General features: G+C 46.1%; 1 protein-coding gene across 4 annotated transcripts; it reads right to left on the reverse strand.

Annotated features, from left to right (window-relative positions):
* Window positions 1-16,887: 16,887 nt before the first annotated feature.
* LOC144506109 (forkhead box protein P1-B-like) lies at window positions 16,888-54,427 on the reverse strand. 4 transcript variants are annotated; one of them, XM_078231924.1, is made up of 12 exons: window positions 54,175-54,427; window positions 34,077-34,187; window positions 32,300-32,435; window positions 31,115-31,283; window positions 29,115-29,207; window positions 27,494-27,581; window positions 26,112-26,186; window positions 25,368-25,530; window positions 24,644-24,720; window positions 20,559-20,660; window positions 20,336-20,457; window positions 16,888-17,119 (listed from the first exon to the last, which is right to left on the reverse strand). In XM_078231924.1, exons 2-12 carry the CDS (start codon window positions 34,167-34,169, stop codon window positions 17,065-17,067), a joined length of 1,173 nt encoding a protein of 390 aa, XP_078088050.1. In that variant the 5' UTR covers window positions 34,170-34,187; window positions 54,175-54,427; the 3' UTR covers window positions 16,888-17,064. The 4 variants fall into 4 exon arrangements, with proteins under 4 accessions (XP_078088050.1, XP_078088051.1, XP_078088052.1 ...); XM_078231925.1 differs by having other exon boundaries at window positions 54,186-54,396; XM_078231926.1 differs by lacking the exon at window positions 26,112-26,186 and having other exon boundaries at window positions 16,890-17,119; window positions 54,175-54,399.
* Window positions 54,428-72,089: the final 17,662 nt, after the last annotated feature.

Here is a 72,089-nt window from a genome sequence, read left to right on the forward strand (position 1 = left end):
CGCTGCCAAGTAGGGTGGTGGAGGCAGGCACGCTGACATCGTTTAAGACTTACCTGGATAGTCACATGAGCAGCCTGGGAATGGAGGGATACAAACGATTGGTCTAGTTGGACCAATGAGCAGCACAGGCTTGGAGGGCTGAAGGGCCTGTTTCCTGTGCTGTACTGTTCTTTGTTCTTTTGTTCTAACCACAATAATTTATAACCCTTAACCAATATCAGATATTCCAATCAACATCGAATGAACAAAAACCCTTTAAACAGATTTATCACTGCACAGGCTAAAGTTCACATGATACTGGAATCCAATTTCCTGGGTTGAATGCTGATTTCAAATGATCTTGAAAGCTCAGAGCAGAACATCGAAGTGCACATTATTTACTGCAGGATGGCAAATGAGGTGTGTTTTCAGCTAACTGGTAAAACTTTCAAAATAAGAGGGAGAGATTTCCTCCGCCCATGCTTCTAACACTGAAGCCAAAACAACATTAAAAACAACCCTTGTGACATGACCAGCACACAGTTTTTATTTCTCTTCCCACCAGTGACATCACCAAAGGCTGCAGAGATCATGATTTAAAAGAAACCTCTTAAAGGGACACTAACGTCACAATAGGAACTTGGAAACACAGTAACAAAGAATGAAGGGAATGTGCAACAAGTAACATGGGAAGAGCAAGAGGCCATTCAGGCCCTTTTGCCCCTCCTGCTGTCCGATAAGATCATGGCTGACTGAACCTCACCTCAATTTACTCACCAGTATCTCCTGTTAGTAATTCCCAACAAAACCCTATCAACCGCAGCCCGCAAAATGCTTTATATATGCTTGCTGGCATAGCTTAACATATCGAAACCACCTGACTACTCCTCAATCCTCCAAACTCAGTGGAATGGGAGCCACATTATTGCAAGTTGCCCTCAGAAGTCAAACTTTAAAGCTCCTTGCGACTGGATCTTACGATAGCTGCAGCTTTCAAACCAAACTAACCAGTGTGTGGTGAACACTACTTTGGAATATGATTTGATTTATTATTGTCACGTGTATTGGGATACAGTGAAAAGTATTGTTTCCTGCGTGCTATACAGACAAAGCATACCGTTCATAGAGAAGGAAATGAGAGAGTGCCGAATGTAGTGTTACAGTCATAGCTAGGGTGTAAAGAAAGATCAACTTAATGCGAGGTATGTCCATTCAAAAGTCTGACAGCAGCAGGGAAGAAGCTGTTCGGTTGGTACGTGACCTCAGACTTTTGTATCTTTTTCCCGATGGAAGAAGGTGGAAGAGAGAATGTCCGGGTTGTGTGGGGTCCTTGATTATGCTGCTGCTTTTCCCTGAGGCAGCGGGAAGTGTAGACAGAGTCAATGGATGGGAGGCTGGTTTGCGTGATGGATTGGGTTACATTCACGACCCTTTGTAGTTCCTTGCGGTCTTGGGCAGAGCAGGAGCCAAACCAAGCTGTGATACAACCAGAAAGAATGCTTTCCATGGTACATCTGTAAAGGTTGGTGAGAGTCGTAGCTGACATGCCAAATTTCCTTACTCTCTGCAGGGACAGGCTTTCAGACTGTCTGCTGGTGCCCGTACATGGACAGGGTTTCAGACTGTCTGCTGGCGCCTGTACAGGAACAGGATTACAGACTGTCTGCTGGTGCCTGTACAAGCTCAGGGTTACAGACTGTCTGCTGGCGCCTGTACAGGAACAGGATTACAGACTGTCTGCTGGTGCCTGTACAGGGACAGGATTACAGACTGTCTGCCTGTGCCTGTACAAGCTCAGGGTTACAGACTGTCTGCTGGTGCCTGTACAGGGACAGGATTACAGACTGTCTGCTGGGAATCTGTACAGGGACAGGGTTTCAGACTGTTGCTGGTGCCTGTACAGGGACAGGGCTACAGACTATCTGCTGGGAATCTGTGCAGGGACAGGGTTTCAGACTGTCTGCTGGCGCCTGTACAGGGACAGGGTTACAGACTGTCTGCTGGGAATCTGTGCGGGGACAGGGTTTCAGACTGTCTGTTGGTGCCTGTATAGGGACAGGGTTACAGACTGTCTGCTGGTGCCTGTACAGGGACAGGGTTACAGACTGCTGGCACCTATACAGGGACAGAGTTACAGACTGTCTGCTGGTGCCTGTACAGGGACAGGGTTTCAGACTGTCTGCTGGCACCTGTACAGGCGCAGGGTTTAAGACTGTCTGCTGGTGCCTGTACAGAATCATAGAAATCATAGAAACCCTACAGTACAGAAAGAGGCCATTCAGCCCATCGAGTCTGCACCGACCACAATCCCACCCAGGCCCTATCCCCATATCCCTTCATATTTTCCTCTAATCTACGCATCCCAGGACACCAAGGGGCAATTTTAGCATGGCCAATCAACCTAACCCGCACATCTTTGGACTGTGGGAGGAAACCGGAGCACCCGGAGGAAACCCACGCAGACACGAGGAGAATGTGCAAACTCCACACAGACAGTGACCCAAGCCGGGAATCGAACCCAGGTCCCTGGAGCTGTGAAGCAGCAGTGCTAACCACTGTGCTACCGTGCCGCCCTGTACAGGAACAGGATTACAGACTGTCTGCTGGTGCCTGTACAGGGACAGGGTTTCAGACTGTCTGCTGGCACCTGTACAGGCGCAGGGTTTAAGACTGTCTGCTGGTGCCTGTACGGGGACAGGGTTACAGACTGTCTGCTGGCACCAGTACAGGGGCAGGGTTTCAGACTGTCTGCTGGTGCCAGTACAGGAACAGGATTACAGACTGTCTGCTAGTGCCTGTACAGGGACAGGGTTTCAGACTGTCTGCTGGCACCTGTACAGGCGCAGGGTTTAAGACTGTCTGCTTGTGCCTGTACAGGGACAGGGTTACAGACTGTCTGCTGGCACCAGTACAGGGACAGGGTTACAGACTGTCTGCTGGCACCTGTACAGGGACAGGGTTACAGACTGTTGCTGGTGCCTGTACAGGGACAGGGTTACAGACTGTTGCTGGCGCCTGTACAGGGACAGGGTTACAGACTGTTGCTGGTGCCTGTACAGGGACAGGGTTACAGACTGTTGCTGGCACCAGTACAGGGACAGGGTTACAGACTGTTGCTGGTGCCTGTACAGGGACAGGGTTACAGACTGTCTGCTGGTGCCTGTACAGGGACAGGGTTACAGACTGTTGCTGGCACCTGTACAGGGACAGGGTTACAGACTGTTGCTGGCGCCTGTACAGGGACAGGGTTACAGACTGTTGCTGGCGCCTGTACAGGGACAGGGTTACAGACTGTTGCTGGTGCCTGTACAGGGACAGGGTTACAGACTGTTGCTGGCGCCTGTACAGGGACAGGGTTACAGACTGTTGCTGGCACCTGTACAGGGACAGGGTTACAGACTGTCTGCTGGTGCCTGTACAGGGACAGGGTTACAGACTGTTGCTGGTGCCTGTACAGGGACAGGGTTACAGACTGTTGCTGGTGCCTGTACAGGGACAGGGTTACAGACTGTTGCTGGTGCCTGTACAGGGACAGGGTTACAGACTGTTGCTGGCGCCTGTACAGGGACAGGGTTACAGACTGTCTGCTGGCACCTGTACAGGGACAGGGTTACAGACTGTTGCTGGTGCCTGTACAGGGACAGGGTTACAGACTGTTGCTGGTGCCTGTACAGGGACAGGGTTACAGACTGTTGCTGGTGCCTGTACAGGGACAGGGTTACAGACTGTCTGCTGGCACCTGTACAGGGACAGGGTTACAGACTGTTGCTGGTGCCTGTACAGGGACAGGGTTACAGACTGTTGCTGGTGCCTGTACAGGGACAGGGTTACAGACTGTCTGCTGGCACCTGTACAGGGACAGGGTTACAGACTGTTGCTGGTGCCTGTACAGGGACAGGGTTACAGACTGTTGCTGGTGCCTGTACAGGAACAGGGGTACAGACTGTTGCTGGTGCCTGGACAGGGACAGGGTTACAGACACAAACTCACTCAAGCTTAATTCTTCTCATGAAACACTTACCCTGAGGAGTGAAGGAATAGTTTGCAGTTTGCCGCCTCTCTTGATTTGATGCACTGAATTCTCCGCGATTATTGACAGAACCTACCTGTTAACGAAACCAAACACTTTGTGAAATGCTAAACATATTAAACCTTGTTAAATGGTTGAGTTTATCCCCCGCTGGTGTATCTCCTCCAACTCTCATTCGACAGAACTTCCGTAAGAAGGTGGAGGCCTCGGGGGAGGAGGGCATGAGGTGGGAGATTTACCACAAAGGGTCCCGGGGATGAGGCAACTTTAGTTCATGTTGAAGAGAGAGACTGGGATAGAGAGAGAGAGAGACTGGGATAGAGAGAGAGAGAGAGACTGGGATAGAGAGAGAGAGAGAGACTGGGATAGAGAGGGAGAGAGAGACTGGGATAGAGAGAGAGAGACTGGGATAGAGAGAGAGAGAGACTGGGATAGAGAGAGAGACTGGGATAGAGAGAGAGAGAGACTGGGATAGAGAGAGAGAGAGAGAGACTGGGATAGAGAGAGAGAGACTGGGATAGAGAGAGAGAGAGAGACTGGGATAGAGAGAGAGACTGGGATAGAGAGAGAGAGACTGGGATAGAGAGAGAGACTGGGATAGAGAGAGAGACTGGGATAGAGAGAGAGAGAGAGACTGGGATAGAGAGAGAGAGAGACTGGGATAGAGAGAGAGAGAGAGACTGAGATAGAGAGAGAGAGACTGGGATAGAGAGAGAGAGAGAGACTGGGATAGAGAGAGAGACTGGGATAGAGAGAGAGAGAGACTGGGATAGAGAGAGAGAGAGACTGGGATAGAGAGAGAGACTGGGATAGAGAGAGAGAGACTGGGATAGAGAGAGAGAGAGACTGGGATAGAGAGAGAGAGAGACTGAGATAGAGAGAGAGAGACTGGGATAGAGAGAGAGAGAGAGACTGGGATAGAGAGAGAGACTGGGATAGAGAGAGAGAGAGACTGGGATAGAGAGAGAGAGAGACTGGGATAGAGAGAGAGACTGGGATAGAGAGAGAGAGAGAGACTGCGATAGAGAGAGAGAGAGACTGGGATAGAGAGAGAGAGACGAGGATAGAGAGGGAGACATTATGATAGAGAGAAACTGGGATAGAGAGAGAGAGAGAGACTGGGATAGAGAGAGAGAGAGACTGGGATAGAGAGAGAGAGAGAGACTGGGATAGAGAGAGAGAGAAACTGGGATAGAGAGAGAGAGAGACTGGGATAGAGAGAGAGGGAGAGACAAGGATAGAGAGAGAGAAAGACTGGGATAGAGTGAGAGAGAAACTGGGATAGAGAGAGAGAGAGAGAGACTGGGATAGAGAGAGAGAGAGACTGGGAAAGAGAGAGAGAGGGAGTGGGATAGAGAGAGAGAGACTGGGATAGAGAGAGAGAGAGACTGGGATACAGAGAGAGAGGGAGACTGGGATAGCGAGAGAGAGAAAGAGACTGGGATAGAGAGAGAGAGAGAGAGAGACTGGGATAGAGAGAGAGACTGGGATAGAGAGAGAGACTGGGATAGAGAGAGAGAGAGAGACTGGGAAAGAGAGAGAGAGTGACTGGGATAGAGAGAGAGAGACTGGGATAGAGATAGAGAGAGAGACTAGGATAGAGAGAGAGACTGGAATAGAGAGAGAGAGAGACTGGGATAGAGAGAGAGAGAGAGACTGGGATAGAGAGAGACTGGGATAGAGAGAGAGAGACTGGGATAGAGAGAGAGAGAGAGAGAGACTGGGATAGAGAGAGAGAGACTGGGATAGAGAGAGAGAGAGACTGGGATAGAGAGAGAGAGAGACTGGGAAAGAGAGAGAGAGGGAGTGGGATAGAGAGAGAGAGATAGGGATAGAGAGAGAAAGAGACTGGGATACAGAGAGAGAGGGAGACTGGGATAGCGAGAGAGAGAAAGAGACTGGGATAGAGAGAGTGTGACTGGGATAGAGAGAGAGACTGGGATAGAGAGAGAGACTGGGAAAGAGAGAGAGAGTGACTGGGATAGATAGAGAGAGACTGGGATAGAGAGAGAGACTAGGATAGAGAGAGAGAGAGATTGGAATAGAGAGAGAGAGAGACTGGGATAGAGGGAGAGAGAGAGACTGGGATAGAGAGAGACTGGGATAGAGAGAGAGAGAGACTGGGAAAGAGAGAGAGAGAGACAGGGATAAAGAGAGAGAGAGAGACTGGGATAGAGAGAGAGAAAGACTGGGATAGAGAGAGAGAGAGGGGATAGAGAGAGAGAGAGAGAGAGACTGGGATAGAGAGAGAGAGAGAGACTGGAATAGAGAGAGAGAGAGACTGGGATAGAGAGAGAGACTGGGATAGAGAGAGAGACTGGGAAAGAGAGAGAGAGTGACTGGGATAGAGAGAGAGAGACTGGGATAGAGAGAGAGAGACTGGGATAGAGAGAGAGACTGGGAAAGAGAGAGAGAGTGACTGGAATAGTGAGAGAGACTGGGATAGAGATATCTCTCTCTCTCTCTCCCTCTATGTCTCTCTGTCTCTCTCTCTCTCTGTCTCTCTCTCTATGTCTCTCTGTCTCTCTCTCTCTTTGTGTCTCTCTGTCTCTCTGCCTCTCCCTCTCTGTCTCTCTCTGTCTCTCCCTCTCTATGTCTCTCTGTCTCTCTCTCTGCCTCTCTCTCTCTCTCTGTCTCTGTCTCTCTCTCTCTGTCTCTCTGTCTCTCTCTCTATGTCTCTCTGTCTCTCTCTCTCTGTCTCTCTCTCTGTCTCTCTCTCTATGTCTCTCTGTCTCTCTCTGTCTCTCTGTCTCTGTCTCTCTCTCTCTCTATGTCTCTCTCTCTCTATCTCTCTCTGTCTCTCTCTCTCTCTGTCTCTCTGTCTCTATGTCTCTCTGTCTCTCTCTCTCTGTGTCTCTCTGCCTCTCTCTATCACTCTCTCTCTCTCTATCACTCTCTCTCTCTCGTACAAACACAGATTGTTCCCCTTCTCTGTACTGTATTTCTTCCTGGGATTTGCAGTGAATCGCATGGAGCCCCCGATCAGGGGTAGGAGTCAGTCTGGAGCAGAGATCTTTTTCTGACCTGGGATTCGGGGATTGCGGTGAACAGGAGCAGGATCAGTGCAGTCGTTTCCATTGGGATCCGGGCGGGGATCTGCTCCAGGGAATCGCAGAGTGTCAGGTGGGAAACTTTCCTGTGTGGGAGCAAGTTTTATTCCTGGAGCGATTAACCCCAAACCATCCGCGATAGTCAGGAACAGAGCATTACACATATCAAAACCACAAATTAAACACTCTCACATCACTGAAATATCCTCAATCCCAAATAATATCCATCCACACCCCACCCCCAGTGTCCAGTGAGCAGATACTGACCCTCCCCCAGTGCCCAGTGATCAGATACTGACCCATCCCCCAGTGTCCAGTGATCAGATACTGACCCATCCCCACTGTCCAGTGATCAGATACTGACCCTTCCCCAGTGCCCAGTGATCAGATACTGACCCTCCCCCAGTGCCCAGTGATCAGATACTGACCCATCCCCCAGTGTCCAGTGATCAGATACTGACCCATCCCCCAGTGTCCAGTGATCAGATACTGACCCATCCCCACTGTCCAGTGATCAGATACTGACCCATCCCCCAGTGCCCAGTGATCAGATACTGACCCATCCCCACTGTCCAGTGATCAGATACTGACCCATCCCCCAGTGTCCAGTGATCAGATACTGACCCATCCCCCAGTGTCCAGTGATCAGATACTGACCCTCCCCCAGTGCCCAGTGATCAGATACTGACCCATCCCCACTGTCCAGTGATCAGATACTGACCCATCCCCCAGTGCCCAGTGATCAGATACTGACCCATCCCCACTGTCCAGTGATCAGATACTGACCCATCCCCCAGTGTCCAGTGATCAGATACTGACCCATCCCCACTGTCCAGTGATCAGATACTGACCCATCCCCCAGTGTCCAGTGATCAGACACTGGCCCCATTCCTGTGATTTCACACAGGTCAAAGGTACATGGGAGGGAGATACGCAGATACAAGGGAGGGCAGATACACAGATACATAGGAGGGCAGATACACCGATACATGGGAGGGCAGATACACAGATACATAGGAGGGCAGATACACCGATACATGGGAGGGCAGATACACAGATACATGGGAGGGCAGATACACAGATACATAGGAGGGCAGATACACCGATACATGGGAGGGCAGATACACAGATACATGGGAGGGCAGATACACAGATACATGGGAGGGCAGATACACAGATACACGGGAGGGCAGATACACAGATACATGGGAGGGAGATACACAGATACATGGGAGGGCAGATACATAGATACACAGGAGGGCAGATACACAGATACATGGGAGGACAGATACGCAGATACACGGGAGGGCAGATACACGGGAGGGCAGATAGACAGATACACGTGAAGGCAGATACAGATACACGGGAGGGCAGATACACAGATACACGGGAGAGCAGATATACAGATACACAGGAGGGCAGATACACAGATACATGGGAGGCAGATATACAGATACATGGGAGGGTAGATGCACAGATACATGGGAGGGCAGATACACGATACACGGGAGGGCAGATACACAGATACACGGGAAAGCAGATACACAGATACATGGAAGGGCAGATACACAGATACATGGGAAAGCAGATACACAGATACATGGGAGGGCAGATACACAGATATATGGGAGGGCAGATACACAGATACATGGGAGGGCAGATACACAGATATATGGGAGGGCAGATACACAGATACATGGGAGAGCAGATACACAGATACACAGGAAAGCAGATACACAGATACATGGAAGGGCAGATACACAGATACACGGGAAAGCAAATACACAGATACATGGGAGGGCAGATACACAGATATATGGGAGGGCAGATACACAGATATATGGGAGGGTAGATGCACAGATACACGGGAGGGTAGATACACAGATACACAGTGGGTTGGGTAGGGACACATACATGGGGGGTAGATACACGGATTCATGGCAGGGTAGATACACAGAAGGAGATACACAGATACATGGGGAAGGGGAAATACACAGATACACGGAGGGGGGGAGGTAGATACATAGATACATGGGGGGAGATACACAGATACACGGGGTGGGAGGAGGGAGATACACAGATACACGGGGCAGGAGGAGGGAGATACATAGATACACGGGGGGGAGATACACGGGGGGGAGGGGAGAATCACAGATACACAAGGGAGGAGAGATACACAGATATATGGAGGGGGAGATACACAGATACACAGGGCTGTAGATACACATTGTTCCCACAATATACACAGTCTAAAACTTTTTGTCCAGTCTTATAACTGGTCAATGCCTTTTTTCAGACTCCCTGCGTGCTCTTCACAACTCACTTTCCTGTCTATTTTTGTGTGATTAGTAAATTCAACCACCGAATATTCGGACTGTCGCCCAAAACCTGGACATAAACTATAAACCACTCAGGCCCTGATCCCTGTGGCCCACCACTCATCACACCTAGCCAGCCTAAAAATCACCCATTTATGCCTACTCTGTGTATCCGTTAACTAACCAATCCTCCATCCGTGCTAATATCTTATCCACGCCCACCCCCTAACCATTGAGCACTGCCCAGGGAGGTAGTGGAGGCTGCAAACCTTACAATCCTTTAAAAAATATTTGGACGAGCAGTTGAAACATCAGAACATTCAAGGATGTGGGACAAGTGCAGGAAACCGGGATTAGCGCCACTTTAGTGATAGTTATTGTCAGTGTAGACTCAATGGGCTGAAGGGCCTCTTCTGCGTTGTACGACTCAAAGGCTATGATATTTAATCAGCTCTAGATGCTGGGGAATGTTCAAAGGCTCCTAAATACTGGTTAGAGAATGACAGAGTTAGTTTGAAATTTGAATTTAAATACATAACTGTGGATGATTCTCATATCCCCCATTCTCGGCCTGAGGCACACCACAATTAAACATTCAAAAGGCGGCGGCACGTTGGCACAGTGGTTAGCACCGCCGCCTCCCAGCGGCCTGGGTTCAATTCCCAGCTTGGGTCACTGTCTGTGTGGAGTCTGCACATTCTCCCCGTGTCTGCGTGGGTTTCCTCCGGGTGCTCCAGTTTCCTCCCACAGTCCAAAGACGTACACGTTAGGTGAATTGGCCGTGCTAAATTGCCCCTTAGCACGGAAGGGGTTAATGCTAAAGGCTTGTTGTGAAGTTTGTTGTATGCAAATATATTTATTGTGATCTCAGCTGGAGGGGAAAGGTCTGGACATGCAACAACGCTGAAGGAGTTTGTGAACAAGTTAAAAGCAAAGTTAAAACCACTGTTACTTAAGAACGCAGCAACAAGATTCCAGCTGCCTCTTGTGATCATGTACACACTTGCGCCCCATTCCACATTCAACTTTATCCCTTAATGATGAACTGAAATGTTGGGGTGGCACAGTGGTTAGCACTGCTGCCTCACAGTGCCAGGGACCCTGGTTCGATTCCCGGCTTGGGACACTCTGCATGGAGTTTGCACGTTCTCCCCGTGTCTGCGTGGGTTTCCTCCGGGTGCTCCGGTTTCCTCCCACAGTCTGAAAGACGTGCTGGTTAGGGTGCTAAATTCTCCCTCAGTGTTACCCGAACAGGAGTGTGGCGACTCGGGGATTTTCACAGTAACTTCATTGCAGTGTTAATGTAAGCGACTAATAAATAAACTTTTTGCTTTAACTTTAGATATTAAACTGTGGTTTTACACAGAGAGACATCGACATTTCCATTACACCCTCCCTAACCTCCAAACAGCCTGACTGCACAGTCCACCAGCTGCTTCTTGTGCGGGAATAACGTGAGGAGATTTCCCAAGGTTGGTGTCAATAGATTGTTGGCAGCGGTGGGCGTCATAGCAGTGGGAGGCCATTCAGCCCATCGAGTCTCACTCTCGGACGGAGCACTGCACTAAGGTCGACCACCCCCACCCTATCCACTGGACAACCAGCCACCAACACGCCAGCCCCTCCCAATAGATTGGCCATGCTAAAAATTGCCCTTCGTGTCCTGAGATGCGTAGGTTAGAGGGATTAGTGGGTAAATATGTGGGGGTAGGGCCTGGGTGGGATTGTGGTCGGTGCAGACTCGATGGGCCGAATGACCTCTTTCTGTACTGTAGGGTTTTTATGATTCTATGCCCCCTGTGGCCCCTCTCTCCAACCAATGTGTGGATCCCTGAGCTGTGATTGGTTGTTTCCCCGCCTGTGGCTCTGAGCGGCTGTTCTGGAATCGATCTCCAATCCCGGAGCCAATTCCAGGGTTCAATTGTCAGTCTGGATTTTATCCTTGCCTCTGTGGCCGGTGTGAGCCCACCTCCGCTCCACCCCCCCCCTCCCCCCCACTGCCCCCCACCCCTCTCACCGCTCCCCCACCCCCACCCCCATCCCCACCCCCCCCCACCGCCTCCTGCCCCGCTGTGAGATGCTGGGGAAAGTTTCAGGGGATTGAACAAGTGACCTGAAACAGATCTCCAGTGTGCAGCAAATCTGGCTCCTCTCAAACTCAGATCCCGCACAGGATTACTGCCATTTCCTTCCTGCTGTGTGAGTCGAGAGCAACCAAGTTCCGCTTGTTTTCAGGGAGTGTGTCAGGCTAACTCACAGCAATCTGCCCTGGGCTGGCTGACAAACTATCTCAAGCACTAACTCGTCCCTATCCTCAGGCTGTTATTAAAGCTGAAATCAATTCTTTATCGGGACTGAGGCAGTCTGCAAAGACAGCTGAGTCGTGAGGGACCCACCCCACGATTCACTGCGCACACACCCAATTCACTGCACACAGACCCCAATTCACTGCACACACACCCAATTCACTGCACACACACCCAATTCACCTCACACACACCCAATTCACTGCACACACCCAATTCACTGCACACACCCAATTCACTGCACACACACCCAATTCACTGCGCACAGACCCAATTCACTGCACACACACCCCAATTCACTGTACACACCCCAATTCACTGCTCACACACCCAATTCACTGCTCACACACCCAATTCACTGCGCACAGACCCAATTCACTGCACACACACCCAATTCACTGCGCACACACCCAATTCACTGCACACACCCAATTCACTGCACACACCCAATTCACTGCACACACACCCCAATTCACTGCACACACACCCAATTCACTGCACACAGACCCCAATTCACTGCGCACACACCCAATTCACTGCACACACACCCAATTCACTGCGCACACACCCCAATTCACTGCGCACACACCCAATTCACTGTACACACACCCAATTCACTGCGCACACACCCAATTCACTGCACACACCCAATTCACTGCACACACCCAATTCACTGCACACACACCCAATTCACTGCACACACACCCCAATTCACTGCACACACACCCAATTCACTGCACACACCCAATTCACTGCACACACCCAATTCACTGCACACACACCCCAATTCACTGCACACACACCCAATTCACTGCACACAGACCCCAATTCACTGCGCACACACCCCAATTCACTGCGCACACAGCCAATTCACTGTACACACACCCAATTCACTGCACACACACCCCAATTCACTGCACACACACCCAATTCACTGCACACACACCCAATTCACTGCACACACCCCAATTCACTGCGCACACACCCCAATTCACTGCACCCACACCCAATTCACTGCACACACAGCCAATTCACTGCACACACCCAATTCACTGCACACACACCCAATTCACTGCACACACACCCAATTCACTGCACACAGACCCCAATTCACTGCGCACACACCCAATTCACTGCACACACAGCCAATTCACTGCACACAGACCCCAATTCACTGCACACACACCTAATTCACTGCACACACACTCAATTCACTGCACACACACCCCAATTCACTGCACACACACCCAATTCACTGTACACACACCCAATTCACTGCACACACCCCAATTCACTGCGCACACACCCCAATTCACTGCACACACAGCCAATTCACTGCACACACACCAATTCACTGCACACACACCCACTTCACTGCACACAGACCCCAATTCACTGCACACACACCCAATTCACTGCACACAGACCCCAATTCGCTGCACACACACCCAATTCACTGCACACACACCCAATTCACTGCACACACACCCAATTCACTGCACACACACCCAATTCACTGCACACAGAACCCAATTCACTGCACACACACCCCAATTCACTGCACACACACCCCAATTCACTGCACACAGTCCTGGTTTAGTGTACATAGACTTCAATTCACTGCACACAGTGCTGTTTCACTGTACACAGACCCCAATTCACTGTACATACCCAAATCCACCGCACACAGACCCCAATTCACTTCACACAGTCCGGGTTCACTGTGCGCAGACCCAAATTCACTGTGTGCAGACCCCAATTCACTGTGTGCAGACCCCAATTCACTGTACCCTGCCCCTGATTCACTGTACACAGTCCTGGTTCACTGTACACAGTCCTGGTTCACTGTACACAGTCCTGGTTCACTGCACACAGACCCCAATTCACTGCACACAGACCCCAATTCACTGTACACAGACCCCAATTCACTGCACACAGACCCCGATTCATTGCACATAGACCCTGATTCACTGTACACTGCCCTGATTCACTGTACACAGACCCTGGTTCACTGTACACAGACCCCAATTCACTGCACACAGTCCTGGTTCACTGTACACAGACCCCAATTCACCGTACACAGCCCCAATTCACTGTACACTGCTCTGATTCACTGTACGCAGTCCTAGCTCACTGTACACAGACCCCAATTCAGTGTACAAAGTCATGATTCTCTGTACACAGAACCCAATTAACTGTACACAGTTCCTGACTCCTTGTATACACTCCCCAATTCACTGTACACAGTTCCTAGATCTGTTACACACTCTCTGAATCTGTTACACGGGGCCCTATTTTACCATTTTGATTCTAAGTGCTGGGCAGACTTGAAACGGGAGTGTTTCAGATCCGACTTTTAAACCCGTTCTCAGGCGCCCCCATACGCACTCTGCCTGGAAAAAAGAACAGCGATTCCAAATCGCGCTGCAGAAGTCTGTGGGCGCGGCTTAACGCGCCCGAAACCCTGCGGCTCCGATCGGCGTCTCCAACTGCGCATGCGCAGAAAAAATATGATAGAATGCTGCTCCCCTCCACATCGCTCCCGGGCTCGATAATGCCTCCCCCTGGCCCTCACAGGCATTGGCCCCCCCAACATTACTGACCCCCTTATCCCCCCACCCCACCGCCACCCAGACCGATTGAAGCCCCTCACCCCTTTCCCCCTCACTGATCTCAGGCAGAGTGGCAGCGGCCTCCCCCCCCCACCCCCCCTTCACCGATCTCAAGCAGAGAGCGGGTCGGACACTCAGCACTTACCTCCTCACTAACCGGAGTGCCCGAATCGGACTTTTGTTTAGACGGGCGAACGCGGTGGTAAAAGGGGGACATGTCGGTAAGGTTGGGCGTGCAGCCCATTGAGTCGATTTAAATGCATGCATTTGGTAAAGCGGGAACCAGCGCAGAGGCGGGCACGGATCGTGCCACTCTCCTCACGCCCGGCTTTACCAAGATTTCATGCCTGAAAACAGGCAAAACGTAATGGAAAAATCGGGCCCACACTGAATCCATTACACACACTTTGAATTTGTTACACATTGAGTCTGTTACTCTCTGAACCCGTTACACACTCGCTGAACCTGTTACACACTCGCTGAACCCGTTACACACTCGCTGAACCCATTACTCACTCTCTGAACCCATTACACACTCTCTGAACCCGTTACACACTCTCTGAATTCGTTACACACTCTCTGAACCCATTACACACTCTCTGAACCCGTTACACACTCTCTGAATTCGTTACACACTCGCTGAACCCATTACACACTCTCTGAACCCATTACACACTCTCTGAACCCGTTACACACTCGCTGAACCCATTACTCACTCTCTGAACCCGTTACACAGTCCCTGATCCGTTACACACTCCCTGAATCTGTTACACACTCCCTGAATCTGTTACACACTCTCTGAATCGGTTACACACTCTCTGAATCCGTTACACACTCTCTGAATCTGTTACACACTCCCTGAATCTGTTACACACTCTCTGAATCTGTTACACACTCCCTGAATCCGTTACACACTCTCTGAATCCGTTACACACTCTCTGAATCCGTTACACACTCCCTGAACCCGTTAAACACTCCCTGAACCCGTTACACACTCCCTGAATCTGTTACACACTCTCTGAATCTGTTACACACTCCCTGAATCCGTTACACACTCCGTGAATCTGTTACACACTCCCTGAATCCGTTACACACTCCCTGAATCTGTTACACACTTTCTGAATCCGTTACACACTCGCTGAATCTGTTACACACTCCCTGAATCCGTTACACACTCTCTGAATCCGTTACACACTCCCTGAATCTGTTACACACTCCCTGAATCTGTTACACACTTTCTGAATCCGTTACACACTCTCTGAATCTGTTACACACTCCCTGAATCCGTTACACACTCCCTGAATCCGTTACACACTCTCTGAATCCGTTACACACTCTCTGAATCCGTTACACACTCCCTGAACCCGTTACACACTCCCTGAACCCGTTACACACTCCCTGAATCTGTTACACACTCCCTGAATCCGTTACACACTCTCTGAATCTGTTACACACTCCCTGAATCCGTTACACACTCCCTGAATCTGTTACACACTCCCTGAATCCGTTACACACTCTCTGAATCTGTTACACACTCCCTGAATCCGTTACACACTCCCTGAATCTGTTACACACTCCCTGAATCCGTTACACACTCCCTGAATCTGTTACACACTTTCTGAATCCGTTACACACTCGCTGAATCTGTTACACACTCCCTGAATCCGTTACACACTCTCTGAATCCGTTACACACTCCCTGAATCTGTTACACACTCCCTGAATCTGTTACACACTTTCTGAATCCGTTACACACTCTCTGAATCTGTTACACACTCCCTGAATCCGTTACACACTCCCTGAATCCGTTACACACTCTCTGAATCCGTTACACACTCTCTGAATCCGTTACACACTCCCTGAACCCGTTACACACTCCCTGAACCCGTTACACACTCCCTGAATCTGTTACACACTCCCTGAATCCGTTACACACTCTCTGAATCTGTTACACACTCCCTGAATCCGTTACACACTCCCTGAATCTGTTACACACTCCCTGAATCCGTTACACACTCCCTGAATCTGTTACACACTTTCTGAATCCGTTACACACTCGCTGAATCTGTTACACACTCCCTGAATCCGTTACACACTCTCTGAATCCGTTACACACTCCCTGAATCTGTTACACACTCTCTGAATCCGTTACACACTCTCTGAATCTGTTACACACTCTCTGAATCCGTTACACACTCTCTGAATCCGTTACACACTCGCTGAATCTGTTACACACTCTTTGAATCCGTTACACACTCTCTGAATCCGTTACACATTCTCTGAACCCGTTACACACTCTCTGAATCCGTTACACACTCTCTGAATCCGTTACACACTTGCTGAATCTGTTACACACTCTCTGAACCCGTTACACACTCTCTGAATCCATTACACACTCCCTGAACCTCTTGCGCGCCCTGTGCCCTGACAATAGTTAACACATGACGAATGTGCACCTCATATCTGGGAGTGAAATTCCGGAGCTGATGAGTGTGCTTCTGATCTGATACAGGAGGAAGTTCTCTTGAGAAATGCCATCGAGGTGAATATTTGCTTTGCCCACACATTAACAGACAATGAATAGACTTCAGCTGTGATCTTTACTGAGGTTTTATTTCAGTTCTCCGTTACTGCTCATTGACCAATCAATCCCGGAATGGTCCCATCTGATAAATAAAAGGCTGATCAGAAACTGGACGAATGGGGTGTTTTCAATTCCTTTCCTGTCTCTCACAGAAACCCTCGGGTAATGAAGAGTACGACAGGTCTATCACCTCAGGGTCTTGGCAGTTGCTTTAGTGGAGCTGCCATCTTCTTCAGCATACCTGTTTAAAAAGGAGGAAATAACAGGGAAATATAAGCAGAATCTAAAATCCCGGATATCAGACACAGTCAGGATTGTGCACAGTAATGTACGGAGTGTGTGTACAATAACGTACAGGGTCTGTGCACAGTAATGTACAGGTTGTGTACAGTAACATGTCAGAGTCTGTGCACAGTAGTGTACGGGGTTTGTGTACAGTAACACATTGGGGTCTGTGTACAGTAATGTATGGTGTGTGTGTACAGTAATGCATCAGGGTCTGTGCACAGTAGTTTACAGAATGTGTGTACAGTAGTGTACAGAGCATGTGTACAGTAGTATATGGGGTGTGTACAGTAATGCATCAGGTTCTGTGTACAGTAATGTACAGCATCTGTGTACAGTAATGTATTGGGGTCTGTGTACAGTAATGTATCGGGGTCTGTGCACAGGAATGTACAGGGTGTGTGTACAGTAACGCATCAGGGTCTGTGTACAGTAATGTTTTGGGGTCTGTGTACAGTAATGTATCGGGGTCTGTGCACAGGAATGTACAGGGTGTGTGTACAGTAACGCATCAGGGTCTGTGTACAGTAATGTTTTGGGGTCTGTGTACAGTAATGTATCGGGGTCTGTGCACAGGAATGTACAGGGTGTGTGTACAGTAACGCATCAGGAACTGTGTACAGTAATGTATTGGGGTCTGTGTACAGTAATGTATCGGGGTCTGTGCACAGGAATGTACAGGGTGTGTGTACAGTAACGCATTAAGGTCTGTGTACAGTAATGTATGGGGTCTGTGCACAGTAACATACAGTTATAAAGAGAGGCTGGATAGACTGGGACTTTATTTCCTGGAGTGTAGGAGGCTGAGGGGTGATCTTATAGAGGTCTATAAAATAATGAGGGGCATAGATCAGCTAGATAGTCAATATCTTTTCCCAAAGGTAGGGGAGTCTAAAATTAGAGGGCATAGGTTTAAGGTGAGAGGGGAGAGATACAGAAGGATCCAGAGGGGCAATTATTTTCCACAGAGGGTGGTGCGTGTCTGGGACAAGTTGCCAGAGGTAGTAGTAGAGGCGGGTACAGTTCTGTCTTTTAAAAAGTTAGACAGTTACATGGGTACGATGGGTATAGAGGGATATGGGCCAAATGCAGGCAATTGGGACTAGCTTAGTGGTTAAAAAAAGGGACAGCATGGACAAGTTGGGCTGAAGGCCCTGTTTCCATGCTGTAAACCTCTGTGACTCTAATCACATCAGAAACAGAAAAAGGAAGAGTCGCAATTGCAGAACAAAAAGCAAGAGAAAGAGAGAGGAAAGTTAAAGGGAGTGGTCCTCTGAGCTTCAGAAACTGGAACTGGAAAGTGAACATCAACTTAAACTGGCGGAGGCAAAGGTAAAAGTTGGGAGGAGTGATGAGGACAGTGCGGAATAATGAACCCATCATAGTCAAAGGCTTGGTGGAAATCTGTTTAAATGTGTCCAAGTGCTGCCAAAGTTTGATGAAAAGGATGTAGAAGCCTTTTTCATTTCATTTGAGAAAGTAGCTAAACCAGTAAAATGGCCACAGACCACGCGGGTATTATCGATTCAAAGTTGGTCGGTAGAGCCAGTGAAGTGTCTCCATTACCATCAGAGGAGGTATCTATAGGTATTAATGAGGTGAAAAAAGCCATCTTAGGTGCATGTGAATGAGGGCCAGAGGCCGCCAGACAACAGTTTAGAAATCTAAGGAAAGATCCTGGAAAAACATACATAGAATTTGAATGGACAAAGAATTAAAAAAAAGATGGATGACACTGTAGGGGAAATGGTTATTATGGAGGAGTTGAAAAATTCACTTCCTGATGTAGTGAGAACTCATATGGAAGAGCAGAGGGTTAAAACTGTTAGATTAGCGGCAGAAATGGCAGATGATCATGAATTAGTTCATGAATCAAAGTTGGGTTTCCGACATCAGTTTCAGCCTGTGAGGGACAGAAACTGGAGAAAAGAGAAATCCTCAGGTGTTAAAGGTAAAGGAAATCCCAAGGGAGATAATAAAGTCAGTATACCTCAGGCTAAAAAAGGAAACACACTCCACAGATATGTAGGTTAGCTGGCTTGTCCATGCTAAATTGCCCCTTAGTGTCCAAAGATGTGTAGGTTGGGTGGATTGGCCATGCTAAATTGTCCCTTACTGTCCAAAGATGTGCAGGTTAGGTGGATTGGCCATGCTAAATTGTCCCTTACTGTCCAAAGATGTGTAGGTTAGGTGGATTGGCCATGCTAAATTGTCCCTTAGTGTCCAAAGATGTGCAGGTTAGGTGGATTGGCCATGCTAAATTGTCCCTTAGTGTCCAAAGATGTGCAGGTGAGGGGGATTGACCATGCTAAATTGCCCCTTAGTGTCCAAAGATGTGCAGGTGAGGGGGATTGACCATGCTAAATTGCCCCTTAGTGTCCAAAGATGTGCAGGTTAGGTGGATTGGCCATGCTAAATTGCCCCTTACTGTCCAAAGATGTGCAGGTTAGGTGGATTGGTTATGCTAAATTGCCCCTTAGTGTCCAAAGATGTGCAGGTGAGGGGGATTGACCATGCTAAATTGCCCCTTAGTGTCCAAAGATGTGCAGGTGAGGGGGATTGGCCTTGCTAAATTGCCCCTTAGTGTCCAAAGATGTGCAGGTTAGGTGGATTGGCCATGCTAAATTGTCCCTTAGTGTCCAAAGATGTGCAGGTTAGGTGGATTGGTTATGCTAAATTGCCCCTTAGTGTCCAAAGATGTGCAGGTGAGGGGGATTGACCATGCTAAATTGCCCCTTAGTGTCCAAAGATGTGCAGGTGAGGGGGATTGGCCTTGCTAAATTGCCCCTTAGTGTCCAAAGATGTGCAGGTTAGGTGGATTGGCCATGTTAAATTGCCCCTTAGTGTCCAAAGATGTGCAGGTGAGGGGGATTGGCCATGCTAAATTGCCCCTTAGTGTCCAAAGATATGCAAGTTAGGTGGATTGGCCATGCTAACTTGTCCCTAGCTATCCAAAGATGTGCAGGTTAGGGGGATTGGCCATGCTAAATTGCCCCTTAGTGTTGAAAGATGTGTCGGTTAGGTGGATTGGCCATGATAAACTGTAAGGTTACAGGGAGAGTGCAGGGGAGAGGGACTGGGAAAAATATTCGGACAGAAGGTCGGTACAGAGTCGATGAGCCAAGGAAAGCGGAATCGACAATGAAATTAGAAGCTGCGTCTAGTCCGATACCTTGCCGCTTTCTGTCCTCGCCGCCGTTGGAATTCCACTTCATCGACCGTCCAGACGGACCCTTTCACATTCTCCACACGGACGAAACACTTGTGCAGACTGAGGTTGTGGCGGACGGCATTCTGCGGCAAAGAGAACGGCAATGTGAGGAGGCAGAGAGACACGCGCGTGGTCGTCAGCCGCGGGGATCGAACCCGGCAGCTGGTTCAGCTGCTGCTCCTACCTTCCAGGTGGCTGTGTTGTAACGGAAGAACGCGAAAGTGCGAGTGAACCAGTGATAGATTTCATTCAGAGTCAGCTGTCTTTCCGCAGCTTCGAGAATGGCCTGTGGGTAAAGATCCAAAATCATCCACTCAAAACACACCACCCAAAACATTACAGACACATACATCACGTAGTGTTACGGTGAGGGGTGTGGGGTATATCAGAGTGTTACAGTGAGAGGTGTGGGGTATATCAGAGTTTTACAGTGAGGGGTGTGGGGTATATCAGAGTTTTACAGTGAGGGGTGTGGGATATATCAGAGTGTTACAGTGAGGGGTGTGGGATATGTCAGAGTGTTACAGTGAGGGGTGTGTGGGTATATCAGAGTGTTACAGTGAGGGGTATGGGGTATGTCAGAGTGTTACAGTGAGGGGTGTGGGGTATATCAGAGTGTTACAGTGAGGGGTGTGGGGTATATCAGAGTGTTACAGTGAGGGGTGTGGGGTATATCAGAGTGTTCAGTGAGGGGTGTGGGGTATATCAGAGTGTTACAGTGAGGGGTGTGGGGTATATCAGAGTGTTACAGTGAGGGGTGTGGGGTATATCAGAGTGTTACAGTGAGGGGTGTGGGGTATATCAGAGTGTTACAGTGAGGGGTGTGGGGTATATCAGAGTGTTACAGTGAGGGGTGTGGGGTATATCAGAGTTTTACAGTGAGGGGTGTGGGGTATATCAGAGTTTTACAGTGAGGGGTGTGGGATATATCAGAGTGTTACAGTGAGGGGTGTGGAATATATCAGAGTGTTACAGTGAGGGGTGTGGGGTATATCAGAGTGTTACAGTGAGGGGTATGGGGTATGTCAGAGTGTTACAGTGAGGGGTGTGGGGTATATCAGAGTGTTACAGTGAGGGGTGTGGGGTATATCAGAGTGTTACAGTGAGGGGTGTGGGGTATATCAGAGTGTTCAGTGAGGGGTGTGGGGTATATCAGAGTGTTACAGTGAGGGGTGTGGGGTATATCAGAGTGTTACAGTGAGGGGTGTGGGGTATATCAGAGTGTTACAGTGAGGGGTGTGGGGTATATCAGAGTGTTACAGTGAGGGGTGTGGGGTATATCAGAGTGTTACAGTGAGGGGTGTGGGGTATATCAGAGTGTTACAGTGAGGGATGTGGGGTATATCAGAGTGTTACAGCGAGGGGTGTGGGGTATATCAGAGTGTTATAGTGAGGGGTGTGGGGTATATCAGAGTGTTATAGTGAGGGGTGTGGGGTATATCAGAGGGTTATAGTGGGGGGTGTGGGGTATATCAGAGGGTTACTGTGAGGGGTGTGGGGTATATCAGAGGGTTACAGTGAGGGGTGTGGGGTATATCAGAGTGTCACAGTGAGGGGTGTGGGGTATATCAGAGTGTTATAGTGGGGGGTGTGGGGTATATCAGAGTGTTACAGTGAGGGGTGTGGGGTATATCAGAGTGTTACAGTGAGGGGTGTGGGGTATATCAGAGTGTTACAGTGAGGGGTGTGGGGTATATCAGAGTGTTACAGTGAGGGGTGTGGGGTATATCAGAGTGTTACAGTGAGGGGTGTGGGGTATATCAGAGTGTTACAGTGAGGGGTGTGGGGTATATCAGAGTGTTACAGTGAGGGGTGTGGGGTATATCAGAGTGTTACAGTGAGGGGTGTGGGGTATATCAGAGTGTTACAGTGAGGGGTGTGGGGTATATCAGAGTGTTACAGTGAGGGGTGTGGGGTATATCAGAGTGTTACAGTGAGGGGTGTGGGGTATATCAGAGTGTTACAGTGAGGGGTGTGGGGTATATCAGAGTGTTACAGTGAGGGGTGTGGGGTATATCAGAGTGTTACAGTGAGGGGTGTGGGGTATATCAGAGTGTTACAGTGAGGGGTGTGGGGTATATCAGAGTGTTATAGTGGGGGGTGTGGGGTATATCAGAGGATTACAGTGAGGGGTGTGGGGTATATCAGAGTGTTACAGTGAGGGGTGTGGGGTATATCAGAGTGTTACAGTGAGGGGTGTGGGGTATATCAGAGTGTTACAGTGAGGGGTGTGGGGTATATCAGAGTGTCACAGTGAGGGGTGTGGGGTATATCAATGTGTTACAGTGAGGGGTGTGGGATATATCAGCGTGTTACAATGAGGGGTGTGGTGTATATCAGTGTGTTACAGTGAGGGGTGTGGTGTATATCAGTGATACAGTGAGGGGTATATCAGAGTGTTACAGTGAGGGGTATATCAGTGATAGAGTGAGGGGTGAGGGGTATATCAGAATGTTACAGTGAGGAGTGTGGTGTATTTCAGAGTGTTACAGTGAGGGGTGTGGGGTATATCGGAGTGTTACAGTGAGGGGTGTGGGATATATCAGAGTGTTACAGTGAGGGGTGTGGGATATGTCAGAGTGTTACAGTGGGGGTGTGGGATATATCAGAGTGTTACAGTGAGGGGTGTGGGATATATCAGAGTGTTACAGTGAGGGGTGTGGGATATATCAGAGTGTTACAGTGAGGGGTGTGGGGTATATCAGAGTGTTACAGTGAGGGGTGTGGGGTATATCAGAGTGTTACAGTGAGGGATGTGGGGTATATCAGAGTGTTACAGCGAGGGGTGTGGGGTATATCAGAGTGTTATAGTGAGGGGTGTGGGGTATATCAGAGTGTTATAGTGAGGGGTGTGGGGTATATCAGAGTGTTATAGTGGGGGGTGTGGGGTATATCAGAGTGTTACAGTGAGGGGTGTGGGGTATATCAGAGTGTCACAGTGAGGGGTGTGGGGTATATCAGAGTGTTACAGTGAGGGGTGTGGGGTATATCAGAGTGTTATAGTGGGGGGTGTGGGGTATATCAGAGTGTTACAGTGAGGGGTGTGGGGTATATCAGAGTGTTACAGTGAGGGGTGTGGGGTATATCAGAGTGTTACAGTGAGGGGTGTGGGATATATCAGAGTGTTACAGTGAGGGGTGTGGGGTATATCAGAGTGTTACAGTGAGTGGTGTGGGATATATCAGTGTGTTACAGTGAGGGGTGTGGGGTATATCAGACTGTTACAGTGAGGGGTGTGGGGTATATCAGAGTGTTACAGTGAGGGGTGTGGGGTATATCAGAGTGTTACAGTGAGGGGTGTGGGGTATATCAGAGTGTTACAGTGAGGGGTGTGGGGTATATCAGAGTGTTATAGTGGGGGGTGGGGGGTATATCAGAGGATTACAGTGAGGGATGTGGGGTATATCAGAGTGTTACAGTGAGGGGTGTGGGGTATATCAGAGTGTTACAGTGAGGGGTGTGGGGTATATCAGAGTGTTACAGTGAGGGGTGTGGGGTATATCAGAGTGTCACAGTGAGGGGTGTGGGGTATATCAATGTGTTACAGTGAGGGGTGTGGGATATATCAGCGTGTTACAATGAGGGGTGTGGTGTATATCAGTGATACAGTGAGGGGTATATCAGAGTGTTACAGTGAGGGGTATATCAGTGATAGAGTGAGGGGTGAGGGGTATATCAGAATGTTACAGTGAGGGGTCTGGTGTATTTCAGAGTGTTACAGTGAGGGGTGTGGGGTATATCGGAGTGTTACAGTGAGGGGTGTGGGATATATCAGAGTGTTACAGTGAGGGGTGTGGGATATGTCAGAGTGTTACAGTGGGGGTGTGGGATATATCAGAGTGTTACAGTGAGGGGTGTGGGATATATCAGAGTGTTACAGTGAGGGGTGTGGGATGTGTCAGAGTGTTACAGTGAGGGGTGTGGGATGTGTCAGAGTGTTACAGTGAGGGGTGTGGGATATGTCAGAGTGTTACAGTGGGGGTGTGGGATATATCAGAGTGTTACAGTGAGGGGTGTGGGATATATCAGAGTGTTACAGTGAGGGGTGTGGGATATATCAGAGTGTTACAGTGAGGGGTGTGGGATGTGTCAGAGTGTTACAGTGAGGGGTGTGGGGTATATCAGAGTGTTACAGTGAGGGGTGTGGGATGTGTCAGAGTGTTACAGTGAGGGGTGTGTGGGTATTTTTTTGGTATACATCTTGTCTTTGATGTCATTATTTTGAGCAGAGTTTTTACAGTTTGTAATGAATGTTGGTGAGATTCTTACCCATCTGATTAGTGCAGCATAAGTTAATGGTGGGCGCACGTTATAAATTCGATAATATTCCAATGTGGGATTGATCTCTGCAGGTTAAAAAGGAACATTGTCTCTGAATATATTTTATTTCAAACAAACTCTGTCTGAATTTACACATCTTCTTGGAATAAGCGGTGCGGCACGGTGGCACAGTGGTTAACACTGCCACCTCACAGCGCCCGGGACCCGGGTTCGATTCCCGGTTTGGGTCACTGTCTGTGTGGAGTCTGCATGTTCTCCCCGTGTCTGCGTGGGTTTCCTCCGGGTGCTTTGGCTTCCTCCCACAGTCCGAAAGACGTGCTGGTTAGGGTGCATTGGCCGTGCTATCTCCCTCAGTGTTACCCGACCCGGAGTGTCGCGACTAGGGGATTTTCACAGTAACTTCAACGCAGAATTAATGTGAGCCTACTTGTGACACTAATAAATAAATTTTAAAACTTCGTGTCCAAAGATGTGTAGGTTAGGTGATTGGCCCTGCTAAATTGCCAGTGTCCAAAGATGTGCATGTTAGGTGGATGGGCGGGACCACTAGCTTGGGATTAAGAGCATAGGACACGGCTGAGGTATTCTGTGAGAGAGTCGGTGCAGACTCGATGGGTCTCGTGGCCTCCTGCGCTGTAGGGATTCTATGGTTCCATGGTTCTATGTTAGAGTTACGGTGAGGGTTCGGGTCAATGTTCACCCAATGTTTTACCTGAGAAGGGAAAGTCATATTTTTCCTGGAGTTGATTTCGGCTGAGGGACAAACTCTGACTGTTCCCAGCGACAGAGCAAGCTCCAATTCCGGGCAAATCCACGAGGAAGGATACAGCAGGGTGGGATTTAGAAATGTCCTTTCTCGAGATATCGAAAACTTTCTTCGGGACAATGAAAAGGGAGAGAGAGGATTAGAGTGAATGAGACATCTCAGGCCACATCTCAACAATCCGTGCCCAGATTTAATAACAGGATCTGGATGTGTGAAGCTCCAGCCTGTTGATCAGCCCCCTGCCAACCCACCCCCCACCCTGCACCGAGAGTGGCACTGAGGACAACAGCAGCATCAGTACCCTAATTGGAATCTGCTCTAACCCCCCGCCTCAGCATCTGTAACCCCCCACCCTGAACATCTGTCGCTCCGCTGAACATCTGTAACCCTCCCCACCATTAACATCTGTAACCTCCACCCTGAACATCTGTAACTCCCTCAAACATCTGTAACCCCCCACCTCAAACATCTGTAACCCCCCCACCTCAAACATCTGTAACCCCCCGAACATCTGTCACTCCCCCAAACATCTGTCACCTTCCTCCAACATTAACATCTGTAGTTCCCAACCCTGAACATCTGTTGCCCCCCCAAACATCTGTAATCCCCCCCCACCTCAAACATCTGTAACCTTCCCACTGCCTGCCCTGCCCACTCACCCAGCCGCTCCCCCCTCAGTCAGATACTCACTGCGGGATAGGGTTCTGATACTTTCATCTCCAGTTGTGTTTGCATAGCCTGCAGTCGCTCTCTCTCAAATACCAGCTGTACAGAGAAAGATCCCAAATCAGGAAGTGGGTAACTGGAATGTGGCAACAATCCGGAACCTTCTGCCCCGGGCCTGAGGGACAGACACTCTCTGTCTCCCAGTGGGCACAAGAGCCCGTTCTAACACAGCAGCGAAACCCCCCACGTGTCACTTTGAAACCAACAACCCCCCTGTACACCCCCAAAAATATACCCCAGCTCCCCTCACCAACATCCCCCCGTACACCCCCAAAAATATACCCCAGCTCCCCTCACCAACATCCCCCCGTACACCCCCAAAAATATACCCCAGCTCCCCTCACCAGCTCCCTCCGTACACCCCCAGAAATATACCCCAGCTCCCCTCACCAACATCCCCCCGTACACCCCCAAAAATATACCCCAGCTCCCCTCACCAACCCCCCCGTAAACCCCCAGAAATATACCCCAGCTCCCCTCACCAACTCCCTCCGTACACCCCCAGAAATATACCCCAGCTCCCCTCACCAACATCCCCCCGTACACCCCCAGAAATATACCCCAGCTCCCCTCACCAACTCCCCCCGTACACCCCCAGAAATATACCCCAGCTCCCCTCACCAACTCCCTCCGTACACCCCCAGAAATATACCCCAGCTCCCCTCACCAACATCCCCCCGTACACCCCCAAAAATATACCCCAGCTCCCCTCACCAACCCCCCCGTAAACCCCCAGAAATATACCCCAGCTCCCCTCACCAACATCCCCCCGTACACCCCCAGAAATATACCCCAGCCCCCCTCACCAACATCCCCCCGTAAACCCCCAGAAATATACCCCAGCTCCCCTCACCAACATCCCCCCGTACACCCCCAAAAATATACCCCAGCTCCCCTCACCAACATCCCCCCGTACACCCCCAGAAATATACCCCAGCCCCCCTCACCAACACCCCCTCAAGCCCCCCACAGCAAGACCCCCGCATCACCTCAGATTTACCCCTCCAGCACCCCCGACGCCAACACACCCCTGTGCCCTTGCAGAAATACCCGCCCACGCCAACACCCCGCGTGTCCCCAGCACTCACAACTCAGAAACAACACCCCCAGCGCCCCCAGAAATCTCCCCTCCTAAAATCTTTCCCAGCCTCACCCCCTCCCCAAGGACCATCTCCCTCCCCGCTTCTTTACCCCGATGTTCCCTCCGATACCCCTCACTGACCATTTCTCCCATCCTGTTTCCCTCCCCGGGTTCAGAGATAGCTGTGTGTCTGTCTCTGGGGAGAAGCTCGCGCGGGCTGTGCCGTCTGTATCAACAGGCGGGACAATGTTCAGAGTGTCCAAACCTTTGACTGCAGCTGATGAACCCTCTCCGTTTGGATCAGACACTGGGCAGTGCTGGTATCATTGAGGCAATGAATCTCATTGAGGTGCCTGAAACCAATGGAAGAGGAAAGGATCAGCAATTCACTCACATTGTCTGACTGACACCCACACAATCACACCCAGCACTGCCTGACTGACACCCAGCCCTGTCCGACTGACACCAGCCCTGTCCGACTGACACCCAGCCCTGTCCGACTGACACCCAGCCCTATCCGACTGACACCCAGCGCCACCCGACTGACACCCAGCCCTGTCCGACTGACACCCAGCCCTGTCCGACTGACACCCAGCCCTATCCGACTGACACCCAGCGCCACCCGACTGACACCCAGCCCTGCCCAACTGACACCCAGCCCTGTCCGACTGACACCCAGCCCTATCCGACTGACACTAGCACTGCCCGACTGACACCCAGCCCTGCCCGACTGACACCCAGCGCCACCCGACTGACACCCTGACCTGTCAGACTGACACCCAGCCCTGCCCGACTGACACCCAGCCCTGCCCGACTGACACCCAGCGCTGCCCGAGTGACACCCAGCGCTCTCTGACTGACACCCAGCCCAGTCCGACTGACACCCAGCACCGCCCGACTGACACCCAGTGCCACCCGACTGACACCCTGACCTGTCCGACTGACACCAGCACTGCCCGACTGACACCCAGTGCCACCCGACTGACACCCTGACCTGTCCGACTGACACCCAGCCCTGTCCGACTGACACCCAGCCCTGTCCGACTGACACACAGCGCCGCCTGACTGACACCCAGCGCCGCCCGACTGACACACAGCGCTGCCCGACTGACACCCTGACCTGTCAGACTGACACCCAGCCCTGCCCGACTGACACCCAGCCCTGCCCGACTGACACCCAGCGCCACCCGACTGACACCCAGCCCAGTCCGACTGACACCCAGCACCGCCCGACTGACACCCAGTGCCACCCGACTGACACCCTGACCTGTCCGACTGACACCCAGCCCTGTCCGACTGACACCCAGCACTGCCCGACTGACACCCAGTGCCATCCGACTGACACACAGCGCCGCCCGACTGACACCCAGTGCCATCCGACTGACACACAGCGCTGCCTGACTGACACACAGCGCCGCCCAACTGACTCCCAGCCCTGTCCGACTGACACACAGCGCTGCCTGACTGACACACAGCGCCGCCCGACTGACACACAGCGCCGCCTGACTGACACCCAGCGCCGCCCAACTGACACACAGCGCCGCCCGACTGACACACAGCGCTGCCTGACTGACACACAGCGCCGCCCGACTGACTCCCAGCCCTGTCCGACTGACACCCAGCCCTGTCCGACTGACACCCAGCGCCACCCGACTGATGCCCAGCCCTGTCCGACTGACACCCAGCGCCACCCGACTGATGCCCAGCCCTGTCCGACTGACACCCAGCGCTCTCTGACTGACACCCAGCGCCACCCGACTGACGCCCAGCCCTGTCCGACTGACACCCAGCCCTGTCCGACTGACACCCAGCGCTCTCTGACTGACACCCACTCAAGCACACTCAGCGCTGACTGACTTTCACATGTAAAATATAATTAAACTTACTTTAGAAAGGTCTCGTAATCCTTAAACACCTGATCACACCCTGGCCATTTACAGAAACCGTGGAAGAAGAGTGGGTTGGATAAGACTGGATCGCTGTGGGAACAGCACGGGGATGATCACTGACAGTGAGAGGCAACAGGAACACTACCACGCGCTCTCTGCCTGTAGCACAGAAACACTGGGCCTGATTTTACCACGTTGATTCTAAGTGCTGAATCTGGGCGCAATTCAGATCTGACTTGGAAATCTGTTCTCAGACGCCCCCACACGCACTCAGCCTGAAAAACAATCACGGGTCTGAATCGTGCTGTCGGCAGGACTTATCGCGCCCGAATCCCTGCTGCTCCGATCGGAGCTTTGAACTGCGCATGCACAGTGAAAAGAAAATTGAAAAACGCGTCCCTGTCACATGGCTCCCAGGCAGCAAAAAGTGGGTAAAGCAGCCTGGGACTGAGAAGCTGGAACGATGACCCCCCACAGACATCGCCCCACCCCCCACAACATAACTGTCCCCCTTATCCACCCCCCCTGCTACCCAAACCGATTGGGACCCTGTGCCCCGCTTTCCCCCCACCAATCGCCCGCAGAGTGGCAGCAGACCCCCCTGCCCCTGCCCCCCCCCCCCAGTCCCCCACCAGAGATCCATCTGGCCTCCCTCCTCCCCACCACAGAATGATCTGGGTCAGAGAGCCACTGGAAGCTCTGAACTTACCTCTTCAGAAGCTGGAACGCCCGAAACAGACCTTTGCCGAGCAAGTCTGTTTTGCGCCGAATCTGGATGCACAAACGCGATGGTAAAGGGGGAATCCCTGGTAAGATTGGGCGTCCAGCTCATTAAGTCAATTTAAATGCATGCAAATGCATTTAAATTGACATTGCGGCCGTTTCAGGGGCGGTTCGGATCGCGGCCTTTTTTGGGCCTTGGTAAAGTGGGCACCTGCGTGGACGCAGGCGCGGATCGCGCTAATCACCTCACGCCTGACTTTACCATGTTTTTGTGCCCAAAAATGGGCGCAACACAATGGTAAAATTGGACCACAATTGGTAAAAAAGACATTCTGCCTGTAACACATAAACACAGGCATTCTGCCTGAAGCACAAAAACACAGACATTCTGCCTGAAGCACAAAAACACAGACATTCTGCCTGTAGCAGAGAAACACAGACATTCTGCCTGAAGCACAAAAACACAGACATTCTGCCTGAAGCACAAAAACACAGACATTCTGCCTGAAGCACAAAAACACAGACATTCTGCCTGTAGCAGAGAAACACAGACATTCTGCCTGAAGCACAGAAACACAGACATTCTGCCTGAAGCACAAAAACACAGACATTCTGCCTGTAGCACAGAAACACAGACATTCTGCCTGTAGCACAGAAACACAGACATTCTGCCTGTAACACAGAAACACAGACATTCTGTCTGTGACAGATATCCACTCCATCTGACGAAGGAGCTGTGCTCCGAAAGCTTATGGTATTTGCTACCAAATAAACCTGTTGGACTTTAACCTGGTGTTGTGAGACTTCGTACTGTGCTTACCCCAGTCCAACGCCGGCATCTCCACATCGTGGCACAGAAACACAGACATTCTGCCTGTAACACAGAAACACAGACATTCTGCCTGTAACACAGAAACACAGACATTCTGCCTGTAACACAGAAACACAGACATTCTGCCTGTAACACAGAAACACAGACATTCTGCCTGTAACACAGAAACACAGACATTCTGCCTGTAACACAGAAACACAGACATTCTGCCTGTAACACAGAAACACAGACATTCTGCCTGTAACACAGAAACACAGACATTCTGCCTGTAACACAGAAACACAGACATTCTGCCTGTAACACAGAAACACACATTCTCTCTGTCTGTGACACAGCTCTCCATACCTATAATGTGCTTCCCCTCACTGTCGCCCTGTACAGATTCCTACAGGACACTGCATTAACAGCTCCATTTGGAGTGGGGGTTGTGTATAAGACTCACCGTCCTCTGGCTGAAGGGGGAATGGAAGTTTCCCCATTTGCAGAGTTGTAACAAACAATGACAGGGGTTGCTCTGGATGGAGGGCAGCCCAATGCTGAGGCACAGACGTCTCCGGACTGGAGAGACTCCGTCTCCTGTCTGGACCAGCTTGTGAAGGTCTGGTGAAGCCCTGAAATCAGAATTCACTGATAACTGAGAGAGATGGAGAGATAAAGGGACGGAGAGAGAGAGAGAGACAGAGAGAGAGAGAGAGAGTGTGTGAGGGAGAGTCAGAGAGAGAGAGAGAGACGGAGAGAGAGTGTGTGAGAGAGAGAGTCAGAGAGAGAGAGAGAGACGGAGAGAGAGTGTGTGAGAGAGAGAGTGTGTGTGAGGGAGAGTCAGAGAGAGAGAGAGAGTCAGAGAGAGAGAGACAGAGACAGAGTGAGACGGAGAGAGAAAGGGACGGAGAGAGACGGAGAGAGAAAGGGACGGAGAGAGAGACGGAGAGAGTGAGACACAGAGAGAGAGAGTGTGTGTGTGAGAGAGAGAGTGTGAGAGTCAGAGAGAGAGAGGCAGAGAGAGACGGAGAGAGAGAGAGAGTGTGTGAGAGTCAGAGATAGAGACAGAGAGAGAGACAGAGACAGAGAGAGACAGAGACAGAGTGAGACGGAGAGAGAAAGGGACGGAGAGAGACGGAGAGAGTGAGACACAGAGAGAGAGAGTGTGTGTGTGAGAGAGAGTGTGAGAGTCAGAGAGAGAGAGGCAGAGAGAGACGGGGAGAGAGAGAGAGTGTGTGAGAGTCAGAGAGAGAGAGTCAGAGTCAGAGATAGAGACAGAGACAGAGAGAGAGAGAAAGAGAGAGACAGAGACAGAGTGAGACGGAGAGAGAAAGGGACGGAGAGAGAGAGACGGAGAGAGTGAGACACAGAGAGAGAGAGAGTGTGTGTGAGAGAGAGTGTGTGAGAGAGAGAGACGGAGAGAGAGAGAGAGACAGAGAGAGTGTGTGAGAGAGAGAGTGTGTGAGAGAGAGTCAGAGAGAGAGACGGAGAGAGAGAGAGAGACAGAGAGAGAGAGTGTGTGAGAGAGAGTCAGAGAAAGGGACGGAGAGAGAGAGACACAGAGAGAGAGAGAGAGAGAGTGTGTGAGAGAGAGAGTCAGAGAGAGAGAGAGAGACAGAGAGATGTTAAAGTGAAAGGTGAATCTTGCCTGGGGAGGTGTCTGGGCTCACTCGGAGGTTTGCTGCTTTCAGGGTAAGCAGTCCTTGCTGCTGTCGGTGGAAGATGTGTCGGTAGTGGAGAGGATTCAGGTGGAGGAGCTGCTGGGTGCTTGTGTTGAGCAGTAGCTGTCGAGAAAGAACCATAGAATCACAGAGTGCTGACAGAGCAGGAGGCCATTCGGCCCATCAAACCTGCACTGACAACAATCCCACCCAGGCCCTACTCCTGTAACCCCATCCTGTTAACCCCGGGACACTAAGGGGCAATTTAGCACGGCCAATGCACCCTAACCCGCACATCTTTGGACTGTGGGAGGAAACTGGAGCAGCCGGAGGAAACCCACGCAGAAACGGGGAGAACGTGCAGACTCCACACAGTCACCCAAGCCGGGAATCGAACCCGGGTCCCTGGCGCTGTGAGGCAGCAGTGCTAACCACTGCGCCACAGTGCCGTCCAGTCAGCCACTTTTTGCCGCTATTAAGAGGCAAGTCAAGGATTAAGAACCCACTGTCACAGACTCTGCAACCTCCTCAATCCCTTCCCTCTGGAACCTGGACCACCCGGGACTGGAGGAGGAGGAAGAGGAGGATGGTTACAGGGAGGTAGATGGGGAGGGGAGGGGATAGGGAGAGGCGGAGGAGGGGCTAAGGGGTGAGGGGGAAGAGCGGGTGGAGGGAGGGGAGGGAGGAATGGAAAGGAAATATGAGTGTGCAGAATGGAGGGTGTGGAGGGGAGATAGAGGGAGGAAGGTGAGCAAATGGAGGGAGGGGGAGTGAAGGAGTGAGGGAATGAGGGAGTGAGTGAGGGAGGGAAGGAGGGAGTGAGAAAGGGGAGTGAATGGAGGGAGGGAGAGTGAGGGAGAGAGAGAGGGAGTGAGTGAGGGTGAGGGAGTGGGGGAGTGAGGGAGGGAGCAAGTGAAAGAGGGAGTGAGTGAGGGAGTGGGAGTGGGCTCGTGAGGGAGGGAAAGAGGGAGTGAGTGAGGGAGGGAGAGAGGGAGTGAGCGAGGGTGGGGGAGAGAGGGAGTGAGTGAGGGAGTGAGTGTAGGGGAGCGGGGAAGTGAGGGAGAGAGAGAGGGAGAGAGGGAGTGAGTGAGGGAGGGAGAGTGGGGGAGTGAGGGAGAGAGAGAGGGAGTGAGTGAGGGAGGGGGAGTGGCGAAGAGAGGGAGTGAGTGAGAGAGAGAGGGAGAGATGGAGTGAGTGAGGGAGTGAGTGAGGGAGTGAGTGAGGGAGTGGGAGTGGGGGAGCGGGGAAGTGAGGGAGAGAGAGAGAGGGAGAGAGGGAGTGAGTGAGGGAGGGAGAGTGGGGGAGTGAGGGAGGGAGAGAGGGAGTGAGTGAGGGAGGGGGAGTGGGGGAGAGAGGGAGTGAGTGAGAGAGAGAGGGAGAGATGGAGTGAGTGAGGGAGTGAGTGAGGGAGTGAGTGAGGGAGTGGGAGTGGGAGTGGGGGACCGGGGAAGTGAGGGAGAGAGAGAGGGAGTGAGTGAGGGAGGGAGGGGGGTGGGGGGGGGAGGAGAGATGGAGTGAGTGAGGGAGTGAGTGAGGGAGTGGGAGTGGGGAGCGGGGAAGTGAGGGAGAGAGAGAGGGAGGGGGGGGGGTGGGGGGGGGGGGGGGGAAGGAGAGTTAGTCTGACAGAATGGGGGCAGTGTCATTGGTTGGAGTGTGCGATGACACCGGGACACATTGACATAGGGACTCCACAGTGTAAAGTGCAGAGGGCGAAGGTTAACCTGGACGTGAGGCAGGTTGGACTCTGCTCGAAAACAGATTTACCTGCTGGGGGTGAGCTGGTACAGGGCTGCCGTTAATCACAGTGTCCAGCTCCCGACCCTCCTCCGATCGACCCCGTTTACCAACTCCCGTCATCTTCACCCTTTCCAAACTCTGAAATCAGAGGAAAAGTTTCAATCAATTCTCACCTCAGGGCACTGGCTTCAACACAGGGGATGGAACACTGCCGGAGAATGGGAAACCTTTTCATGTACGTCCCTTCCCCTTCTCCCACTGGACACTGTCTCACTGGACACTGTCACACTGGACACTGTCTCACTGGACAGTGTCACACTGGACAGTGTCACACAGGACAGTGTCACACTGGACACTGTCACACTGGATACTGTCTCGCTGGACATTCTCTCTCGCTGGACACTGTCTCTCTCTCTCTCGCTGGACACTTTCTCTCTGTCTCACTGGATACTGTCTCTCTCTCTCTCTCGCTGGATACTGTCTCTCTCTCTCTCTCTCGCTGGATACTGTCTCTCTCTCTCTCTCGCTCGCTGGACACTGTCTCTCTCTCACTGGACACTGTCTCTCTCCCATATCAAAGACAGAAAATACTGGAAAATCTCAGCAGGTCTGACAGCATCTCTGGAGAGAGACTCGTGCCAACATTTCGAGTCTAGATGACCCTTCGTCAGAGATTCAGGCACCTGTCCAAATGCCAGCATGCCAAAAGCCTTCTTCACTGAGCTATCTACCTGTGGCTCCACCTTTCGGGAACCGTGCACCTGAACTCCAAGGTCCCTCTGTTCCACGGTATCCCGAAGGATCTACCTTCACCGTGAAAGTCCTACGTTGATTTGACTTTCCAAATTGCAACACCTCACACTTATCTGTATTGAACTCCATTTGCCATTTTTCGGCCCAGTTCCCCAGCTGATCAAGATTCTGCTGCAATTTTTGATTAACTTCCTCACTGTCTACAATACCATCCATTTTAATGTCATTGACAAATTTACCATGCCTTGTCCATTCTTATCTAAATCATTGATATAGCTGACAAACAGAGCTGGGCCCAGCACTGAGCCCTGAGGCACACCACAGACCTCCAGTCCGACAAGCACCCACCCACCATTACCCTCTGCTTCCTATCATTAAGCCAGCTGGATATCCAATTTACTAGTTCTCCCTGGATTCCATGTGATCCAACCTTCCAGACCACCCTAACACTCTTCGCCCCTCCACCCAGCCCCCCACCCACAACCGCACCCTCCCCCCGCGCCCTCCTCCCGCACCCTCCCCCCGCGTCTTCCCCCCCGCACCCTCCCCCACACTGTCCCACCTACCCTCGCTCCCCCCACCATCCCCCACACCCTCCCCCACACTGTCCCACCTACCCTCGATTCCCCCACACCCTCCTCCACACTGTCCCACCTACCCTCGTTCCCCCACCATCCCCCACACCCTCCCCCACACTGTCCCACCTACCCTCGTTCCCCCCACCAGCCCCCACACTCTCCCCCACACTGTCCCACCTACCCTCGCTCCCCCAACCATCCCCCACACCCTCCCCCACACTGTCCCACCTACCCACGTCCCCCCACCATCCTCCTGCACCCTCTCCCCCACCCTCCCCCGCCACCCTCCTTCCCCACCCTCCTCTGTCACCTTCCCCCACACACCCTCCCCAACCCCTCTTGGGCCGTACCAAGCTGCGTTACAAACAGAAACAAAGCTTTCTATGGTGCATCTGTAAAAGTTGAGGCCACACCTGGAGTATTGTGTGCAGTTTTGGTGTCCTTATCTGAGGAAGGATGTCCTTGGGATAGAGGGAGCGCAGCAAAGGTTTACCAGGCTGATTCCTGGGATGGCAGGTCTGTCATATGAGGAGAGACTAAGTGGGTTAGGATTATATTCACTGGAGTTTAGAAGAGCGAGAGGGGATCTCATAGAAACTTATAAAATTCTAACAGGGTTAGACAGGGTAGATTCAGAAAGAATGTTCCCGATGGTGGGGGGAGTCCAGAACTAGGGGTCATAGTTTGAGTTCCTTTAGAACTGAATGTGTGGAATTAAAGTTAAAGTTTATTTATTAGTCGCAAGCAAGGCTGACATTAACACTGCAATGACGTTTTTTTTACTGTGAAATTCCCCTAGTCGCCACACTCTGGCGCCTGTTCAGATCAATGCACCCTAACCACAGCACATCTTTCAGAATGTGGGAGGAAACCGGAGCACCCGGAGGAAACCCACGCAGACACGGGGAGAACGTGCAGACTCCACACAGACAGTGACCCAAGCCGGGAATCGAACCTGGGTCCCTGGCGCTGTGAGGCAGCAGTGCTAACCCACTGTGCCACCGTGCCGCCCCAATTCACTACCACAGAAAGTAGTTGAGGCCAAAACATTGTCTGATTCCAAGAAGAAATTAGATATCGCTCTTGGGGCGAAAGGGATCGAGGGATATGGGGGGGAAGGGGGGGATCAGGATATTGAATTTGATGATCAGCCACGATCAAAATGAATGGTGGAGCAGCTCGAAGGGCCGAATGGCCTCCTCCTGCTTCTGGTTTCGATGTTTCTATGTTTGAAACTGCGGAGCTGTATGAACAGAAACAATCAGTGATAAACAGCAGCCTGGAAAATTAAGGCACAAAGTTAAATGAAGACTTGTGGTGAAAACTGAGAGTCTGGATCTGAATGAAGTGGAGGGGGGTTTCCTGCCACCACACTCAGCTCCAGCTCAGACTCAACGCTCTCTGCACCGAAACATTCTGCTGTCTGATCAGCCACCCTCACAGCAACGAACACTTTCTCTCATCTGAGATCAGATTCCGTTATCTCTTGACTCACATATCACTGCACCGTTTAACCATTCACATGTTCACGACGTGAAAAAGTATAGCAAGATCGGAAATCAGATGTAAATAAAGGAACACATTTCAGACAGAACTTTCAGAACAGATACAGAGTAAATCACCCATTACACTGTCCCCCATCAAACACTCCCAGGACAGGTACAGCACGGGGTTAGATACAGAGTAAAGCTCCCTCTACACTGTCCCCCATCAAACACTCCCAGGACAGGTACAGCACGGGGTTAGATACAGAGTAAAGCTCCCTCTACACTGTCCCCCATCAAACACTCCCAGGACAGGTACAGCACGGGGTTAGATACAGAGTAAAGCTCCCTCTACACTGTCCCCCATCAAACACTCCCAGGACAGGTACAGCACGGGGTTAAATACAGAGTAAAGCTCCCTCTACACTGTCCCCCATCAAACACTCCCAGGACAGGTACAGCACGGGGTTAGATACAGAGTAAAGCTCCCTCTACACTGTCCCCCATCAAACACTCCCAGGACAGGTACAGCACGGGGTTAGATACAGAGTAAAGCTCCCTCTACACTGTCCCCCATCAAACACTCCCAGGACAGGTAGAGCACGGCGTTAGATACAGGGTAAATCTCCCTCTCCACTGTCCCCCATCAAACACTCCCAGGACAGGTGCAGCACGGGGTTAGATACAGAGTAAAGCTCCCACTACACTGTCCCCATTAAACACTCCCAGGACAGGGACAGCACGGGGTTAGATACAGAGTAAAGTTCCCTCTGCACTGTCCCCATAAAACACTCCCAAGACAGGCACAGCACGGGGTTAGATACAGAGTCAAGCTCCCACTACACTGTCCCCGTTAAACACTCCCAGGACAGGTGCAGCACGGGGTTAGATACAGAGTAAAGCTCCCACTACACTGTCCCCCATCAAACACTCCCAGGACAGGTACAGCACGGGGTTAGATACAGAGTAAAGCTCCCTCTACACTGTCCCCCATCAAACACTCCCAGCACAAAAAACAGTTTAATAAAATATCAAAACACATAAAAAATGTCAGGGGTGATTCTCCCAACGCACTGCGCTGTTCTCACCGGGAGACATAAGCACAGGCTGCGTCGCCGGCTCCCCACTGGGTGCCTCGACCACTGGGTGTCTCTGGATTTCTGGAGTTGTCTGCCCCCTGCCAGAAATCGGCATGGAGCCCGATTCAATATTTAACGTCTAATTGTAATCTTATTAGCGGTTCCGGGACTGAATTCTCTGGGCCCGCTCGCCTCTGCCACATCGTCAGAGTGCTTCACTCTTGAAGCATTTCCCACTTCCGGGGAACTATCGCGACAACTCTGCTGGAGTGAAGGGAGGGCAATCGGGGCCCCCCAGATGGTGGGGTGGCAGGGGGTGGTGCCCCCTGGGCATAGGCACCCCAGCAGTGCCAGCCTGTGCCCCTTGTGGGAAATTCTTGTCTGAAGCCCCACTGCAAAAAAACAGCGTGAATTACACCAGTTTTCCCTCAAATTTGGCACCTTTAGGATTTTTTTGGGGAGAATTCCAGCCTCTATTATGGCGGGAATGGATTCGCGAACCCCGCGAATCGGCCAACGTGGGAATCACCCAGCCTACTGCACTAAAAAATTAGCACAGCAGGATGAGAGAATCACGGGATAGGTATAGCTCTTGGGGCTCAAGGGATCGAGGGATATGCTGGGGAGGGGGGATCAGGATATTGAATTTGATGATCAGCCGTGATCAAAATGAATGGCGGAGCAGCTCGAAGGGCCGAATGGCCTCCTCCTGCTTCTCATTTTTGTTTCTATAAAACACGGGAGCAACTTTATAAAACACACAAAACAGTTTGTAAAACAAATAAAACACGGGAACAACTTTATAAAACACACAAAGCAGTTTATAAAACAAATAAAACGCGGAAACAACTTTATAAAACACACAAAACTGTTGAAAAAGCAAATAAAACGCGGAAACAACTTTATAAAACACACAAAACAGTTTATAAAACAAATAGAACACAGGAAAAACTTTATAAAACACACAAAACAGTTTATAAAACAAACAAAACACAGGAACAACTTTATAAAACACACAAAACAGTTTATAGAACAAATCAAACACGGGAACAACTCGTCCATGCCGCCCTTTTTTTATTAACCACTCTGCTACTCCCAATTGCCGCGTTTGGCCCAGATCCCTCTATACCCATTCTACCCAACACACAAAACTGTTTATAAATGAATAAAACACAGGAACAACTTTATAAAACACACAGAACATTTTATAAAACAAATAAAACACACAAACAACTTTATAAAACACACAGAACATTTTATAAAACAAATAAAACACACAAACAACTTTATAAAACACACAGAACATTTTATAAAACAAATAAAACACACAAACAACTTTATAAAACACACAGAACATTTTATAAAACAAATAAAACACACAAACAACTTTATAAAACACACAGAACATTTTATAAAACAAATAAAACACACAAACAACTTTATAAAACACACAGAACATTTTATAAAACAAATAAAACACACAAACAACTTTATAAAACACACAGAACATTTTATAAAACAAATAAAACACACAAACAACTTTATAAAACACACAGAACATTTTATAAAACAAATAAAACACACAAACAACTTTATAAAACACACAGAACATTTTATAAAACAAATAAAACACACAAACAACTTTATAAAACACACAGAACATTTTATAAAACAAATAAAACACAGGAACAACTTTATTAAACACACAAAACAGTTTATAAAACAAATAAACACAAAAGCAGTTTTATAAAATACACAAAACAGTTTTTTAAACGAATAAAACACACGAACAACTTTATAAAACACACAGAACAGTTTATGAAACAAATAAAACACAGGAGCAACTTTATAAAACACAAAACAGTTTTATAATACAAATAAACACACAGAACAGTTTATAAAACAAATAAAACACAGGAACAACTTCATAAAACACACAAAACAGTTTATAAAACAAATAAACACACAATGCAGTTTTATAAACGAATAATACACAGGAACAACTTTATAAAACACACAGAACAGTTTACAAAACAAATAAACACATACACAACTTTATAAAGCACACAAAGCTGTTTTATAAAACACACAAAATAGTTTTATAAACAAATAAAACACGGGAACAACTTTATAAAACGCACAGAACAGTTTATAAAACAAACAAAACACAGGAACAACTTTATAAAACACACAGAACAGTTTATAAGACAAACAAAACACAGGAACAACTTTATAAAACACACAGAACAGTTTATAAAACAAATAAAACACACAAACAACTTTATAAAACGCACAAAACAGTTTATAAAACAAATAAAACACACAAACAACTTTATAAAACACACAAAACAGTTTATAAAACAAATAAACACAATCAACTTTATAAAACACACAAAACTGTTTTATAAACAAACAAAACACAGGAACAACTTTATAAAACACACAGAACAGTTTGTAAACGAATAAAACGCACAAACAACTCGTTCGTGCCGCTGTTGTTTTATTAACCACTCTGCTACTCCCAATTGCCGCGTTTGGCCCAGATCCCTCTATACCCATTCTACCCAACACACAAATCAGATTTATAAATGCATAAAACACAGGAACAACTTTATAAAACACACAAAACAGTTCATGAAACAAATAAAACACAGGAATAACTTTATAAAACACACAAAACAGTTTATAAAACAAATAAACACACAATCAACTTTATAAAACACACAAAACTGTTTTATAAACAAACAAAACACAGGAACAACTTTATAAAACACACAGAACAGTTTGTAAATGAATAAAACGCACAAACAACTCGTTCGTGCCGCTGTTGTTTTATTAACCACTCTGCTACTCCCAATTGCCGCGTTTGGCCCAGATCCCTCTATACCCATTCTACCCAACACACAAAACTGTTTATAAATGCATAAAACACAGGAACAACCTTATAAAACACACAAAACAGTTTATACAACAAACAAAACACAGGAACAACTTTATAAAACACACAAAAAAGTTTATAAAACAAATAAAATGCGGAAACAAGTTTATAAAAGACACAGAACAGTTGAAAAAACAAACAAAACACAGGAACAACTTTATAAAACACACAGAACAGTTTATAAAACAAATAAAACACACAAACAACTTTATAAAACACACAAAACAGTTTATAAAACAATAAACACACAAACAACTTTATAAAACACACAAACAACTTTATAAAACACACAAAACAGTTTATAAAACAAATAAAACGTGGAAACAACTTTATAAAAGACACAAAACAGTTTATAAAACAGACAAAACACAGGAACAACTTTGTAAAACACAAAACAGTTTTATAAAACAAATAAACACACAGAACAGTTTATAAAACAAATAAAACACAGGAACAACTTCATAGAACACACAGAACAGTTTATAAAACAAATAAAACATCGGAACAACTTTATAAAACACACAAAACAGTTTATAAAACAAATAAACACACAATGCAGTTTTATAAACGAATAATACACAGGAACAACTTTATAAAACACACAGAACAGTTTACAAAACAAATAAACACATACACAACTTTTAAAACACACAAAGCAGTTTTATAAAACACACAAAATAGTTTTATAAACAAATAAAACACGGGAACAACTTTATAAAACACACAGAACAGTTTATAAAACAAATAAAACACACAAACAACTTTATAAAACACACAAAACAGTTTATTAAACAAATAAACACACAATCAACTTTATAAAACACACAAAACTGTTTTATAAACAAACAAAACACAGGAACAACTTTATAAAACACACAAAGCAGTTTATAAAACAAATAAAACGCGGAAACAACTTTATAAAACACACAAAACTGTTGAAAAAGCAAATAAAACGCGGAAACAACTTTATAAAACACACAAAACAGTTCATAAAACAAATAGAACACAGGAAAAACTTTATAAAACACACAAAACATTTTATAAAACAAACAAAACACAGGAACAACTTTATAAAACACACAAAACAGTTTATAGAACAAATCAAACACGGGAACAACTCGTCCATGCCGCCCTTTTTTTATTAACCACTCTGCTACTCCCAATTGCCGCGTTTGGCCCAGATCCCTCTATACCCATTCTACCCAACACACAAAACTGTTTATAAATGCATAAAACACAGGAACAACCTTATAAAACACACAAAAAAGTTTATAAAACAAATAAAACACACAAACAAGTTTATAAAACACACAGAACATTTTATAAAACAAATAAAACACACAAATAAGTTTATAAAACACACAAAACAGTTGAAAAAACAAATAAAACACAGGAACAACTTTATAAAACACACAGAACAGTTTATAAAACAAATAAAACACACAAACAACTTTATAAAACACACAGAACAGTTGAAAAAACAAATAAAACACACAATCAACTTTATAAAACACACAAAACAGTTTATAAAACAAATAAAACACAGGAACAACTTTATAAAACACACAGAACAGTTTATAAAACAAATAAACACACAATCAACTTTATAAAACACACAGAACAGTTTATAAAACAAATAAAACACAGGAACAACTTTATAAAACACACAAAACAGTTTATAAAACAAATAAAACGCGGAAACAACTTTATAAAAGACACAGAACAGTTTATAAAACAGACAAAACACAGGAACAACTTTGTAAAACACACAGAACAATTTATAAAACAAATAAAACACAGGAACAACTTGATAAAAGACACAGAACAGTTTAAAAAACAAATAAAACATGGGAACAACTTCATAAAACACACAAAACAGGAGTTGGGGCGTCTTGTTGAAGTTGTACAAAATGTTGATAAGGCCACATTTGGAATGTATACAGTTCTGGTCACCCTGTTTTAGAAAAGATATTATTAAACTAGAAAGAGTGCAGTAAAGATTTACTCGGATGCTACTGGGACTTGATGGTTTGAGTTATAAGGAGAGGCTGGATAAAGGAGATGAGTATACGCCTTGTAGGAAGGGACTTAAGAAAGAAATTAGGAGAGCCAGAAGGGGTCACGAGAAGGCCTTGGCAGGTAAGATTAAGGAGAACCCTAAGGCGTTCTATAAATATGTGAAGAGTAAAAGGATGAGATGTGAAGGAATAGGACCTATAAAATGTGAAGGTGAGAAAGTCTGTACAGAACGGGAAGAAATAGCAGAGGTGCTTAGTGAATATTTTACCTTGTATTCACGGTGGAAAAAGACCTGGGTGGTTGTACTACAGGATTGAGGTGGACTGAAAAGATTGAGTATGTGGACATTAAGAAAGAGGATGTGTTGGAAATTTTGAATAGCATCAAGATAGATAAGTCGCCGGGACCGGATGGGATGTACCCGAGGTTACTGTGGGAGGCGAGGGAAGAGATTGCGGAGCCTCTGGCGATGATCTTTGCGTCGTCGATGGAGACGGGGGAGGTTCTGGAGGATTGGAGGATTGCAGATGTGGTTCCTATATTCAAGAAGTGGAATAGGGATAGCCCAGGAAATTACCGACCGGTGAGTCTAACCTCAGTGGTTGGTAAGTTGATGGAGAAGATCCTGAGGGGCAGGATTTAGGAACATTTAGAGAAGTTTAGTATGCTCAAAAGTAGTCAGCATGGCTTTGTCAAAGGCAAATCGTGCCTTACGAGCCTGGTGGAGTTCTTTGAAAATGTGACTAAACACATTGACGAAGGAAAAGCGGTAGATGTGGTTTACATGGACTTCAGCAAGGCGTTCAATAAAGTCCCCCATGCAAGACTTCTCGAGAAAGTGAGAGGCATGGGATCCAAGGGGCTGTTGCCTTGTGGATCCAGAACTGGCTTGTCTGCAGAAGGCAGAGAGTGGTTGTAGATGGGTCTTTTTCTGAATGGAGGTCGGTCACCAGTGGAGTGCCCCAGGGATCTGTTCTGGGACCCTTGCTGTTTGTCATTTTCATAAATGACCTGGATGAGGAAGTGGAGGGATGGGTTGGTAAGTTTGCCGACGACACGAAGGTTGGTGGTGTTGTGGATAGGTTGGAGGGATGTGAGAAGCTGCAGTGTGACACAGATAGGATGCAAGACTGGGCGGAGAAGTGGCAGATGGACTTCAACCCGGATAAATGTGTAGTGGTCCATTTTGGCAGGTCAAATGGGATGAAGGAGTATAATATCAAGGTAAGACTCTTAGCAGTGTAGAGGATCAGAAGGACCTTGGGGCCCGGGTCCATAGGACTCTTAAAACGGCCTCGCAGGTAGAGGAGGTGGTTAAGAAGGCGTATGGTGTGCTGGCCTTCATCAATCGAGGGATTGAGTTTTGGAGTCGGGAGATAATGATGCAGCTATATAAGACCCTCGTCAGACCCCATGTGGAGTACTGTGCTCTGTTCTGGTCGCCTCATTACAGGAGGGATGTGGAAATGATTGAAAGGGTGCAGAGAAGATTTACAAGGATGTTGCCTGGATTGGTTGGCATGCCTTATGAGGATAGGTTGAGGGAGCTCGGTCTTTTCTCCTTGGAGAGACAAAGGATGAGAGGTGACCTGATAGAGGTGTACAAGATGTTGAGAGGTATAGATGGGGTGTATTTTCAGAGGCTTTTTCGCAGGGTTGAAATAGCTGCTACAAGAGGACACAGGTTTAAGGTGCTGGGGAGTAGGTACAGAGGAGATGTCAGGGGTAAGTTTTTCACTCAGAGGGTGGTGGGTGAGTGGAATCGGCTGCCGTCAGTGGTGGTGGAGGCAAACTCGATAGGGTCTTTTAACAGACTCCTGGATGAGTACATGAGACTTAATAGGATTGATGGTTATAGGTAAGCCGATATATAAGCCTAGGTAGGTAGGGACATGACCGGCGCAACCTGTGGGCTGAAGGGCCTGTTTGTGCTGTATTTTTTCTATGTTCTATGTTCTAAACTGGGACTTTTTTCTCTGGAGCGTAGGAGGCTGAGGGGTGATCTTATAGAGGTCTATAAAACAATGAGGGGTATAGGTCAGTGAGATAGTCAATATCTTTTTCCAAAGGTAGGGGAGTCTAAAACTGGAGGGCATAGGTTTAAGGTGACAGGGGAGAGATACAAAAGGGTCCAGAGGGGCAATGTTTTCACACAGAGGGTGGTGAGTGTCTGGAACAAGCTGCCAGAGGCAGTAGTAGAGGCGGGTACAATTTTGTCTTTTAAAAAACATTTAGACAGTTACATGGGTAAGATGGGTATAGAGGGATATGGGCCAAATGCGGGCGATTGGGACTAGCTTAGGGGTTTAAAAAAAAGGGCGGCATGGACAAGTTGAGCCGAAGGGCCTGTTTCCATGCTGTAAACCTCTATGACTCTATGAGAGTTTTATAAAACAAATAAAACACTGGAACATCTTTATAAAACACACAAAACAGGAGTTGGGACGTCTTGTTGAAGTTGTACAAAATGTTGGTAAGGCCACATTTGGAATGTGTACAGTTCTGGTCACCCTGTTATAGAAAGGATATTATTAAACTAGAAAGAGTGCAGAAGAGATTTACTGGGATGCTACCGGGACTTGATGGTTTGAGTTATAAGGAGAGGCTGGATAGACTGGGACTTTTTTCTCTGGAGCATAGGAGGCTGAGGGGTGACCTTATAGAGGTCGATAAAATAATGAGGGGCATAGATCAGCGAGATAGTCAATATCTTTTCCCAAATGTAGGGGAGTCTAAAACTAGAGAGCATAGGTTTAAGGTGAGAGGGGAGAGATACAAAAGGGTCCAGAGGGGCAATTTTTTCACTCAGAGGGTGGTGAGTGTCTGGAACGAGCTGCCAGAGGTAGTAGTAGAGGCGGGTACAATTTTGTCGTTTAAAAAGCATTCAGACAGTTACATGGGTACGATGGGTATAGAGGGATATGGGCCAAATGCGGGCGATTGGGACTAGCTTAGGGGTTTAAAAAAAAGGGCGGCATGGACAAGTTGGGCCGAAGGGCCTGTTTTCATGCTGTAAACCTCTGTGACTCTATGACAGTTTTATAAAACAAATAAAACACAGGAACAACTTTTTTAAAACACACAAAACAGTTTGTGAAACAAATAAAACACAGGAACAACTTTATAAAACACACAAAACAGTTTATAAAACACATAAAACTGTTAATAAAATTGTTCTCACCAGTGAGAATCACAGATGGTCTCCACCAGTGAGTGGTAGCCAGGCGTGATGGGTTCCCTGCGGGTATTGGAGGCCATTGACGCACCCTGGTGTACCGGGGCAGGGCTGGGCAGTGTCCGTGGGGCAGCGTCAGTCTGGCACTGCCTGGCTGGTACCCTGGCACTGTCCAATGGGCACCCTGGCACTGCCCACTGGGCACCATAACCGTGCAAGCGGCAGTGCCAATGGGTTGGGGCTGGAGTGGAGTCACAGCCTGTGGGGGTGGATCTACGACAGGGGGAGGTAATTGGACCTCTGTGAGGGGAGGGGTTTGTGGGGAAAGGGGGAACTCTGCAGGGCGGGTGACCAGGAGGGAGGGAGGAAAACTGCGGAAAGGGGTGATCAGGAAGGAGGGACAGAGCGTCAGAGTTAACTCCAAACCTGCAGAAAAACTTACAAAATTCTCACAGGGCTAGACAGGGTAGATTCAGAAAGAATGTCCCCAATGGTGGGGGAATCCAGAACTAGAGGTCATCACAGAATCATAGAATAATAGAATCCCTACAGTGCAGAAGGAGGCCATTTGGCCCATCGAGTCTGCATCGACCACAATCCCACCCAGGCCCTATCCCCATAACCGCATGCATTTAGCCTAGCTAGCCCCCTGACACTAAGGGGCAATTTAAGCATGGCCAATCCACCTTACCCCCACATCTTTGGACTCATCTATCATTTGAGGATAAGGGGTAAACTTTTTAGAACTGAGGTGAGGAGAAATTTCTTCACCCAGAGGGTGGTGAATGTGTGGAATTCACTCCCACAGAAAGTAGTTGAGGCCAAAACATTGTCTAGTTTCAAGAAGAAATTAGTTATCGCTCTTGGGGCTAAAGGGATGGAGGGATATCGGGGGAAGGGGGGAATCAGGATATTGAATTTGATGATCAGCCATGATAAAATGAATGGCGGAGCAGCTCGAAGGGCCGAATGGCCTCCTCCTGCTTCTAGTTTCTATGTTTCTCTGAGCTTACAGGATAACAGTAAGAAGTCTCCCAACACCAGGTTAAAGTCCAACAGGTTTATTTGGTAGCAAATACCATAAGCTTTCGGAGCGCTGCTCCTTCGTCAGATGGAGTGGAAATGTGCTCTCAAACAGTGCACAGAGACACAACATCAAGTTACAGAATACTGATTAGAATGCGAATCCCTAAAGCCACAGTGTCTCTGTATGCTCTGTTTGAGAGCACATTTCCACTCCATCTGACGAAGGAGCAGTGCTCCGAAAGCTTATGGTATTTGCTACCAAATAAACCTGTTGGACTTTAACCTGGTGTCGTGAGACTTCTTACTGTGTTCACCCCAGTCCAACGCCGGCATCTCCACATCATGACTTACAGGATAACACAGACTGATATCAAAATAATTGCCCGTGTGATCCTGTAGAATTAATATCTGTGTTATAGAGTCATCGAGGTTTACAGCATAGAAACAGGCCCTTCGGCCCAACTTGTCCATGCTGTCCAATTATGACCATTAAGCTGATCCCAATTGCCCGCATTTGGCCCATATCCCTCTATACCAATATTACCCATGTAACTGTCTAAATGTTTTTTAAAAGACAAAATTGTACCTGCCTCTACTACGACCTCTGGCAGCTTGTTCCATGATGTGGAGATGCCGGCGTTGGACTGGGGTGAACACAGTAAGAAGTCTCACAACACCAGGTTAAAGTCCGACAGGTTTATTTGGTAGCAAATACCATAAGCTTTCAGAGCACTGCTCCTTCATCAGATGGAGTGGAAATCTGACGAAGGAGCAGCGCTCCGAAAGCTTATGGTATTTGCTACCAAATAAACCTGTTGGACTTTAACCTGGTGTTGTGAGACTTCTTACTGTGTTAGCTTGTTCCAGACACTCACCACCCTCTGAATGAAAACATTACCCCTCTGAACCCATTTGTATTTCTCCCCTCTCACCTTAAACCTGTGCCCTCTAGTTTTAGACTCCCCTACCTTTGGGAAAAGATATTGACTATCGAGCTGATCTATGCCCCTCCATTATTTTATAGACCTCTATAAGCTCACCCCTCAGCCTCCTACGCTCCAGGGAAAAAAGTCCCAGTCTATCCAGCCTCTCCTTATAACTCAAACCATCAAGTCCCAGTAGCATCCTAGTAAATCTTTTCTGCACTCTTTCTAGCTTAATAATATCCTTTCTATAATAGGGTGACCAGAACTGTACACATTATTCCAATGTCTTGTACAACTTCAACAAGACATCGCAACTCCTGTATTCAATGTTCTGACCAATGAAACCAAACATGCTGAATGCCTTCTTCACCACTCTGTCCACCTGTGACGCCACTTTCAAGGAGTTATGAACCGGTACCCCTCGATCTCTTTTTTCGATGACTCTTCCCAACACCCTACCATTAACTGAGTAAGTCCTGCCCTGGTTCGATCTACCAAAATTCATCACCTCACATTTATCTAAATTAAACTCCATCAGCCCACTGGCCTAATTGATCAAGATCCCATTGCAATCCTAGATAACCTTCTTCACTGTCCACTATGCCACCAATTTTGGTGTCATCTGCAAACTTACTAACCATGCCTACTAAATTCTTGTCCAAATCATTAATATAAATGACAGATAACAGTGGACCCAGCACCGATCCCTGAGGCACACCACTGGTCACAGGCCTCCAGTTTGAAAAACAACCCTCTACAACCACCCTCTGTCTTCTCTCATCAAGCCAATTTTGTATCCATTTAGTTACCTCACTCTGGATCCCGTGAGATTTAACCTTATGCAGCAACCTACCATGTGGAACTTGTCAAAGGCCTTGCTAAAGTCCACGTAGACAACATCAACTGCACTGCCCTCATCTACCTTCTTGGTTACCCCTTCAAAAAACTTCATCAAATTCATGAGACGTGATTTTCCACTCACAAAGCCATGCTGACTGTCCCTAATCAGTCCCTGCATCTCTAAATGCCTGTAGATCCTGTCTCTCAGAATACCTTATAACAATTTACCTACTACAGAAGTGAGGCTCACCGGCCTGTAGCTCCCAGGCTTTTCCCTGCAGCTCTTCTTAAACAAAGGCACAACATTTGCCATTCTCCAATCTTCAGGCACCTCACCCGTGGCTGTCGATGATTCAAATATCTCGGCTAGGGGACCCGCAATTTCCTCCCTAGCCTCCCACAATGTCCTGGGATATACCTCATCAGGTCCCGGGGATTTATCTACCTTGATGCGCTTTAAAACTTCCAGGACCTCCTTCTCTGGAATGTGTACGCTCCTCAAGACATCACTATTTATTTCCCCAAGTTCCCGAACCTCCAGGCCTTTCTCAGCAGTAAATACTGATGAGAGATATTCATTTAGGATCTCACCCATCTCCTGTGGATCCGTACATAGATGACCTTGTTGATCCTTAAGGGGCCCGACTCTCTCCCTTGTTACTCTTTTGTCCTTTTTGTGTTTGTAGAAGCTCTTTGGATTCTCCTTTGCCTTATCTGCCAAAGCAATCCCGTGTCCCCCTTTTGCCCTCCTGATTTCTCTCTTAACTCTACCCCGACACCCTCTATACTCTTCAAGGGATCCACTTGATCCCAGCTGCCTATGCATGTCATGTGCCTCCTCCTTCTTCTTGACCAGGGCCTCAATATCCCGAGTCATCTTTGGTTCCCTACCTTCTGCCAGCCTTGCCCTTCACTCTAAGAGGAATGTGTTTACCCTGAACCCTGGTTAACACACTTTTGAAAGCCTCCCACTTACCAGACATCGCTTTGCTTGCCAACAGACTCCCCCAATCAACTTTTGAAAGTTCCTGCCTGATACCATCAAAATTGGCCTTGCCTCAATTTAGAATTTTAACTTTTGGGCCAGACCTATCATTCTCCATAGCTATCTTAAAACTAATAGAATTATGGTCACTGGTCCCAAAGTGATCCCTCACTAACACTTCTGTCACCTGCCCTTCCTTATTTCCCAAGAGGAGGTCAAGTTTTGCCCCCTTTCAAGTCGGGCCATCCACATACTGAATGAGAAATTCCTCCTGAATACACTCAACAAATTTCTCTCCACCCAACCCTCTAATACTCTGGCTGTCCCAGTCAATGTTGGGAAAGTTAAAGTCCTCGACTATTACCACTCTCCTTTCAGGGTCAGTTTAAACTGACCCCTGACCCCAGAGCTTAAACTGACCCCTGAACCCAGAGTTATACTGCGGGAGGATGCCTCGAAAAGCTCATACAGCGAGGCAATATGGGTGAGCTCAGGAATAGGAAGGGTGTAGTCACAATGTTGAGGTTTACTACAGGCCGCCTAACAGCCAGTGGGAGATTGAGGAACAGATATGTAGGCAGATTTTGGCAAGGTGTAAAAGTAACAGGGTTGTTGTGATGGGAGATTTTAACTTCCCCTATATTGATTGGGACTCACTTAGTGCTAGGGACTTGGCTGGGACAGAGTTTGTAAGGAGCATCCAGGAGGGCTTCTTGAAACAGTATGTAGACACTCCAACTAGGGAAGGGGCCATACTGGACCTGGTATTGGGGAATGAGCCCGGCCAGGTGGTCGACGGTTCAGTAGGGGAGCAGTTCGGGAACAGTGACCACAATTCAGTAAGCTTTAAGGTACTGATGGATAAAGATAAGCGTAGTCCTCAAGTGAAGGTGCTAAACTGGGGGAAGGCTAATTACAACAATATTAGGCAGGAACTGAAGAATGGAGATTGGGGGCAGATGTTTGAGGGCAAATCAACATCTGGCATGTGGGAGGCTTTCAAGTGTAGGTTGATAGGGATTTGGTGGATGATGAGTCTGGGAAAGGGTGTGTAGATAGTTTGAGTCATGTTGAGATCAGAAAGGAGGAGGTATTGGGGTTCTTGAGAAACATTAAGGTAGACAAGTCCCCAGGGCCTGATGGGATATATCCCAGAATACTGAGAGAGGCAAGGGAGGAAATTGCTGGGGCCTTGAGAGAAATCTTTGTATCCTCACTGACTACAGGGGAGGTCCCAGAGGATTGGAGAATAGCCAGTGTTGTTCCTTTGTTTAAGAAGGGTAGCAAGAATAATCCAGCTAATTACAGGCCGGTGAGCCTTACATCAGTGGCAGGGAATTTATTGGAGAGGATTCTTTGAGACAGAATTTACTCCCACTTGGAAATAAGTGGACATATTCGTGAGAGGCAACATGGTTTTGTGAAGGGGAGGTCGTGTCTCACTAACTTGATCGAGTTCTTCGAGGAAGTGACGAAGATGATTGATGAGGGGAGGGCAGTGGATGTTGTCTACATGGACTTCAGTAAGGCCTTTGACAAGGTCCCTCATGGCAGACTGGTGCAGAAGGTGAAGTCGCATGGGATCAGAGGTGAGCTGGCAAGGTGGATACAGAACTGGCTCGGCCATAGAAGTCATGATGTGGAGATGCCGGCGTTGGACTGGGGTAAACACAGTAAGAAGTTTAACAACACCAGGTTAAAGTCCAACAGGTTTATTTGGCTCCGAAAGCTTGTGTGGCTTTTGCTACCAAATAAACATAGAAACATAGAAACATAGAAAACTACAGCACAAAACAGGCCCTTCGGCCCCACAAGTTGTGCCGAACATATCCCTACCTTTTAGGCCTACCTATAACCCTCCATCCTATTAAGTCCCATGTACTCATCCAGGAGTCTCTTAAAACACCCCATTGAGTTTGTCTCCACCACGACTAACGGCAGCCGATTCCACTCGCCCACCACCCTCTGTGTAAAAAACTTCCCCCTAACATTTCCCCTGTACCTACCCCCCAGCACCTTAAACCTGTGTCCTCTCGTAGCAGCCATTTCCACCCTGGGAAAAAGCCTCTGAGAGTCCACCCGATCTATGCCTCTCAACATCTTATATACCTCTATTAGGTCTCCTCTCATCCTACGTCTCTCCAAGGAGAAAAGACCGAGCTCCCTCAGCCTATTCTCATAAGGCATGCCACTCAATCCAGGCAACATCCTTGTAAATCTCCTCTGCACCCTTTCAATCTTTTCCACATCCTTCCTGTAATGAGGCGACCAGAACTGAGCACAATACTCCAAGTGGGGTCTGACGAGGGTCTTACATAGCTGCATCATTATCCCCGGACTCCTGAACTCAGTCCTTCAATTGATAAAGGCCAGCACACCATACGCCTTCTTAACCACCTCTTCCATCTGTTGGACTTTAACCTGGTGTTGTTAAACTTCTTACTGTGTCCTCGGCCATAGAAGACAGAGGGTAGCAGCGGAAGGGTGCGTTTATGAATGGAGGGCTGTGACAAGTGGCGTTCCTCAGGGATCAGTGCTGGGACCTTTGCTGTTTGTAATATATATAAATGATTTGGAGGAAAATGTAACTGGTTTGATTAGTAAGTTTGCGGATGACACAAAGGTTGGTGAATTTGCGGATAGCGATGAGGATCATCAGAGGATACAGCAGGATATAGATCATTTGGAGGCTTGGGAGGGGAGATGGCGATGGAGTTTAATCCGCACAAATGTGAGGTAATGTATTTTGGAAGGTCTAATACAGATAGGAAATATACAGTAAATGGCAGAACCCTTAAGAGTGTTGATAGACAGAGGGATCTGGGTGTACAGGTACACAGGTCACTGAAAGTGGCAGTGCAGGTGGAGAAGGTAGTCAAGAAGGCATACGGCATTCTTGCCTTCATCGGCCGGGGTACTGAGTTTAAAAATTGGCAAGTCATGTTGCAGCTTTATAGAACCTTAGTTAGGCCGCACCTGGAATGCAGTGTTCAATTCTGGTCACCACACTACCAGAAGGATGTGGAGGCTTTGGCAAGGGTACAGAAAAGATTCACCTGGATGTTGCCTGGTATGGAGGGCATTAGCTATGAGGAGAGGTTGGAGAATCTTGGTTTGTTCTCACTGGAGCGACGGAGGTTGAGGGGCGACCTGTTAGAGGTTTACAAGATTATGAGGGGCATGGACAGAGTGGATAGTCAGAAGCTTTTTCCCAGGGTGGACGAGTCAATTACTAGGGGGCACAGGTTTAAGGTGCGAGGGGCAAGATTTAAAGGAGATGTACGAGTCAAGTTTTTTACACAGAGGGTGGTGGGTGCCTGGAACTCGTTGCCGGGGGAGGTAGTGGAAGCAGATACAATAGTGACTTTTAAGGCGCGTCTGGACAAAGACATGAATAGGATGGGAATAGAGGGACATGGTCCCCGGAACGGTAGGGGGTTTTAGTTCAGTCGGGCAGCATGGTCGGTGCAGGCTTGGAGGGCCGAAGGGCCTGTTCCTGTGCTGTAATTTTCTTTGTTCTTTGTTCTTTAAATGGACCCAGACCTCTGAACCCAGAGTTAAACTGACCCCTTACCCCTGAACTCTCACCCTTGAACCCAGAGTTTAAACTGGCCCCTGACCCCAGAGCTTAAACTGACCCTGACCCCTGAACCCATAGTTTTAACTGACCCTGACCGCTGAACCCAGAGTTTAAACTGACCCTGACCCCTGAAGGAGCTTAAACTGACCCCGACCCCTGAACCCAGAGTTTGAACTTACCCCTGACCCCAGAGCTTAAACTGTCCCCAACCCTTGAACCCAGTTTAAACTGACCGCATCCCTGAACCCAGAGTCCAGACTGATTCCTGAACCCAGAGTTTAAACTGACCCCAACCCCTGACCCCAGAGTTTAAACTCTCCCTGACCCCAGAGTTCAAACTGATCCTGACCCCTGAACCCAGTTTAAACTGACCACGTCCCTCAACCCAGCATTTAGACTGACTCCTGATCCCTGAATCCAGAGTTTAAACTGAACCCTGAACCCAGATCCTGACCCCTGACCCCAGAGTTTAAACTGACCTCGGCCATTGAAACCAGAGTTCAAACTGACCTCTGATCCCTGATCCCGGAGTTTAAGCCAACTCCGACCTCTGAACCCAGGGTTTAAGATGGCTACGCTGGGTTTTTATTTAATAACCTTGAGGCATAAATGAAATAAAAATTTAAGTTTTGACATCATTCACGCATATTTGACATAATTTGTCAGGTACATTAACCAATATCTTCCGTGGCACTGTTTGGATTCTCCGCAATACAACAAGATAATATTAATTCATACTCACAGCTTACTCACTTTCAAAGTCGCTCAGGAGTTGAGGCACCGATGGTAGTTTAATCTGGTTGAGGTAACTGAATGTGCTGTGAATCGACATGCTGCGTGTATATATAATATACATCTAGATGTGAGTTAATGAGTGAACTTTGATTGTTCCTAGAACGTCAGGTAAAAAAGTCCCCAACACCTTCAGCGCCTCTACCCCAGCGACTGCCTTCTAACCATCTGCGTCAGTAACCCAGCAAAACTGGTACCACTACATCACGCAACGGCATGTACAACTTACAACACAGTCCCACATCAAAGACTCGACCGCCCCATTCTTAATTGGAAATATCAATTCGAATGTTTTCGATAAATTATTTTTGAAATAGGGCTTTCCGCTTGTGGTTTGAGATTGAACCCGTTCGGAGAAACAGTACTCTAAGGTAGCGTTTCGAAACTAACAGGGATCTAAACAGCATACAGGGTGACCCACTACGAAACAACCTTGTCAAACTGAAGATTCCCCATTTCTGGAAGAGTTTAACCAATTGCCTCTTCACTTTCACACCTTATTACTTAAATGGGTATAAATTGAGAGAGGCGGATACTCAGCGAGGCCTTGGTGTCCTCGTGCATCAGTCGCTGAGAGTAAGCGTGCAGGTACAGCAGGCAGTAAAGAAGGTGAATGGTATGTTGGCCTTCATAGCGAGAGGATTTGAGTATAAGGATAGGGATGTTTTGCTGCAATTGTACAGGGCGTTGGTGAGGCCACACCTGGAGTATTGTGTGCAGTTTTGGTCTCCTTATCTGAGGAAGGATGTCCTTGCTATAGAGGGAGCACAGCGAAGGTTTACCAGGCTGATTCCTGGGATGGCAGGTCTGTCATATGAGGAGAGACTAAGTCGGTTAGGATTATATTCACTGGAGTTTAGAAGAGTGAGAGGGGATCTCATAGAAACTTATAAAATTCTAACAGGGTTAGACAGGGTAGATTCAGAAAGTGTTCCCAATGGTGGGGGGAGTCCAGAACTAGGGGTCATAGTTTGAGGATAAGGGGGAAACCTTTTAGAACTGAGGTGAGGAGAAATTTCTTCACCCAGAGGGTGGTGAATGCGTGGAATTCACTCCCACAGAAAGTAGTTGAGGCCAAAACGTTGTGTGATTTCAAGAAGAAATTAGATATCGCTCTTGGGGCTAAAGGGACCGAGGGATATGGGGGGGACGGGGGGGATCAGGATATTGAATTTGATGATCAGCCATGATCAAAATGAATGGTGAAGCAGGTCGAAGGGCCTAATGGCCTCCTCCTGCTCCTAACTTCTATGTTCCTATGATCTTCCAGCATAAACACAGTAAAGAGTCTAACAACACCTGGTTAAAGTCCAACATGTATATTTGGTAGCAAACGCCACTAGCTTTCGGAATGCTGCTCCTTCGTCAGATGGAGTGGAAAGGCAGGTTTTCACTCCATTTGATGGAGGAGCCGCACTCTGAAAGCAAGTGGCGTTTGCTACCAAATAAACCTGTTGGACTTTAACCTGGTGTTGTTAGACTCCTTACTGTGTTTACCCCAGTCCAACACCGGCATTTCCACATCATGACTTCCAGGATAACACAGATAGATATCAAAATAACTGTCTGTGTGCTCCTGTACAAAAACTATCTGTGTAATCCTGCATAACTATCTGTGTGATCCTGTATAATAACTATCTGTGTGATCCTGTATGATAACTATCTGTGTAATCCTGTATAATAACTATCTGTGTAATCCTGTATAATAACTATCTGTGTAATCCTGTACAATAACCATAAGACCATAAGACATAGGAGCGGAAGTAAGGCCATTCGGCCCATCGAGTCCACTCCACCATTCAATCATGGTTGATTTCAACTCCATTTACCCGCTCTCTCCCCATAGCCCTTAATTCCTCGAGAAATCAAGAATTTATCAATTTCTGTCTTGAAGACGCTCAACGTCTCGGCCTCCACAGCCCTCTGTGGCAATGAATTCCACAGACCCACCACTCTCTGGCTGAAGAAATTTCTCCTCATCTCTGTTCTAAAGTGACTCCCTTTTATTCTAAGGCTGTGCCCCCGCGTCCTAGTCTCCCCTGTTAATGGAAACAACTTCCCTACGTCCATCCTATCTAAGCCGTTCATTATCTTGTAAGTTTCTATCAGATCTCCCCTCAACCTCCTAAACTCCAATGAATATAATCCCACGATCCTCAGACGTTCATCGTATGTCAGGCCTACCATTCCTGGGATCATCCGTGTGAATCTCCGCTGGACCCGCTCCAGTGCCAGTATGTCCTTCCTGAGGTGTGGGGCCCAAAATTGCTCACAGTACTCCAAATGGGGCCTAACCAGTGCTTTATAAAGCCTCAGAAGTACATCCCTGCTTTTGTATTCCAAGCCTCTTGAGATAACAATCTGTGTAATCCTGTATAATAACTATCTGTGTGATCCTGTATAATAACTATCTGTGTGGTCCTGTATAATAACTATCTGTGTGATCCTGTATAATAACTATCTGTGTGGTCCTGTATAATAACTATCTGTGTGATCCTGTATAATAACTATCTGTGTGGTCCTGTATAATAACTATCTGTGTCACAGAGTCATAGAGGTTTACAACATGGAAACAGTCCCTTCGGCCCAACTTGCCCATGCCACTCAGTTTTTACCATTAAGCTGCTCCCAAGTGCCCGCATTTGGCTCATATCCCTCTATACCCATCTCATCCATGTAACTGTCTAAACGCTTTTTAAAAGACAAAATTGTACCTGCTTCTCCTACTACCTCTAGCAGCTTGTTCCAGACACTCACCACGCTCTGTGTGAAAATATTGCCCCTCTGGACCCTTTTGTATCTCTCCCATCTCACCTTAAACCGATATCCCCTCGTTTTAGACTCGCCTACATTTGGGAAAAGATATTGACTATCTAGCTGATCTACGCCCCTCATTATTTTATAGACCCCTACAAAATCACCCTTAAACTTCCTATGCTCCAGAGAAAAAAGTCCCAGTCTATCCAGCCTCTCCTTATAACTCAAACCATCAAGCCCTAGTAGCATCCTAGTAAATCTTTTCTGCACTCTTTCTAGTTTAATAATATATTTTCTATAATAGGGTGACCAGAACTGTACACAGTGTTCCAAGTGTGGCCTTACCAATGTCTTGTACAACTTCAACACAAAATCCCAACTCATGTTCTGAGCAATGAAACCAAGCATGCCGAATGCCTTTTTCACCTCCCTATCCTCCAACGACTCCATTTTCAAGGAGCTATGAACCTGTACCCATAGATCTCTTTGTTCTATAACTCTTCCCAATGCCCTGCCATTAACTGAGTAAGTCCTGCCCTGGTTCGATCGACCATATTGCATCACCTTACAATTATCTAAATTAATCTCCATCTGCCATTCATCAGCCCACTGACCCAATCGATCAAGATCCCGTGACAATCCGAGATAACCTTCTTCACTGTCCACTATGCCACCAATCTTGGTGTCATCTGCAAAATTACTAACCATGCCTCCTAAATTCTCATCCAAATCATGAAATTGGTGAGACATGATTTTCCACTCACAAAGCCATGCTGACTGTCCCTAATCAGTCCTTGCCTCTCTAAATGCCTGTAGATCCTGTATCTCAGATACCTTATAACAACTTATCCACTACAGACATTTGGTTCACCGGCCTGTAGTTCCCAAGCTTTTTCCTTGCAGCCCTTCTTAAACAAAGGCACAACATTTGCAATGCTTCACTCTTCAGCCACCTCACCTGTGGCTGTCAATGATTCTATTATCTCTGCTAGGGGAACCGCAATTTCCTCCCTATCCCCCCACAACATCCTGGGATACACTTCATCAGGTCCTGGGGATTTATTTATCTTGATGCGCTTTAAGACTTCCAGCACCTCCTTCTCTGTAATATGTATACTCCTCAAGACATCACTATTTATTTCCCCAAGTTCTCTAATATCCATGCTTTTCTCAACAGTAAATACTGATGAGAGATATTCATTTAGGATCTCATCCATCTCTTGTGGGTCTGCACATAGATGATCTTGTTGATCCTTAAGAGGCCCTGCTCTCTCCCCAGTTACTCTTTTGCCCTTTATGTATTTGTAGAAGCTCTTTCGATTCTCCTTTGCCTTATCTGCCAAAACAATCTCATGTCCCCTTTTTGCCCTCCTGATTTCTCTCTTAACTCTACTCCAACAACATCTATACTCTTCAAGGGAACTACTTGATCCCAGCTGCCTATGCATGTCATGTGCCTCCTTCTTCTTCTTGACCAGGGCCTCAATATCCGGAGTCATCCAGGGTTCCCTACATCTACCAGCCTTGCCCTTCACTCTAAGAGTGAACACTGGTTAACACACTTTTTTGATTTATTATTGTCACATGTATTAACATACAATGAAAAGTATTGTTTCTTGTGCGCTATACAGACAAAGCATACCGTTCATAGAGAAGGAAACAAGAGAATGCAGAATGTGGTGTTACAGTCATTGCTAGGGTATAAAGAAAGATCAACTTAATGCGAGGTAAGTCCATTCAAAAGTCTGACAGCAGCAGGGAAGATGCTGTTCTTGAGTCGGTTGGTACGTGACCTCAGACTTTTGTATCTTTTTCCCAAAGAAAGAAGGTGAAAGAGAGAATGTCCGGGGTACGTGGGTTCCTTAATTATGCTGGCTGCTTTGCCGAGGCAGCAGGAAGTGTAGACAGAGTCAATGGATGGGAGGCTGGTTTGCATGATGGACTGGGCTACATTCACGACCTTTTGTAGTTTCCTGCGGTCTTGGGCAGAGCAGGAGCCATACCAAGCTGTGATACATCCAGAAAGAATGCTTTCTATGGTGCATCTGAAAAAGTTGGTGAGAGTCATAGCTGACATGTCAAATTTCCTTAGTCTTCTGAGAAAGTAGAGGCGTTGGTGGCTTTCTTAACTATAGTGTCGGCATGGGGAGACCAGGACAGGTTGTTGTTGATCTGGACACCTAAAAACTTGAAGCTCGCGACCCTTTCTACTTCGTCCCCGTTGATGTAGACAGGGGCATGTTCTCCTTTGCGCTTCCTGAAGTCAATGACTATCCCCTTCGTTTTGTTGACATTGAGGGAGAGATTATTGTTGCTGCACCAGTTCACCAGATTCTCTATCTCATTCCTGTACTCTGTCTCGTCATTGTTTGAGATCCGACCCACTACGGTGGTGTCGTCAGCAAACTTGGAAATCGAATTGGAGGGAATTTGACCGCACAGTCAGAGGTGTATAAGGAGTATAGTCGGGGGCTGAGAACACAGCCTTGTGGGGCACCAGTGTTGAGGATGATCGTGGAGGAGGTGTTGTTGCCTATCCTTACTGATTGTGGTCTGTGAGTTAGGAAGTTCAGGATCCAGTCACAGAGGGAGGTGCCGAGGCCCAGGCCACGGAGTTTGGAGATGAGTTCCATCGGAATAATAATGTTGAAGGCAGAGCTGTAGCCAACAAATAGGAGTCTGATATAGATGTCCTTGTTATCTAGGTGTTCCAGGGTTGAGTGCAGGGCCAGGGAGATGGTGTCTGCTGTGGACCTGTTGCGGCGGTAGGCCAGCTGTAGTGGATCCAGGTAGTCCGGGAGGCTGGAATTGATTCGTGCCACGACTAACCTTTCGAAGCACTTCATAATGATGGATGTCAGAGCCACCGGACGATAGTTATTAAGGCACGCTGCTTGGCTTTTCATAGGCACCGGGATGATGGTTGTCTTTTTGAAGCAGATAGGAGTCTCAGGTTGTTGTAAAGAGAGGTTGAAGATGTCTGTGAATACCCCCGTCAGCTGATCCACGCAGGATCTGAGTGCACACCCGGGTACCCCATCCGGGCCAGTCGCTTTCCGTGGGTTGACCTTCGAGAAAGTTGCTCTGAAATCTGCAATGGCGACACTAGATACAGGTTCATCCAGGGCTTCCAGGGTGGAGGGCATGCTCTCGCTGACCTCTTGCTCAAAATGGGCGTAGAATGCATTGAGCTCATCAGGGAGGGGTGCGTTGGATTGGTGATTGGAAACTTTACATGCCTTCATCGTGTGAAGGCCTCCCATGTACCGGATGTTCCTTTGCTTGCCAACAGACTCCCCCAATCAACTTTTGAAAGTTCCTGTCTAATACCATCAAAATTGGCCTTGCCCCAATTTAGAATTTTAACTTTTGGGCCAGACCTATCATTCTCCATAGCTATCTTAAAACTAATGGAATTATGGTCACTGGTCCCAAAGTGATGCCTCACTGACACTTCTGTCACCTGCCCTTCCTTATTTCCCAAGAGGAGTGTGTGTGCGTGTGTGAATGTGTGTGTTTGTGGGTGTGTGAGTGTGTGTGTGTGCCTGTATGTGGGAGACTTCTGTCACCTGCCCTTCCCTATTTCCCAAGAGGAGGTCAAGTTTTGCCCCCTCTCTAGTCGGGCCATCCACATACTGAATGAGAAATTCCTCCCGAATACACAACAAATATCTCTCCATCCAAGCCTCTAATACTATGGCTGTCCCAATCAATGTTGGGAAAGTTAAAGTTAACAATCGAGGTGATCCTGTATAATAACTATCTGTGTGATCCTGTATATTAACTATCTGTGTGATCCTGTATAATAACTAACTGTGTGATCCTGTATAATAACTATCTGTGTGATCCTGTATAATAACCATCTGTGTGATCCTGTATAATAACTAACTGTGTGATCCTGTATAATAACTATCTGTGTGATCCTGTATAATAACCAACTGTGTGATCCTGTATAATAACTATCTGTGTGATCCTGTATAATAACTAACTGTGTGATCCTGTATAATAACTATCTGTGTGATCCTGTATAATAACAATCTGTGTGATCCTGTATAATAACTATCTGTGTGATCCTGTAGAAGAACGATCTGTGTAATCCTGTATAATAACAGTCTATGTGATCGTGTATAATAACTATTTGTGTAATCTTGTATAATAATTGACTGTGTAATCCTGTATATTAACAATCGGTGTAGTCCTGTATAATAGCTATCTGTGTAATCCTTTAGAATAACAATCTGTCTGATCCTGCACAATATAAATCTGTGTAACCCTGTAAAATAACAATCTGTGAGATCCTTTATAATAACGATCTGTGTGATCCTGTCTATTAACTATCTGTGTGATCCTGTATAATAACTATCTGTGTGATCCTGTATAATAACAATCTGTATTATCCTGTATAATAAGTATCTTTATTATCCTGTGTAATAACTATCTGTGTGAGCCTGTATAACAACTAACTGTGTGATCCTGTATAATAACGATCTGTGTGATCCTGTATAATAACTATCTGTGTGATCCTGTATAATAACTATCTGTGTGATCCTGTATAATAACTATCTGTGTGATCCTGTATAATAACTATCTGTGTGATCCTGTATAATACCTATCTGTGTGATCCTGTATAATAACTATCTGTGTGATCCTGTATAATAACTATCTGTGTGATCCTGTATAATAACTATCTGTGTGATCCTGTATAATAACAATCTGAATTATCCTGTATAATAAGTATCCGTATTATCCTGTGTAATAACTATCCGTGTGATCCTGTATAATAGCTAACAGTGTGATCCTGTGCAATAACTAACTGTGTGATCCTGTATAATAACTATCTGCGTGATCCTGTACAATAACTATCTGTGTAATCCTGTATAATAACATTCTGCATAATCCTGTATAATAATTAACTGTGCGGTCCTGTATAATAAATATCTGTGTGATCCTGTATAATTACAATCTGTGAGATCCTTTATAATAACTATCTGTGTAATCCTTTAGAATAACAATCTGTCTGATCCTGCATAATATAGATCTGTGTAACCCTGTAAAATAACAATCTGTAGATCCTGTATAATAACTATCTGTGTGATCCTGTATAATAACTATCTGTGTGATCTTGTCTATTAACTATCTGTGCGATCCAGTATAATAACTATCTGCATAACCCTGTATAGTAATGATCAGTGTGATCCTGTATAATAACAATCTGTATTATCCTGTATAATAAGTATCTGTATTATCCTGTGTAATAACTGTCTGTGTAATCCTGTATAATAACTATCTGTGTGATCCTGTATAATAACTATCTATGTGATCCTGTATAATAACTATCTGTGTGATCCTGTATAATAACTATCTGTGCGATCCAGTATAATAACTATCTGTGTGCTCCTGTATAATAACTATCTGTGTGATCCTGTATAATAACTATCTGTGTGCTCCTGTATAATAACTATCTGTGTGATCCTGGATAATAACTATCTGTGTGATCCTGTATAATAACAATCGGTATTATCCTGTATAATAAGTATCTGTATTATCCTGTGTAATAACTATCTGTGTGACCCTGTATAATAACTAACTGTGTGATCCTGTATAATAACTGTCTGTGTGAGCCTGTACAATAACTATATGCGTAATCATGTATAATAACTATCTGTGTGATCCTGTATAATAACTATCTGTGTGATCCTGTATAATAACTATATGTGTGATCCTGTATAATAACAATCTATGTGATCCTGTATAATAACAATCTGTGTGATCCTGTATAATAACAATCTGTGTGATCCTGTATAATAACAATCTGTGTGATCCTGTATAATAACAATCTGTGTGATCCTGTATAATAACTATCTGTGTGATCCTGTAGAATAACTATCTGTGTAATCCTGTATAATAACTGTCTGTGTGATCCTGTATAATAACTATCTGTGCGATCCTGTATAATAACTGTCTGTGTGATCCTGTACAAGAATCTGTGTGATCCCGTGCATGAACACTCTGTGTGATCCTGTAGAATAACTATCTGTGTGCTCTTGTATAATAACTGTCTGTATGCTCTTGTATAATAACTGTCTGTGTGATCCTGTATAATAACTATCTGTGTAATCCTGTATAATAACATAGAGAAGTTTAACAACACCAGGTTAAAGTCCAACAGGTTTATTTGGTAGCAAAAGCCACACAAGCTTTCGGAGCTGCAAGCCCCTTCTTCAGGTGAGTGGGAATTCTGTTTACAAACAGAGCATATAAAGACACAAACTCAATTTACATGAATAATGGTTGGAATGCGAATACTTACAACTAATCAAGTCTTTAAGAAACAAAACAGCATGAGTGGAGAGAGCATCAAGACAGGCTAAAAAGATGTGTATTGTCTCCAGACAAGACAGCCAGTGAAACTCTGTGGGGTTACAAATAGTGGGACATGAACCCAATACTTCTTACTGTGTTTACCCCAGTCCAACGCCGGCATCTCCACATCACAATAACATAGAAACATAGAAAACTACAGCACAAAACAGGCCCTTCGGCCCCACAAGGTGTGCCGAACATATCCCTACCTTTTAGGCCTACCTATAACCCTCCATCCTATTAAGTCCCATGTACTCATCCAGAAGTCTCTTAAAAGACCCTATTGAGTTTGCCTCCACCACCACTGACGGCAGCCGATTCCACTCGCCCACCACCCTCTGTGTGAAAAACTTACCCCTAACATCTCCCCTGTACCTACCCCCCAGCACCTTAAACCTGTGTCCTCTCGTAGCAGCCATTTCCACCCTGGGAAAAAGCCTCTGAGAGCCCACCTGATCTATGCCTCTCAACATCTTATATACCTCTATTAGGTCTCCTCTCATCCTACGTCTCTCCAGGGAGAAAAGACCGAGCTCCCTCAGCCTATCCTCATAAGGCATGCCACTCAATCTAGGCAACATCCTTGTAAATCTCCTCTGCACCCTTTCAATCTTTTCCACATTCTTCCTGTAATGAGGCGACCAGAACTGAGCACAGTACTCCAAGTGGGGTCTGACGAGGGTCTTATATAGCTGCATCATTATCCCCGGACTCCCAAACTCAATCCCTTGATTGATAAAGGCCAGCACACCATATGCCTTCTTAACCAACTCCTCCACCTGCGGGGCTGATTTTAGAGTCCTATGGAGCCGGACCCCAAGGTCCTTCTGATCCTCTACCGTACTAAGAGTCTTTCCCTTTGTATTGTACTCCTTCATCCCTTTTGACCTGCCAAAATGGACCACTACGCATTTATCTGGGTTGAAGTCCATCTGTCACTTCTCCGCCCAGTCTTGCATCCTATCTATGTCCCTCTGTAACTTCTGGCATCCCTCCAGACTATCCACAACCCCACCAACCTTCGTGTCGTCGACAAACTTACCAACCCATCCCTCCGCTTCCTCATCCAGGTCATTTATGAAAATGACAAACAGCAAGGGTCCCAGAACAGATCCCTGGGCACACCACTGGTGACCGACCTCCAATTAGAAAAAGACCCATTTATACACACTCTCTGCCTCCTTTGGGCAAGCCAGTTCTGGATCCACAGGGCAGCAGCCCTTGGATCCCATGCCCTCTCACTTTTTCGAGAAGCCTTGCATGGGGGACCTTATCGAACGCTTTGCTAAAATCCATATAAACCACATCTACCGCTTTCCCTTCGTCAATGTGTTCAGTCACATTTTCGAAGAACTCCACCAGGCTCGTAAGGCACGATCTGCCTTTGACAAAGCCATGCTGAGTATTCTTGAGCATACTAAACCTCTCTAAATGCTCATAAATCTTGTCCCTCAGGATCTTCTCCATCAGCTTACCAACCACTGAGGTTAGACTCACTGGTTGGTAATTTCCTGGGCTATCCCTATTCCCCTTCTTGAAAATAGGAACCACATCCACAATCCTCCAATCCTCCGGCACCTCTCCCGTCTCCATTGACGACGCAAAGATCATCGCCAGAGGCTCTGCAATCTCTTCCCTCGCCTCCCACAGTAACCTGGGGTACATCCCATCCAGACCTGGCGACTTATCGATCTTGATGCCATTCAAAGATTCCAGCACAACCTCTTAGTTAGAGTCCACGTACTCAATCCTTTCGGTCCACCGCAAGCCCACAGTACATCCACCCAAGTCCTTCTCCTCTGTGAAAACCGAGGCAAAATACTCATTAAGCACCTCTGCCATTTCTACTGGTTCCGTACAGATTTTCCCGCCTTCACCTTTTATAGGCCCTATTCCTTCATGTCTCATCCTTTTACTCTTCACATATTTATAGAATGCCTGAGGGTTTTCCTTAATTGTACTTGCCAAGGCCTTCTCGTGACCCCTTCTGGCTCTCCTAATTTCCTTCTTAAGTCCCTTCCTACAAGCCGTATACTGTGTGATCCTGTATAATAACAATCTGTGTGATCCTAAATAATAACTATCTGTGTGATCCTGTGTCACTATCTGTCTAATCCTGCATAATACCTATGTGTGATCCTGAATAATAACTATTTGTGTCATCATGTATAATGACAATGTGTGGATTCCTGTATAATAACTATCGGTGTAATTCCATGCAACAGCGACCTGTGTCATCATGCAATAATAACAATCTGTGTGATCCTGTATAATAACTATCTGTGTGATCCTGTATAATAACAATCTGTGTGATCCTGTATAATAACTATCTGTGTAATCCTGTATAATAAGTATCTGTATTATCCTGTGTAATAACTATCTGTGTGATCCTGTTTCATAACTATCTGTATGATCCTACAAAATAAATATTCGTGTGATCCTGTACAACAATAACTGTCTGTATAATCCTGTATAATAACAATCTGTGCAATCCTGTATCATAACGATCTGTGTAATCTTGTATAATATCTATCTGTGTGATCCTGTATAATAAAAATCTATGTGATCCTGTATAATAAATATCTGTGTGATCCTATGCATTAACTCTCTGTGTGATCCTGTCTAATAACTATCTGCGTGGTCCTGTGCATTACCCCTCTGTGTGATCCTGTATAATAACTATCTGTATTATCCTGTATAATAACTATCTGTGTGATCCTGTATATTGACAATCTGTGCGATCCTGTACAATAACTATCTGTGTGATCCTGTATAGTACTTATCTGTGTAATCCTGTATAATAACAATCTGTACTATCATGTATCAGTATCTGTATTGTCCTGTGTAATAACTATCCGTGTGATCCTGTATAATAACTAACTGTGTGATCCTGTATAATAACTATCTGTGTGATCCTGTATAATAACTATCTGTGTGATCCTGTCGAATAACTATCTGTATTATCCTGTATACTAACTGTCTGTATGATCCTGTACAACAATCTGTGTGATCTTGTGCATTAACACTCTGTGTGATCCTGTAGAATAACTATCTGTGTAATCCTGTATAATAACTATCTGTGTGCTCCTGTATAATAACTATCTGTGTAATCCTGTATAATAACTATCAGTGTGATCCTGTATAATTACAATCTGTGAGATCCTTTATAATAACTATATGTGTGATCCTGTATAATAACTATCTGCGTGATCCTATGCATTAACTCTCTGTGTGATCCTGTAAAATAAATATCTGCGTGATCCTGTGCATTAACCCTCTGTGTGATCCTGTATAATAACTATCTGTGCAATCCTGTAATAATAACTATCTGTGTGATCCTGTATAATAACTATCTGTGTGATCCTGTATAATAACTATCTGTGTGATCCTGTATAATAACTATCTGTGCGATCCTGTATAATAACTATCTGTGCAATCCTGTAATAATAACTATCTGTGTGATCCTGTATAATAACTATCTGTGTGATCCTGTATAATAACTATCAGTGTGATCCTGTATAATTACAATCTGTGAGATCCTTTATAATAACTATATGTGTGATCCTGTATAATAACTATCTGCGTGATCCTATGCATTAACTCTCTGTGTGATCCTGTAAAATAAATATCTGCGTGATCCTGTGCATTAACCCTCTGTGTGATCCTGTATAATAACTATCTGTGCAATCCTGTAATAATAACTATCTGTGTGATCCTGTATAATAACTATCTGTGTGATCCTGTATAATAACTATCTGTGTGATCCTGTATAATAACTATCTGTGCGATCCTGTATAATAACTATCTGTGCAATCCTGTAATAATAACTATCTGTGTGATCCTGTATAATAACTATCTGTGTGATCCTGTATAATAACTATCTGTGCAATCCTGTAATAATAACTATCTGTGTAATCTTCTATAATACCTATCTGTGTGATCCTGTATAATAACAATCAGTGTGATACTGTATAATTACAATCTGTGAGATCCTTTTTAATAACTATCTGCGTAATCCTGTTTAACAACAATCAGTGTGATCTTGTCAAATAACAGTCTGTGTGATCCTGTCTCATAGCTATCTGCATAATCCTGTATAATAACTATCTGTGTGATCCTGTATAATAACTATCTGTGCGATCCTGTATAATAACTATCTGTGCAATCCTGTAATAATAACTATCTGTGTGATCCTGTATAATAACTATCTGTGTGATCCTGTATAATAACTATCTGTGTGATCCTGTATAATAACTATCTGTGTGATCCTGTATAATAACTATCTGTGCAATCCTGTAATAATAACTATCTGTGTAATCTTCTATAATACCTATCTGTGTGATCCTGTATAATAACAATCAGTGTGATACTGTATAATTACAATCTGTGAGATCCTTTTTAATAACTATCTGCGTAATCCTGTTTAACAACAATCAGTGTGATCTTGTCAAATAACAGTCTGTGTGATCCTGTCTCATAGCTATCTGCATAATCCTGTATAATAACTATCTGTGTGATCCTGTATAATAACTATCTGTGTGATCCTGTATAATAACTATCTGTGTGATCCTGTAGGAGAACGATCTGTGTAATCCTGTATAATAACAGTCTATGTGATCATGTATAATAACAATTTGTGTAATCTTGTATTATAATTGACTGTGTGATCCTTTAGAATAACAATCTGTCTGATCCTGCACAATATAAATCTGTGTAACCCTGTAAAATAACAATCTGTGAGATCCTTTATAATAACGATCTGTGTGATCCTGTATAATAACTATCTGTGTGATCCTGTATAATAACTATCTGTGCAATCCTGTAATAATAACTATCTGTGTGATGCTGTATAATAACTATCTGTGTGATCCTGTATAATAACTATCAGTGTGATCCTGTATAATAACTATCTGTGTAATCCTGTATAATAACTATCTGTGTGATCCTGTATAATAACTAACTGTGTGATCCTGTAATAATAACTATCTGTGTGATCCTGTATAATAACTATCTGTGTGATCCTGTATAATAACTATCTGTGTAATCCTGTATAATAACTATCTGTGTGATCCTGTATAATAACTAACTGTGTGATCCTGTAATAATAACTATCTGTGTGATCCTGTATAATAACTATCTGTGTGATCCTGTATAATAACTATCTGTGTAATCCTGTATAATAACTATCTGTGTAATCCTGTATAATAACTAACTGTGTGATCCTGTATAATAACTATCTGTGTGATCCTGTATAATAACTATCTGTGTGATCCTGTATAATAACTATCTGTGTGATCCTGTATAATAACTATCTGTGTGATCCTGTATAATAACTATCTGTGTAATCCTGTATAATAACTATCTGTGTGATCCTGTATAATAACTAACTGTGTGATCCTGTATAATAACTATCTGTGTGATCCTGTATAATAACTATCTGTGCAATCCTGTAATAATAACTATCTGTGTGATGCTGTATAATAACTATCTGTGTGATCCTGTATATTAACTATCTGTGTGACCCTGTATAATAACTATCTGTGTGATCCTGTATAATAACTATCTGTGTGATCCTGTATAATAACTATCTGTGTGATCCTGTATAATAACTAACTGTGTGATCCTTTAGAATAACAATCTGTCTGATCCTGCACAATATAAATCTGTGTAACCCTGTAAAATAACAATCTGTGAGATCCTTTATAATAACGATCTGTGTGATCCTGTATAATAACTATCTGTGTGATCCTGTATAATAACTATCTGTGTGATCCTGTCTATTAACTATCTGTGCGATCCAGTATAATAACTATCTGCATAATCCTGTATAGTAATGATCTGTGTAATCCTGTATAATAACTATCTGTGTGATCCTGTCTATTAACGATCTGTGCGATCGTGTATAATAACTATCTGCATAATCCTGTATCGTACTTATCTGTGTAATCCTGTATAATAACTATCTGTGTGATCCTGTATAATAACAATCTGTATTATCCTGTATAATAGGTATCTGTATTATCCTGTGTAATAACTAACTGTGTGATCCTGTATAATAACTATCTGTGTGATCCTGTATAATAGCTATCTGTGTGATCATGTATAATAACTATCTGTGTGATCCTGTATAATAGCTATCTGTGTGATCATGTATAATAACTATCTGTGCGATCCTGTACAATAACTATCTGTCTGATCCTGTATAATAACTATCTGTGTGATCCTGTATAATAACTATCTGCATAATCCTGTATAATAACTATCTGTGTGATCCTGTATAATAACTACCAGTGTGACCCTGTATCATAACTATCTGTGTGATCCTGTCTAATAATTATCTGTGCGATCCTGTATAGCACTTATCTGTGTGATCCTGTATAATAACTATCTGTGCGATCCTGTATAATAACTATCTGTGCGATCCTGTATAGTACTTATCTGTGTGATCCTGTATAATAACTATCTGTGTGATCCTGTATAATAACTATCTGTGTGATCCTGTATAATAACTATCTGTGCGATCCTGTATAGTACTTATCCGTGCAATCCTGTAATAATAACTATCTGTGCGATCCTGTATAATAACTATCTGTGTAATCCTGTATAATAACTATCTGTGTAATCCTGTATAATAACTATCTGTGTAATCCTGTATAATAACTATCCATGCAATCCTGTAATAATAACTATCTGTGTGATCCTGTATAATAACTATCTGTGCAATCCTGTGTAATAACTATTTGTGTGATGTTGCAGAATAACGATCTGCGTGATTGTGTATAATAACTATCTGTGTAATCCTGTATAATAACTACCTGTGCGATCCTGTATAATAACTATCTGTGTAGTCCAGTATAATAACTATCTGTGTGATCGTGTATAATAACTATCTGCGTAATTCTGTTTAATAACCATCTGTGTGATCCTGTATAATAACTATCTATGTGATTGTGTATAATAAAATTTGTGTAATCCTGTATAATAATTGTCTGTGAAATCCTGTATATTAACAATCTGTGTAATCCTGCATAATAGCTATCTGTGTAATCCTTTATAATAGCAATCTGTGTGATCCTGTACACTAACTATCTGTGTAATCCTGTATAATAGCGATCTGTGTAATCTTGAACAATAACTATCTGTGTGATCCTGTATAATATCAATCTGTGTGATCCTGTAAAAAAACAATGTGTGATCCTGTATAATAACTGTCTGTGTAATCCTGTATAATAATGATCTGTGCAATCCTGTATAATAACTATCTTTGTAATCCTGTATAATAACTATCTGTGTGATCCTTTATAATAACAATCTGTGTAATCCTGTATAATAATTATGTGTGTGATCCTGTATAATAGCTATCTGTGTGATCCTGTATGAGAACTATCTGTGTAATCCTCTATAATAACTATCTGTGTGATCCTTTATAACGATCTGTGTGATCCTGTATAATAACTATCTGTGTAATCCTGTATAATAACTATCTGTGCAATCCTGTATAATAGCTATCTGTGCAATCCTGTATAATAACTATCTGTGTAATCCTGTATAATAACTATCCATGCAATCCTGTAATAATAACTATCTGTGTGATCCTGTATAATAACTATCTGTGCAATCCTGTGTAATAACTATTTGCGTGATGTTGCAGAATAACGATCTGCGTGATTGTGTATAATAACTATCTGTGTAATCCTGTATAATAACTACCTGTGCGATCCTGTATAATAACTATCTGTGTAGTCCAGTATAATAACTATCTGTGTGATCGTGTATAATAACTATCTGCGTAATTCTGTTTAATAACCATCTGTGTGATCCTGTATAATAACTATCTATGTGATTGTGTATAATAAAATTTGTGTAATCCTGTATAATAATTGTCTGTGAAATCCTGTATATTAACAATCTGTGTAATCCTGCATAATAGCTATCTGTGTAATCCTTTATAATAGCAATCTGTGTGATCCTGTACACTAACTATCTGTGTAATCCTGTATAATAGCGATCTGTGTAATCTTGAACAATAACTATCTGTGTGATCCTGTATAATATCAATCTGTGTGATCCTGTAAAAAAACAATGTGTGATCCTGTATAATAACTGTCTGTGTAATCCTGTATAATAATGATCTGTGCAATCCTGTATAATAACTATCTTTGTAATCCTGTATAATAACTATCTGTGTGATCCTTTATAATAACAATCTGTGTAATCCTGTATAATAATTATGTGTGTGATCCTGTATAATAGCTATCTGTGTGATCCTGTATGAGAACTATCTGTGTAATCCTCTATAATAACTATCTGTGTGATCCTTTATAACGATCTGTGTGATCCTGTATAATAACTATCTGTGTAATCCTGTATAATAACTATCTGTGCAATCCTGTATAATAGCTATCTGTGCAATCCTGTATAATAACTATCTGTGTGATCCTGTATAATAACTAGCTGTGCAATCCTGTATAATAACTATCTGTGTGATCCTGTATAATAACTAGCTGTGCAATCCTTTATAATAACTATCTGTGTGATCCTGTATAATAACTAGCTGTGCAATCCTGTATAATAACTATCTGTGTGATCCTGTATAATAACTAGCTGTGCAATCCTGTATAATAACTATCAGTGTGATCCTGTATAATAACTATCTGTGTGGTCCTGTATAATAACTATCTGTGTGATCCTGTATAATAGCTATCTGTGCAATCCTGTATAATAGCTATCTGTGCAATCCTGTAT

Source organism: Mustelus asterias, chromosome 17 (genome assembly GCF_964213995.1).
Source record: "Mustelus asterias chromosome 17, sMusAst1.hap1.1, whole genome shotgun sequence".
Classification (NCBI taxonomy): domain Eukaryota; kingdom Metazoa; phylum Chordata; class Chondrichthyes; order Carcharhiniformes; family Triakidae; genus Mustelus; species Mustelus asterias.

What these genes read in the sequence shown, in the direction of transcription:
- LOC144506109 (XM_078231924.1), bottom strand. Translation starts at nt 34,169, where the DNA reads ATGACGGGAGTTGGTAAACGGGGTCGATCGGAGGAGGGTCGGGAGCTG. An exon ending in TACCAGCTCACCCCCAGCAG is followed by an intron (nt 32,436 to 34,076) that starts GTAAATCTGTTT and finishes CTTTCTCGACAG; the next exon opens with CTACTGCTCAACACAAGCAC. An exon ending in CCCCCTTCAGCCAGAGGACG is followed by an intron (nt 29,208 to 31,114) that starts GTGAGTCTTATA and finishes CTGTTCCCACAG; the next exon opens with CGATCCAGTCTTATCCAACC.